Here is a 72,089-nt window from a genome sequence, read left to right as displayed (position 1 = left end):
TGATTATTATATATGAATTTGTTTGTTTTCTCTGAGTTTTATTGTTATTAATTTTTTTGAATGATAATTTAACCTAAAAATTTTGGACAATTCATGATTTGGGGCAATTCTGTTGATGTTGAGGTTGTTGTTGCTGTGAATGGTGGTGTTGAGGGAGGGAGAGGGGAGTGTGCTTTGGGGAAGAAGGAGTGGTAGAGATTATTGTTGTTGTTGATATTAAGGCTATTGTTACTGCGAGTGGTGGGGTTGAGGGAGGGAGAGGTAGTGTGATTGGAGAGGGAGAGTGGTGGAGGTTGTTGCTGTTGATTTTAAAGTTGTTGTTGCTGTGAATGGTGGTGCTGAGGGAGAAAAGAGAAGTGTACGTTGGGGAGGGGATTGTAATACGGCGGGGACTACGATGGGGAAGAAGTGTGCACTGAGGACGGGGGCTACGACAGGGAGGGAGAAGGAAGGGGAGAGAGTGTGCGTTGGGGAGGAAACTTTGAGGGTGGTTTGCCAAGTCACCAAAATACGGTGGCCACATCAGCATTGTACTTGCCGGAAATTTTCTCCGGCAAACTTAAGGGCACGCTTGTCAAATTTTAAAATCTTTTAAGAACTATTTTGTTAATAACAATAGTGAGGTACCAAAATATTAGCATTTAAATTTTTTGAATACTGATTTAGTCATTCCTTCATTTGTTTTCCAATTTTCATTTTTCAACCCCGTTGGTGCTTGAGGACAAAACAGATACCATCAAGAAGGTTGAAGAGTTCTAATCAAACGGTGGAAAAATGACAAGATCGAGATCGTGCGGTTCATCTGGATGGAGTCCCCATCAAGCTAACTGTTACGCGGTATAACAGATAGCAACCGTTCCTCAGCAATTGACTCGCTCCTGAATTGGCAAGCACAAACAGATAAACTTTGTCTTATTCAAATGGAAGAGCATCATGATGTGATGATAATTGATAATATCACAGAAAAAAAGAACTTACCAAAACTGGAGTTGGCTTCAGTATTTATTAAGGTCCAACACATTATTGATTATAATAAATAAGTGGATTTTGCTATCTACTATCCTAAAGCACTGATTAACGATTCCATAAGTTGTTAAACTTGTATATCATTATTGCACTATAGATTTGAAATTAAAATTTTCTTAGTCTGTACAAACACTACAATTTAAAAACACTATTAAAAATCAATTACCATTTATTTATATAAAGTTTTATTTAATAAACTAAAAAAGAAATAATTCCTTTTCTTTTATAAAAAATCGTGGCTTTAAGTCTTAGATAAAAAGTACTACAACTATAATAAAAAAAATCGTAATTATAGATAAAACAAACTATATCAATAGATCTATGACTATTATTTTTTACTTTAGATCACCGTTTAAAATTTAAGATTTAAAGTTTAAAATTTAATAAAAAAATATTTATTTGTATATTTGTATATTTGTTCTATAAGTAAAACCCTTAATTTTTCTTGAAACTAGATATAAATATTTTGAGTCAAAGCAATATATATTATTATGTATGTTTTTTGAATTCTTATTTCTTTCTCTTTAGCATAATATTTATTTTTATTCACTAGCATAATTCTAAAGTAAAAAAATGTTTAGTTAGTTTTAAGATTTAGATGAAGATCATATTTTTCGGTAACGAGGATTTTGATTTTTTCTATTATACATATGGTAATGTTAGAAAATAAAAACTAAAATTTATCTTATTTAAAATTTATTAATTATCGTAATAATTAATAAATACTTATAGTTATTTTTGATTAATTTTTTTTGGCTATCAAATATTTTTGTTATAGGTATATATTCATAAACTTTTTTGGGTTAACAAAACTGATGAAACTTGAATTAATTAAAGAAGATTATTAAGTTTTAGCTCATAGTGGGCCCCCAGTCCGGACGCCCAACCCTTTTTCTGTGCTAAGTTTTGAAGTGATGAGGTTTTGTCACCTGTGGGCTGACAGAAACCATGTGTGACCCATACAGGAAGTAATAACTACTAAGTTTTTTCTAAACCAAAAACTACTAAGTTTTTCACTTAATTTTCTGCACCATGCATTATTATAATATCGGGTTATTTAATAATTTGATAAAGTGAACATTATGGTGTTTAAAAGATGGTATTTATTTATTAAAAGAATTAAAAAATAATATTTAATTTAAAAATATAAAAATAAATAATTTTTAAAAAATTAAAATTTATTATAAAAAATAAGTTAAATAAAATTTTGTTAACAATTTATAAATATTATAAAATTGACCATTTGATAAACATGCGAAAGACCAAAACAAAAAAAAAAAAGGGGAAGGGCGGTTTCAAATAAGAAGATTGAGCTAAAAGTATTTTAAGAAAACTGATTAAAAGAATGAAAATAGAAGATTTTAATATATATAAATTTTAAAAACGTATGTCTAATTTATATTTCTGATCAAACTTATAGTTTTAAAGATTCTTCGGATGACATTTGTGGCACATTTTTTTTTCAAATGAAAATTATTATAGTGTAACTCAGTGAAATAGAAGTGTATAAAAATTTTATGCTGCTGTAATGTTAGTGAAAATTGCTATTTGCGTTTTATTTTTTATTTTGTTTTTTTTTTTTTGTCTGAAACATACCAAACATAGGTTGTGTTTTTTTTAAACCTTTGTTTTGTTTTTGAATTTAACAAAACGCATCTTACGTTTTAGGAGTTTTTTTTTTTTTTTTTTTCGTAAAATCAAAATGCAGGTCGCGTTTTAAAGGTGCGAAATTTTTTTATTGAAAGCTACGAAATGTAGCTTGTATTTTGTAAAAAAAATATTTTAATTAAGAGTTTTGTCTATAAATACGAAAGTCAATTTATTCAGATTCATACCTCACTTCTACTCTCACTCCTCTTTCATAGCTTTTATACTTGTAAATTTTTTGACAATTAGTAGATCAAAAAAGTTGGGTTAGGTGAAGTTAAGGTTATCGAAGGTACCGCAAATTTATGAGTATATTATAACGGGGAGATTATACCAAACACACATGAAGTTGTGACTTTTGTTTGTGAATGTCCGTTTTTCTTTGCTATTCCATGCACCATGAGTTTCGTAGAGTTGCAAAATGATTTTTGTGAGAACATACAAAGTCACATTTCAAAGAGGGTGAGCAACATTTTATACAGGAATCCTGTACAAGTATTTGGTGGGCTAATAGAGTTTTAAATAATGTCCATCACTGATAATGCATGTATGCAACATATGTTCTATATTTATCGATAAACCCGATTTCACGTGCTGATGATAGAGTTGTACGTTGAGTTTGAACAGCATACGAGGCTGGACGCGGTTGGCGAGGAGGTCAATGTTGATGAGTTTGGAGATATAGATTGGGAAGAAGATAATAACGACAATGAAGTGGAGTTTGAAGCCAAATACGAAGTCAATGACAAAAACGATGGTGGAGACTTGGCAGGCAATTCGGTGGTGCAAAATGAAGCAGATGCACTTATAAACCAGCACCCCTTTGGTGTTCTGTCTTTTATGCAAACTCTGGATCTCGCAGCCATGCATGCCCCGAAATTTCTTGAGTATGCAAATATGTGTATGTTATGGTTATTAATTAAAGTTACCACTACCATTTCTTTTATTTGCCTTGACTGACTAACGGTGGTTCGCATGTCGTAGGTGAAGGCAATGTTGCGGCAGAAGATGGGGAGTTTAGTGTCGGAATGGAATTTGGTTCTAGAGAGTTGGTAATATCCGCAATCAAAAGCTACACTATCTCTAGAGGAGTTGATTACACTGTGTATGAGTCTGAGCCACAGACATTCTATGCAAAATGCAAGGGGTATGGTGCAGGGTGTGATTAGCTTATTGATAAATCACAATTTTATGGTTTATCTTGTATTGAATTAAGTGGATTTTATCAACTTTTCCTATATTTATTCACTAAAATAGCATGGTTTTGTGAATTTCTCCTAATTGTGCTTAATGATTAAAGCCATATTTTTTTGGGCTCTTAAATTGCTAAATTTAATTTACTTTAATTCCATTCGATGCCTTAATATGTTTGTTGAGTGATTTCAGGCTTAGAAGAAAAGGATGGCTTGAAGAAATGAAGGAAAAGCACGTAAAAGTGGAGAAATCATGAAGAAATAAAGTTTTAGGAATCAGCCTCGTTGTGCGTACGCATGGCTTTCCGCGTACGCGTGACCTGGAAAATCGCGAATTTGCGTTTATGCGTGGTTCCCGCGTACATGTGACATGCAACGCGTGACTCACTTAATGCAAAAATGTGATCCACGATTTCTGGCCATTTTGGTCCCAATCCAACTGATGCCAGGGCATTTTGGCCAGTTTCACTGACCTTTTCTTTACTGTTTTAGGATAGTTTCATGCATTTTCTTAGTTAATAAGCAAGTTTTGGGTAGATAATCACTTACATCTTGATTCAAGCAAACATTGTGAATTTCATGTGGTTTTATGAGAATTATGCATGAATCGAATGACAATTTAGATGATGCATGATCTCATAACCTGGATTAGAGCTTTGATGGATTCTATTTGCTTGATTTCAGGACAAAGGAAGCAAGGAAGAGCCACGTTAATCTAATTAACGTGACCACTAACGTGGAGTGGGAATGAACTTACAACATTAATGAGAAAAGTGATCGCCAATAACGCTTTCGAAGCCATCATAGCCCACGTTAATTGCCACGTTAACTACATTAACGTGGTAGTTAACGGGGAGGAAAGGGAGCTCCAGCGTTAGTGGTAAAAGTGAATACCACTAACGCTCCAAAATTGGCAATTGGCCACGTTAAGAGTCACGTTAACTGCATTAACGTGAACTCTAACGTGGGAGGAGCAAGGAATTGCCAACGTTAGTGACACTCACCTTTGTCACTAACGTTGGACCAAGCCACTATGAGCCACGTGCCACGTTAATTGCATTAACGTGGAAGCTAACGTGGAGGCAAGAAATGATGAGCCAACGTTAGTGACACTCACCTTTGTCACTAACGTTGGAGATGGCAATCACTACCACGTTAGTGGCCACGTTAAGACAATTAACGTGAGGCACTAACGTGAGAAGGGGCGTTTGGAGCGTTAGTGACAAAAGTAAGTGTCACTAACGCTCTCGAGGCTGAGGCATGCCCACGTTAAGAGCCACGTTAGTTATACTAACGTGAGAAAAAGGGGGGGGGGGGGCTAAGAGCAACGTTATTGGCAAAGGTAAATGCCAATAACGCTTGCGATGGACTAAGAGGCAACATTAGTGGTCACGTTAGTGCCACTAACGTTGAAGTTAACGTGAACCATCTTGGGCTAGGAACGTTAGTGAAAAAGGTGATCGTCACTAACGTTCTCGAACCCACATTTTCACTTAACGTTAACACCACTAACGTCCTAGCTAAAGTCCATGCCTACTTCACACTTTCTCTGCAAGTAAAGATAAGCCCACTGAAGATTTCAAACTGCTTCAACTCAAGATCCAAAGGCCCATATCCAAAGACTTGAAGAGCCAACTAGAAGATCAGAAGAGTAGTATATATAGGAGTAGTTTTGAACTAGAGAAAAAAAGCTTTTGGCCATTGGGAGAACTACTCTCTGTATAATTTTACTTTCTCTGCAACTTTTAGTTTTACTTTCAACATGTATTTTCCATCTTTGCTTTCCATTCCTAGAGCAATGAACAACTAAACCCTTTTCATTGGGTTAGGGAGCTCTGTTGTAATTTGATGGATCAATAATAGTTTTCATTATTCTTCTTCTTTCTTTTCTCTTGATTTTACTAGAAAGCTTTCAATCTTCATCCAATTGGGTAGCTGTCTTGGAAAAGAAGCTATTCATACTTGGATCTCTTCAGAACCTTGGAAGAGGAATGAAGAGATAATGCTAGAAATGCTTTCTCATGTTGGACCAAATTGGGGTTTGGACGGATATGGTGACATTTAATCCTCCCAATACTTTGATTTGGAAATACATGTGGTATAATCAGTGACCACACTTCATCTCTTCTCTTGAGCAATTAGACGAAGGAATTGGCTATTAATCAAGATTTGAGAGATTGAATTACCAAGGAATTGGAGTTCAATCACTTAAGATTGCCAAGGAGATCAATGGATGCATTGATTGAGAAAGAGATGGAAATGAACTTGATCCGGAGAATACAACATCTCCTGAGCTCAATGAACTCCCCATTTCTGATCTTACCCATTCCTTTTACTTTCTGCCATTTACTTTTATGTTCATTTCCCCAAATCCCCATTTAAGATTCTGCAATTTACTTTCCGCCATTTACATTTTGCTCTTTAATTCCAGCATTTATACTTTCTGTTATTTACTTTCCCGCCATTTAATTTCCTGCAATTCTCAAATCAAATTCTGCTTAGCTCAACTAGAACATTCCTCCAATTAAAGTTGCTTGACCAATCAATCCTTGTGGGATTCGACCTCACTCTATTGTGAGTTTTTACTTGACGACAATTCGGTATACTTGCCGAGGGAAAATTGTTGAGAGACAAGTTTCCGTGCATCAAGTTTATGGCGCCATTGCCGGGGATTGATTTTGTATCAAAAATGATTAAATTGGTGGATAACTAGATTGAGCATTTTTCTTTTGTTTGATTTAATTTCGTTTGAGTAATTTGCTTTCAGTTTCAGTTATTTTCTTCCCTTTACCCCTATCCGTTTGTGGTGTTTTCGTATTTGTTACAATTCAGTTCACTAACCCACTAACTGTTTGATATATTGCATCACTCACACTAACAGCATTTTTAACAAAGAATATTCTCTATCTCCCTTTTGCTTTGGCCTTGTTGGTTGTATGACAGGTAGATGAAGCGGGGCTTCAATTTCCTTTGATTCTGAATCTGAGAGGACCTTCCTTAGACTAAGGAGGGAAGCAAGAGGAAAGAGAGTTGTTGGTGCTGAGGAAGAGGAAGAATATTTTGAACCAGACATGGATGAGAATATGGAGAACCATCATGAAGAAGAGGCTCACAACCATGGTAGAGAAGGCCCAGTGCATCATGTTGGACAAGAGAGAAGAGTTCTGGGATCTTACATCAACCCAAACCCAAGAAACTATGGAAGTAGCATCCAAAAGCCAACCATACATGCCAATAACTTTGAACTAAAGCCACAGCTCATCACCCTTGTTCAGAACAACTGTTCATTCGGAAGAAGTGTCCAAGAAGACTCCAATCAACATTTAACCACATTCCTTAGGATATGTGATACTGTGAAGTCTAATGGTGTACATCCTGACACCTATAGACTGCTTCTGTTTCCCTTATCACTCAAGGACAAAGCATCCAAATGGCTGGAATCCTTCCCGAAGGAGAGTTTAACAACTTGGGAAGATGTGGTGAACAAATTCTTGGCGAGATTCTATCCTCATCAACGGATCAACAGGTTGAGAGCTGAGGTACAAACCTTCAGGCAATAAGATGGTGAAACTCTCTATAAAGCATGGGAGAGGTTTAAGGATTTGACAAGAAGGTGCCTGCCAGATATGTTCAATGAATGGATGCAGTTACACATTTTCTATGAGGGTCTTTCGTACGAATCAAAGAAGGCAGTAGACCACTCATCTGGGGGATCTCTGAACAAGAAGAAGACCATTGAAGAAGCCATAGATGTCATTGAGACTGTAGCTGAGAATGACTACTTCTATGCTTCTGAAAGAGGTAACACTAGAGGAGTAATAGAGCTAAACAACGTGGATGCACTGTTGGCCCAAAACAAGATGATCACCAAGCAGCTGGCTGACCTTACCAAGAAGATGGAAAGGAATCAAGTAGCAGCAATCACTACCTCATCAGCAGCTCAAGAAGGAGTGAATACAGAGGCAGAAGGTGATCAGGAACAAGCCAACTACATTGGAAACTCACCCAGGCAGACCCATGATCCATACTCCAAAACTTACAACCCTGGTTGGAGGAACCACCCAAACTTTGGGTGGGAAAATCAACAAGATCAAGGCCAAGATCAGAGACATCACAACCCCAAAAACAATGCAGCTCACCAACATTCCACACAGAGATCATATCAGCACCCACCTAACAACACCTCTCAACATCCATATCAAAACCAAAATGGACATTCTCATCCCTCCAACTCCAACTCACCATCATCTGAAGATAGACTCTCAAGGATTGAGACCCTACTTAAACGAATATGCAAAGAAGTCCAGGACTGTAAAATGTTCCGAGAGGAAGTGCGGTCCAATATGCAGAATCAAGATGCTGCCATCAAGAAACTTGAGACACAAATTGGCTACCTATTCAAGCAAATTCCCAGCCATAACCTGTGCAGCAACACCGATCCAAACCCAAGAGAGGAATGTCAGGCTATCACCGTCAGAAGTGGGAAGGAATTGAAGGAAATTTCCAAGAAATCACAAGAGAAGAACTCAAATGAAGGAGAAAAGGAACGAGATGAAGTCCAAATTCCCATTCCTAGTTCACAGCAAAAAGGAGAAATGCTGAAGCCCGACGTCCCAAAAGCTCCATACCCTCAGCAATTGAAAAGGAAGGGGGATGACAACCAATTCTTAAGATTTCTGGAAATCTTTAAGAAACTACAAATCAATATACCCTTTGCTGAAGCAATAGAGCAAAATGCCGCTCTATGCCAAGTTTTTAAAGGAATTAATGACTAAAAAGAGAAGCTGGAAGAGCAATGAGACTGTGATACTAACCGAAGAATGTAGTGCCATCATTCAGCACAAACTACCCCAGAAATTGAAGGATCCTGGGAGCTTCCAGATCCCTTGTATTATAGGGGAAATCACAGTGGAGAAGGCTCTGTGTGACTTAGGAGCCAGCATAAATCTGATGTCAATATCTATGATGAGAAAAATGAGGATTGAGGAGGCTAAGCCAACAAAAATGGCCCTACAACTGGCAGACCGATCGTTCAAGTTTCCTCATGGCATAGTAGAAGATTTGCTGGTGAAGGTAGGAGATTTTATCTTCCCAGCAGACTTTGTAGTGCTGGACATGAAGGAGGAAGCCAAGGCCTCCATCATCCTGGGAAGACCGTTCTTGGCCACTGCTGGAGCTATCATTGATGTCCAAAAAGGTGAATTCACCCTCAGATTACACAATGAGAAGATGACATTCAATGTGTTCAAGGCCATGAGTTACCCACCAGAACCATTGGGCAAATGTATGAGGTTAGATTCACTAGAAGACGCAGTACAATAGATTTTTGAAGAAGAAGAACTTGAAGGGTTAACAGAGGAGGAATCAACATCTAGCGAAGAGGCTGCAACAGCAGAGATTCATATACAGGGTGCACCAAAGGAAGAGAATGAAAAAAAAGAAGCACCCAAACTTGAACTCAAAGCACTACCACCCACTCTCAGATATGCATACTTAGGAGAGAATGAAAGTTACCCAGTGATCATAAACTCAGCCCTCAGCCAAGATCAAGAGGATGAACTACTCCAAGTATTGCGAAAGCATAAGGATGCCATTGGATGGACCCTCGCTGACCTGAAAGGAATCAGTTCGGCCATATGCATGCATAAGATACTGTTGGAAGACGATGTCAAACCATCCATTCAACCCCAAAGGAGGCTGAATACAGTCATGAAGGAAGTGGTGCAGAAAGAAGTCATGAAGTTACGGCAAGGAGGGGTGATCTACCCGATCTCAGACAGCCCATGGGTCAGCCCCGTGCAAGTTGTCCCAAAAAAAGGAGGAATCACTGTAGTCCCCAATGAAAAGAACGAACTAATCCCTACAAGGACCGTCACAGGATGGCGGATGTGCATAGATTACAGAAAACTCAATGAAGCTACAAGAAAAGATCACTTCCCCCTTCCTTTCATGGATCAGATGCAGGAAAGAATTGCAGGACACGCATATTACTGTTTTCTCGATGGTTATTCAGGATATAACCAAATAGTGGTTGATCCGAGAGACCAAGAGAAAACCTCATTCACTTGCCCATATGGAGTGTTTACCTACAGGCGCATGCCATTTGGGCTATGTAATGCACCTGCAACTTTTCAATGCTGCATGCTCTCCATTTTCTCAGATATGATAGAAAAATTCATTGAAGTCTTTATGGATGACTTTTTGGTATTCGGAGATTCCTTCCCTAATTGCCTAAATCACTTGGCCCTAGTATTAAAAAGATGTCAAGAGACCAACCTGGTCTTGAACTGGGAGAAATGTCACTTTATGGTGACAGGAGGAATAGTTCTTGGCCATAAGGTTTCTAACCAAGGTATTGAGGTAGACAGAGCTAAGGTGGAACTCATTGAAAAATTACCCCCACCAAGTGATGTCAAGGCAATTAGGAGCTTTTTAGGGCATGTCGGCTTTTACAGAAGGTTTATTAAAGATTTTTCAAAGATAGCCAAGCCCTTAAGCAATCTCCTTGTATCTGATACACCATTTGTCTTTGATGAAAAATGTATGCTAGCATTCGAAAACTTGAAAAAGAAGCTGTCCTCTGCCCCTATCATTTCCCCACCTAACTGGAACTTACCATTTGAACTGATGTATGATGCATCTGATTCTGCAGTTGGGGCAGTGTTAGGACAAAGGAAAGATAACTTGGTCCATGTGATATACTATGCTAGCAAAGTCCTCAATGACACTCAAAGAAATTATACCACTACTGAAAAGGAGTTGCTGGCAATAGTTTTTGCATTTGACAAGTTTAGATCGTACCTCATTGGTGCCAAAGTGATCATTTTCACAGATCACACAGCACTTAAATATTTGTTTGCCAAGCAAGAATCAAAACCGAGACTAATAAGATGGATCTTGTTGTTGCAGGAATTCAATATTGAAATTAGAGACAAGAAAGGAGTGGAGAACAAAGTAGCAGATCACCTATCCAGAATCCCACATGATAAAGAAGGATCACATGATACAAGTGTAAATGAGTTCTTCCTAGATGAGCAGCTGATGACGGTTCACAGAGTACCCTGGTTCGCAGATATTTCCAATTTCAAGGCAACTGGGGCTTTACCTCCAGAAATCAACAAACATCAAAAAAGAAAGCTCATCAATGACGCGAAGTATTTTGTTTGGGATGAACCATACCTATTCAAGAAGTGTTCAGATGAATTCCTTAGAAGATGTGTTTCAGAAGAAGAGGGAAGAGAGGTCTTATGGAACTGCCATGGCTCGTGCTATGGAGGTCACTTTGGAGGGGAAAGAACTGCAGCCAAGGTGTTACAAAGCAGATTCTTTTGGCCCACCCTTTTCAAGAATGCCAAGGAAGTAGCAAAGAGCTGCAATGAATGCCAAAGAGCTGGAAACCTACCCAAAAGAAATGAGATGCCACATAATTTCATCTTAGAACTGGAACTGTTTGATGTATGGGAAATCGATTTCATGGGACCACATCCAACCTCATATTCAAACAAGTATATCCTAGTAGCAGTGGATTACGTTTCCAAGTGGGTAGAGGCCATTGCAACCCCAACAAATGATAACAAGGTGGTCATGAACTTCCTCAGAAAGAATATCTTTAGCCGGTTCGGAGTCCCACGAGCGCTCATTAGTGATGGAGGGAGCCATTTTTGTAAGAGGCCACTAGAAGCTCTTCTCCTACGATACGGGATAAAGCACAAGGTTGCCACACCTTATCACCCCCAAACAAGTGGGCAAACCGAGATATCTAACAGAGAGTTAAAAAGGATTATGGAAAAGAATGTAGGAGCATCAAGAAAGGACTGGTCGAAGAAGCTAGATGATGCTCTTTGGGCATACAGAACGGCATTCAAAACACCAATCAGGATGTCCCCATATCAACTGGTGTATGGAAAGGCCTGTCATTTACCATTGGAGCTTGAACACAAAGCCCTCTGGGCTCTCAAGCTACTAAATTTTGATAGCCTTGTCGCTGGTGAAAAAAGAGTCCTGCAGTTGCACGAAATGGAGGAGTTCAGATCTCAAGCCTATGAAAATGCCAAGATCTATAAAGAAAAGGCAAAGAGAAGACATGACATCAATCTGACACCCAGGAGTTTCGAAAAGGGACAGCAAGTGCTCCTCTACAACTCCAAATTGAGACTTTTCCCTGGAAAACTCAAATCAAGGTGGTCTGGACCCTTTCTTGTCACAAAGGTCTCGCCGTATGGACACATAGAAATCATGGAGGAAAGCTCAAGGAGGACTTTCACTGTGAACGGACAAAGGCTCAAGCATTACATAGGCAACATGGGGGAAAGCCCCAAAGTGAAATATCATCTCAATTGATGGAGAAATCGTCGAGCTAGCGATGCTAAAAGAGCGCTTTATTGGGAGGCAACCCAACCTAAGTATTTTTCTTTTCATGATCATTTCAATAAAAGTTACAAGTAGTTTACCCTGCATTGCGAGGAGCTGAGTTTGGTGTTGCACACCAAAACAATCAAAGAGTGAATGTGTAATTCTAAGTTTGGTGTTCCACTAAAGATTTCAGTTAGAATCACACTACACCTCTTCAAGAGAAAATTGCTAGCCTCGACCAATCAGGGAAACCACTTGACAAGAGTTTAGTTTCTAGTTCATAGTCGTTTTAGTAATAAAAGAACATAAGATCCTCTGCATGTATTCAATCTGTTGCATTAGGCAAGGAACTAAGTTTGGTGTTCACACACCAAATCAGGTTCAGAAACTCACAAGCATACATGCATGCTAACTAATTCTCAAGTGCTTTGGGAACAAGCAACTTCCAATAACTTTGCAGGAATTCAATCAAATCTTCGGGAACAACGGTACACTATCATCCAAGGAGGCGAAGAAGGATGCAAAAGCTGTGGACGATGACAACAAAGGGATGGCTAGAAGTCACCACCAAAAGGTTGTATCGTTACCCGATTCCATATGCTTGGAAATGCTCAAATTGGAAGTCTGAATGTATCCTTGATTATTAGCTACTCCTTAGTTTACATCACTAGGATTTAATGTTCGTTTTGCCCCGCCTTTGTCATATGTATGCTGTGCCAAGTTATCTGCTGCATTTTCACCTTGCTTTCTTGTATGCTTGTCCTCTAAGTTAAATAAAAAGAGATGTTATGAAAGACCAGAGTGAGGTTCAATTTGTGGAATAAGTTCTTAAGCTTGTGGTGTAGTAATTACTTAGCTAAGTTGGTTCACCAACAAGGTAGGAAGGCAACTATCTGTCCTGAATCATATGCTTGAAACACACCCCATGAGACTAGCTAAATAACAAGATCCTAATAAGAAAAGGGGCAAGAAAAATGAAAGTTGGGAAATAAAGAAAAAGAGTAAGAAATAAGGCTAGGCACCAAGGGTTGAATCTTAAGGCATGTGTCTGTGGTGCTCTTGTGTAAAGGATCTACTTGGATGAATAAGCTCTCAGAAGTGCCTTATCACTTGGTAACTTGGGTTAACTAACCCGGGATTATCAGCTGAAAGTCCACTATCAAGAGTAACCCTTGCTACAGAGCACTTAGTAACCCAAAGAGGTGTTGGACACCAAGGTCTCAAGAAGGAAAAAATAAACCATGTGCCTGTGGTGTGAATGTATGGGGGAAAGAGACTTAAGGGAGTAAGTCCTTAGGGGTGCCTTAACACCTAGCACCTTGAACCAACTGGTTCGGGAGTGCTGGCTGAAAGCTTATCTTAAAGAGTCGCCCCCTTACAAAGCACCTAGTCTAAGAATACAATCAAACCCTAAAAAGACAAAGGGATCAATGAATAAAAGTCTCATAGGGTGCAATCAAGTGAGTATTCCAGGGCATGGTAAAGGTCTGAAAGCCAATGAAGGAATGAACCTAAGTTGCTATGCATGAAACCCCATAAAACCAAGGACATGACTTCCACAATAATGACTCATTTCTCTTGTCATTTCATTCAGTATTATCATGTTTCAGTACTTGCTTAGGGACAAGCAAGCTTTAATTTTGGTGTTGTGATGCCAGGGAATTTTGGCCAGTTTCACTGACCTTTTCTTTACTGTTTTAGGGTAGTTTCATGCATTTTCTTAGTTAATAAGCAAGTTTTGGGTAGATAATCACTTACATCTTGATTCAAGCAAACATTGTGAATTTCATGTGGTTTTATGAGAATTATGCATGAATCGAATGACAATTTAGATGATGCATGATCTCATAACCTGGATTAGAGCTTTGATGCATTCTATTTGCTTGATTTCAGGACAAAGGAAGCAAGGAAGAGCCACGTTAGTAGCCACGTTAATCTAATTAACGTGACCACTAACGTGGAGTGGGAATGAATGAAGAGAGAACTTTTGCGTGGTCTAGAAATTCGCAGATAAATTCTCGTTGCAGGTATAGCTTCTAAACCAACAAAAGTCCTTTCTTACAAACGTTTTGGTTGTCACAAGTAACAAACCCCTAAATAAATTGATAACCGAAGTATTTAAACCTCGGGTCGTCTTCTCAAGGAACTGCAGGGAATTATGTTCTTATTATTGGTTATGAGTTTGTAAATTGGGGTTTTGGAGTTTGGGCAATGGGCACAGGTATATTTATAAATTAAAGCAATAAAAATAAATAAGAAATTTTATTATAATTAAATTAAAAACCTTGACCCGGAGAAGATTAATTAGAAGTTCTATCCTTGTTGGATTTTTCTCAAGATCAATTGATAATTGAAGGTTGCTTCTACTTAGTTATCCTTTACCAAGTAAAGTAAAAGAAAGTTAAGTAAGTTGGAAGTCTACTTCTATTTACAAGTTCTAATCCTCTTCCTTGGGAAGGATTAGTGTTAGTGACTAGAGAGCCAGCCAACGATAAACCCAATTACAATTTAACTCTTGAGTAATTCAACTCAAGGGTCTCCGAATATTAATCAACTCTAAAATCAAGTTAGGATCCAACTTAGAATATTAATTAATAACAAACAATAGAAGAAGTGATAAATCTGAAATACCTCAATTATATTAAATAAAATATTTAAATCTTAACATGGAAAAGTTCATAAGCCAATTAGGCAACATAACTAATACAAGCATTAGAGTATCTGAAAATAAGAGATAAATATAAAGTAAAAGAAATATTGAACCTAATGAAGAGTTGAATCCTAAATCCTTTAAGAGGAATCCTAATCCTAAAACCTAAGAGAGAGGAGAGAACCTCTCTCTCTAAAAACTACATCTAAATTATGAAAAGTAAATTATGAAAAGCATGATTATGAATGGATGCATTCCCCCACTTTATAGCCTCTAATCTGTGTGTTCTGGGCTGAAAACTGGATCAAAAACAGCCTAAAAATCGCCCCCTGCGATTTCTGTTACGTTCAGGTCGCGGAAAAGTGACGCGGAGGCGTTGTCCACGCGTCCGCGCGGATTGAAGTTCGCAGATGCGATGCGGGCGCGTCATTCACGCGTTCGCGTCGTCTAAATTCGGGACAGCTATGGCATATTATATATTAAATCGAAGCTCCGGACGTTAGCTTTCCAACGCAACTGGAACCGCATCATTTGGACCTCTGTAGCTCAAGTTATGATCATTTGAGTGCAGAGAGGTCAGGCTGGACAGCTTTAGCAGTTCCTTCAGTTTCTTGTATTCCTTCCACTTTTGCATGCTTCCTTTCCATCCTCTAAGCCATTCCTGCCCTGTAATCTCTGAAATCATTTAGCACACATATCAAGGCATCTAATGGTGACAAGAGAGGATTAATATTAGCAATATAAAGGCCAAAGAAGCATGTTTTCAATCATAGCACAAAATTAGGAAGGAAAACATAAAGCATGCGATTAGTATGAATAAATGGGTAAAGAGTTGATAAAAATCACTCAATTAAGCATAAGATAAACCATAAAATAGTGGTTTATCAACCTCCCCACACTTAAACATTAGCATGTCCTCATGCTAAGCTCAAGAGAAGCTATAAAAGAAGTGAAGAGGAATGGTAGAATGTATGAAATGCAACCTATCTAATGCAACTATATGCTAAGATGTTTCTACCTACTTGGTTAAAAGTAAATAAGTTCTCCAAGACAAATATGAATCAAAGTCCACTAATTCAAATTATATAATAAAAGACAAGTAAACTTGTAAGAAGATAGCTCATGAAAGCAGGGAACATAGAGTCAAGCATTGAACCCTTACTGGTGGTGTATATCACTCTAACTCTCAAGTGTCTAGGGTCAATCACTCTACTCTTCCCTAGTCATGCTTTCTAAACTTTGTTCTTCATCTAACCAATCAACAAATATTTAGTATACCAATGCAAACATCATGAGGCCTTTTCAGGGTTGTAATGGGGCTAAGGTAAGGGTGAGGATATATGTATGGCCAAGTGAGCTATAATATGAATCTTTAATTAACCTAAGCTCTCACCTAATATATGTATACTCTATAAACTGTTAAATTCATGCCTAACTACCCATAATTCCCACTTTTGTATGATTCCCATACTCATGTACCAAATTTTTGATATTTCTTTACTTTTATCACATGTGCATTGATCTTTTCATTAACTTAGCATTGGGGTGATTTTGTCCCCTTATTTATTTACTTATTTATTGAATATTTTTTGGATTTTTCTCTTCTTTCTTCTTCTTTTTTTTTGTAGAGAAATAAACATAACTTATCAATGCACATGGATTTTCTATTATTTTTCTATTTTGGTTTTTCATGAGTCGGTTCCCAAATTCCCAATATTCAAATAAATTAGAAACATGATACATTCCCTTATTAACCCATGTTCCCACAATTTCCCCACACTTAGTTGATGCACAATATCTATCTTAAGCTAACCAAAGATTCAATTGGGGTATTTAATTTGTTTTTCTGCTTAAGGCTAGTGATGTGGTAAAATATAGAATAAATGGGATTAAAAAGGCTCAAGGTGGCAAACAAAGGTGATTGAAAGGGTAGGCTTATTTGGGATAAGTGAGCTAAACAAGTAATGGCCTCAATCATATGCAAGCATGTAAATACACTAAATATTGGACATATAGAATGGAACAAAGCAAAGATTGCAATCATGGAGAAGAAAACACACAAGAATAAAAATTTATGGTTAAATAATGTAACCATATAAATAAGCTCAAAATCTCACAGGTTGTGTGTTCTTAGCTTTTTAAACTATATTCCAAATACAACTTCAAACAAGTTTTAATAGAAAAGTTTTTAATTTAAATTAGTAAAATATTATAAAAATTTCTTGAAAAAGAAAATACTACTTTAACCAAGTAGTAACTAAATGCATAAAATCAAACAAACATGCAAATGCAACAATCAACAAATTAAGAAAATAGAGTATTGGTGTTGAAAAGAAGGTAACTAACCCATGGAGATCGGTATCGACCTCCCCGCACTTAAAAGATTGCACCATCCTCGGTGCATGCTGAGATGTGCAGGTGGACGGGTTGTTCCAACTGATGCTTTTCTTCAAGGATTGTGCAGATGGACTTGTTTGTCTCCCCTTTTAGAAGTTTCTCCCTTTTTCCGTCTTCGGTGGCTAGCCTAAAAGAAGAGAAAAAGAAGAAAAGTATCCAAAAAATAAAGATAGAAATTAAATAAAATATGGGTGTTAATGCCAGATAATAAGGGTCCCAATTACATGGTAGCTACAACATGTAAGTGAGAAAACAGTAGAATGTCATGGCAAATTAAGAGTGCAAAAGTTTGCAACAATAGGGAAGAGAGTGTGGGTAAGAAAAGATAATAAAAATTCATGTCAATGCAAAAGTAATACAGGTATAAAAGAGAGGCATTGATTTAAATAATATTACCTAACCAGAATAAAAACAAGTCACTAAGCACCCAAAATAATTCAAGAGAAGATGCAACAGTAAAATAAGAAAATTCAACACCAAAGGAAAAAAATGAATTTAGAAAAGAAAATAAAAATATGCACAAAATTAAAATGGAATGAATAAAAGTATGCAAATAAATTAAATGAAATAGAATGGGAGTGAAAAAGGATGAGAAGTGAATAAATTAAGAAAGAAAGAAGAAAAAAGAAAAATTAGGATTGGGGAAGAAAAGATAAGATATTTTTGGCTAATTTAGATAAGCTGTGCGGCGAAGGCGACGCGGACGCGTGGGGTACGCGTTCGCGTGGTACGCGATAAGGTCAAGTGACACGGACGTGTGGGTCACGCGGACGCGTGACTCGTTTGGTGCTACTGGCGCGAGGGCAGCCTCGCGGTCGTACAGCTCTTTGTTCGAAACTATTTCTTGCCAAATTTTTGGGTGACGCGATCGCGTGGGTGATGCGATCGCGTGAATGGCCTTTCTTTTAAAAATGACGCGAACGTGTGGGGTACACATTTTCGTGGTAGGGCTTGAGCTTCTAGCATAGTTCCAGCCCCACTCCATCAGAACTTTCTGCCATACACCGCTTTACGTCGATTTCACAGGGCCACGCGTTCGCGTGGGTGACACGGACGCGTGGGAGGCATTTTTCCCACATGACGTGGACGCGTCAGTGACGCGGTCGCGTGGATCAATTTGTGCCAAAGGCACGCCTCTAGCCACGCTCTCGTGTGACTCTCTGTTCACTTTTCTTTTCTCCTAATGCACTTGTGACGCGGACGCATCAGCGACGCTGCCGCGTCGCGTGTGTTTTTTTTAATGCAGTATGCAGTGCTGATGCAAATGCTATGAATAGTATTCAGGTTCAATGAAAATAATATAATATAAAAACAGACAAAACGAAATAAAACTGAAACAAGAACGATCATACCATGGTGGGTTGTCTCCCACCTAGCACTTTTAGTTAAAGTCCTTAAGTTGGACATTTGGTGAACTCCCTGTTATGGTGGCTTATGCTTGTATTCATCCAGGAATCTCCACCAATGTTTGTACTTCCAGTAACCTCCGGGGTCCCAAACTAGGCGTAGAAAGCCTTCAAGTAAGTTAAAGCAAGTGACAAGGCCCCAAGAGTGTTGATTGCCAGAATGAATTCCGGGGTCCCAAATCTTGCTTTTGCACCCGTCGTCTTGTTGAGCAATATTGTTCCATCCGGGTGGTTCAGCTTTAGAATTCTCATTGAAGCATCCAAACAGCTTCCTAGACCCATTCAATTGAGCTCTGCACCAACCTTTGCATTTAAACTTAAAGCTTCCAACCATAATGAACCTTGCAGGACAATTCTTACCACTGACCATCTTCCTCTTACTCTTAATGTCACAAAGAGCTCTAAGTTGACCATCCATCTCCAGTAGCCCATATTCAAGTGGAATTAGAAAGCTAAGGGATATGAATTTTACTCACTTGAATGTTGTGAAGGATGATGGCAACTTAGGGGGAGGGGTCTCCAATAACTTTGGCAAGGTAATTCCAAGCTCCACTCCCTTGTGCTCTTTGACAACTTCCACCTCTTTGCAAGCTTCTTCAATTTCAACCTCTTCCTCTTGGTAGCTTTCTTCCAATTCAATCTCTTCTTCATTGCTTACCGAGGGCATGGGAGGCTGTGCTTCTTCTTCTTTAATCTCCATCTCTTGATCGACCTCTTCCAAGTCCTTAATCATGATATGCCTTGGAGGTTGTACACCCTCCTCAGCATCAATTTCAATCGCCTTGGAAGGAGGTTCTATAACCTGACTTTCCCATGGAGGTTCAGCATCTCCTAAGTCTGCAACCACTTCTTCCTTTTCAATAATTACAGCTTCCTCCACTTGTTTTAGTACAAAGTCATGCTCCGTATTGTCCATTGGAGTTTCTAGTATCTCCTTTATGCTACGCTCTTTTATTGATTCTCCACATGTAGCCATGGGAGCACTTTGAGTGTCCGAGCGTTGGGAAGCTAATCGACTTATCGCTTGATTTAGTTGATATAGAGTTGCATGAAATCGATCCGCTGCTTCCTTGAGATGATCCCTTGATTCTTCCTTCACTAATTCTTCAACCACTTCTTCGACTTCAAGGGTTTTTACTACCTTCACCTTTAGGGCCTCCTCTAGCTCCTTATGAAGTATGGATTCGCAAAGATAATCCCTTCTCTCTTGTTCCATGTCAATAGCATCATTGAGATCATGTTGCTCTTGGATTGATGGATGTGGGTGCTCTTCCATGGATGGTAGTGATGGGATGGATAGATCATTCTGTGGTTGACAAGGAAGTGCACTAGAGCTTGAGGGTTGATTGTTGAAGGTATTTGGTGGTCCGATTTGGGCGAAGAGAGCTTGTATAGTAGAGTTTAGATCGGCAAGTGCTTTCTCCATGGAGGTTTGGGGTGGATAGGAGGGTTCATTTGTTGGGAGAAAGGGTTCATGGTAGGAAGGTGGTTCATCTTGACAATGATAAGGAGATAGTGTATATTGAGGTGGTGGTTCATGAGAGTAATTGTATTGGAATGGGGTGGTTCTATGTATGGTTCATTTGGCTCATAAGGTGGTTGGTATGGTGGATACGGGTTAGGGTCATATGGAGGTGAATGGTGAAAAGGGGCTTGTGAGTATGGTGGTCCAAAGTCATGTTGAGGAGAGGATTTATAGGCATATGGTGGTGGTTGTTGATAGTCCATTGGGGGTGGTTGTTGCCATGAGGGTTGATCAAACCCTTGTGGCTCCTCCCATCTTTGATTGTTCCAACCTTGATGCCTGTTCTCATTGTAATTTCCTCTTCCTGCAACATAATTATAACCAGACTCATAGCCAAAGGGGTGAGAGTTCATAGTAGTAGGAGAAAATAAAAATAAAAATTAATAAAAAGAAAATATTTTGAAAAAGATATGATTTTTGAAAAAGGATAAGAAAAGATTTTGAAAAAGATATGATTTTTTTTTAAAAAAAAATATTTGATTTTTGAAGATAAGAAAGATAAGATAAATTTTTTTTAAATATTTACAATAACCAATAATAAGGCACACGTTTGCAATTCCCCGGCAACGGCGCCATTTTGAAGAGAGAACTTTTGCGTGGTCTAGAAATTCGCAGATAAATCCTCATTGCAGGTATAGCTTCTAAACCAACAAAAGTCCTTTCTTACAAACGTTTTGGTTGTCACAAGTAACAAACCCCTAAATAAATTGATAACTGAAGTATTTAAACCTCGGGTCGTCTTCTCAAGGAACTGCAGGGAAGTATGTTCTTATTATTGGTTATGAGTTTGTAAATTGGGGTTTTGGAGTTTGGGCAATGGGCATAGGTATATTTATAAATTAAAGTAATAAAAATAAATAAGAAATTTTATTATAATTAAATTAAAAACTTTGACCTGGAGAAGATTAATCGGAAGTTCTATCCTTGTTGGATTTTTCTCAAGATCAATTGATAATTGAAGGTTGCTTCTACTTAGTTATCCTTTACCAAGTAAAGTAAAAGAAAGTTAAGTAAGTTGGAAGTCTACTTCTATTCACAAGTTCTAATCCTCTCCCTTGGGAAGGATTAGTGTTAGTGACTAGAGAGCAAGCCAACGATAAACCCAATTACAATTTAACTCTTGAGTAATTCAACTCAAGGGTCTCCGAATATTAATCAACTCTAAAATCAAGTTAGGATCCAACTTAGAACATTAATTAATAACAAACAATAGAAAAAGTGATAAATCTGAAATACCTCAATTATATTAAATAAAATATTCAAATCTTAACATGGAAAAGTTCATAAGCCAATTAGGTAACATAACTAATACAAGCATTAGAGTATCTGAAAATAAGAGATAAATATAAAGTAAAAGAAATATTGAACCTAATGAAGAGTTGAATCCTAAATCCTTTAAGAGGAATCCTAATCCTAAAACCTAAGAGAGAGGAGAGAACCTCTCTCTCTAAAAACTACATCTAAATTATGAAAAGTAAATTATGAAAAGCATGATTATAAATGGATGCATTCCCCCGCTTTATAGCCTCTAATCTGTGTGTTCTGGGCTGAAAACTGGGTCAAAAACAGCCCAGAAATCGCCCCCTGCAATTTCTGTTACGTTCAGGTCGCGGAAAAGTGACGCGGAGGCGTCGTCCACGCGTCCGCGCGGATTGAAGTTCGCAAATGCGACGCGGGCGCGTCATTCACGCGTTTGCATTGCCTAACTTCGGAGCAGGTATCGCAAATTATATATAAAATCGAAGCCGCGAACGTTAGCTTTCCAACGCAACTAGAACTGCATCATTTGGACCTCTGTAGCTCAAGTTATGATCATTTGAGTGCAGAGAGGTCAGGCTGGACAGCTTTAGCAGTTCCTTCAGTTTCTTGTATTCCTTCCACTTTTGCATGCTTCCTTTCCATCCTCTAAGCCATTCCTGCCCTGTAATCCCTGAAATCACTTAGCACACATATCAAGGCATCTAATGGTGATAAGAGAGGATTAATATTAGCAATATAAAGGCCAAAGAAGCATGTTTTCAATCATAGCACAAAATCAGGAAGGAAAACATAAAGCATGCGATTAGTATGAATAAATGGGTAAAGAGTTGATAAAAACCACTCAATTAAGCATAAGATAAACCATAAAATAGTGGTTTATCAATGAACTTACAACGTTAATGAGAAAAGTGATCGCCAATAATGCTTTCGAAGCCATCATAGCCCACGTTAATTGCCACGTTAACTACATTAACGTGGTAGTTAACGTGGAGGAAAGGGGAGCTCCAGCGTTAGTGGTAAAAGTGAATACCACTAACACTCCAAAATTGGCAATTGGCTACGTTAAGAGTCACGTTAACTTAGTTTACGTGAACTCTAACGTGGAAAGGGAAGACGATGCCAACGTTAGTGACACTCACCTTTGTCACTAACGTTGGACTAAGCCCAATTGGCCACGTTAAGAGTCACGTTAACTACATTAACGTGAACTCTAACGTGGGAGGAGCAAGGAATCGCCAACGTTAGTGACACTCACCTTTGTCACTAACGTTGGACCAAGCCACTATGAGCCACGTTAGTTGCCACGTTAATTGCATTAACATGGAAGCTAACGTGGAGGCAAGAAATGATGAGCCAACGTTAGTGACACTCACCTTTGTCACTAACGTTGGAGATGACAATTACCACCATGTTAGTGGCCACGTTAAGACAATTAACGTGAGGCACTAACGTGAGAAGGGGCGTTTGGAGCGTTAGTGACAAAGGTAAGTGTCACTAACGCTCTCGAGGCTGAGGCATGCCCACGTTAAGAGCCACGTTAGTTATACTAACGTGGACTCTAACGTGAGAAAAGGGGGGCTAAGAGCAACGTTATTGGCAAAGGTAAACGCCAATAACGCTTGCGATGGACTAAGAGGCAACATTAGTGGTCACGTTAGTGCCACTAACGTTGAAGTTAACGTGAACCATCTTGGGCTAGGAACGTTAGTGAAAAAGGTGATCGTCACTAACGTTCTCGAACCTACATTTTCACTTAACGTTAATACCACTAACGTCCTAGCTAAAGTCCATGCCTACTTCACACTTTCTCTGCAAGTAAAGTTGAGCCCACTGAAGATTCCAAACTGCTTCAACTCAAGATCCAAAGGCCCATATCCAAAGACTTGAAGAGCCAACTAGAAGATCAGAAGAGTAGTATATATAGGAGTAGTTTTAAACTAGAGAAAAAAAGCTTTTGGCCATTGGGAGAACTACTCTCTGTATAATTTTACTTTCTCTACAACTTTTAGTTTTACTTTCAGCATGTATTTTCCATCTTTGCTTTCCATTCCCAGACCCATGAACAACTAAACCCTTTTCATTGGGTTAGGGAGCTCTGTTGTAATTTGATGGATCAATAATAGTTTTCATTATTCTTCTTCTTTCTTTTCTCTTGATTTTACTAGAAAGCTTTCAATCTTCATCCAATTGGGTAGCTGTCTTGGAAAAGAAGCTATTCATACTTGGATCTTTTCGGAACCTTGGAAGAGGAATGAAGAGATCATGCTAGAAATGCTTTCTCATGTTGGACCAAATTAGGGTTTGGACGGATATGGTGACATATAATCCTCCCAATACTTTGATTTGGAAATACATGTGGTATAATCAGTGACCACACTTCATCTCTTCTCATGAGCAATTGGACCAAGGAATTGGCTATTGATCAAGATTTGAGAGATTGAATTACCAAGGAATTGGAGTTCAATCACTTAAGATTGCCAAGGAGATCAATGAATGCATTGATTGAGGAAGAGATGGAAATGAACTTGATCCGGAGAATACAACATCTCCTGAGCCCAATGAACTCCCCATTTCTGATCTTACCCATTCTCTTTACTTTCTGCCATTTACTTTTTTGTTCATTTCCCTAAATCCCTATTTAAGATTCTGCAATTTACTTTCCGCCATTTACATTTTGCTCTTTAATTCCAGCATTTACACTTTCTGTTATTTACTTTCCCGCCATTTAATTTCCCGCAATTCTCAAATCAAATTCTGCTTAGCTCAACTAGAACTTTCCTCCAATTAAAGTTTCTTGACCAATCAATCCCTGTGGGATTCGACCTCACTCTATTGTGAGTTTTTACTTGACGACAATTCGGTATACTTGCCGAGGAAAAATTGTTGAGACAAGTTTCCGTGCATCACCAACTCATTTCTAATGCTATTGAACCAATGATTGAAGGGGATGAACCAAGGAGTGTTAGTTTATGTTTTTACTATATTTTAGGATAGAATTCTAGAGAGATAAGCTCTCTCTTCTCTCTAGAATTTAGGGTTTCTTAGTTTTTTTTCTAGATTTATGTTTTAATCTTGTTTTAATTTAGTTTTCTTTACTTTTTATTGTTCTAGTACCCTGGTTTATCTAACTTCTCTTGTTAATTCCTTTATGTTGCCAATTTTAGTTCATGAACTCTCTTGTTAATCTCAATTCTCTTTTAATGCAATTTTATGTTTTCATGTCTTTTGATGTTTACTTTAGTTACTATTATTGATTTCCTGCTTGGGTTAGTTATGATTTTTATTAATTCTTGCATTGTATTATGTTTGCCTTTATTGCACTCTAGGTGTTTGATTAAATTCTTCTTTTATTTTTAGAGTAGAATTTTGCTTTCTTGGCTTGTGATTGATGGTTTGGGTAACCTTGAGCTACTAATGTCCAAGTGATTGATAATTTATTTCCATTGACGCTAGAATTTCACTAAATTAATTAGTGAGTTGGCTAGGACTTATGGATTAGGATTAATTAAGCCCATTTGACTTTCCTCCGATATTGGGAATGACAAAGTGGGATTGATCCTTGTAATTATCATGTTGTCGTTGGTAATAAGGAAAGTGATCCTTAACCATCAACCCTTGCCAAGACCTTTTTACCATTTGAGTTTCCTTTCCTTTGTTAGTTAATTGCTATTTACTTTCTTATTATTTACATTTCTTGTCAATTTCTATCTCACCCCCGATTTTCTTCATAGCCAATAATTGAGCACTCGATTGCAATTCCTAGGAAGAACGACATGGGATTCTACTCCCGGTTATTTTGGTTTGTATTGTGATAACCTTTTAAACTTTGACTCGTGTCATTCGTCGGTTTGGAACTATACTTGCAACGAAGAGATTCTTTTATTGAGAGAATTCTGAGTTGACATCTGACACGTGTCACTTATCTGAGCTTGCTTGATTCGAAAGAAAGGTTGTTGGAAGATCAGGAGATACAATGGCAAACTCACATGCACTATAGGGACGATTTTATATTATCATATTCACTCAGTTATTCATGACTGATTGAAACTTATAACTTGTCTCCGCTGATGATGCTTCTTCCTTACGGCAGGAATATCCCATAGAGGTCGCGTTTCAAAGCTGGAAGTACTGGACACTATACCAGCAGGTAATGCCTCGCTTCCCCTAGGCCTGCACTAGTTCTACTAAACAGGATAAACAAATATAAGCACCAAAGTTTTGAACATCTAGAATAATAGAACAATGAATATGACTCGTCCAGGAAAAAAAACAATTAATCAGTAAAATATTATGTATAACTTAGTGGATTAAGAATGAAGGCATGGTAAGAGAATGGACCTTGTTGTGTTCTGTTTAGACGAACCAGACAAAATTTCCCCACTTTCAACTTTATATAAGGCTACATAAACAGCTCAACTAGTCATATTATAAAGCCAAATCAAAGATTAATACTAAAGCAAACAAAATAGTACAAATTGAAGTAATCATGAACTAATTTGAAATACTAACCGTGCTAGAATTCCAACACAATCTTAGGGAACAAGCTCGGTCAATGAAAAAACACAAAAGCTAAACTTAGTAAATTGATGGCTGAACCAAATTCAGTTTTTAACGGCACTGTTAAGTTCAGGGAAGTAAGTTATAAGATAAGAACATGCAAGATAGAATATTCGTATCATGCAATATTGAATTTGAGCTACAATAAATATCCAACCATCTAAACTAGTGGTATCTTATTATTGCTCTTCTCATGAAACTTATGACTATCATTAAATTCAGCCCCTCCCTCTATTAAACATAGAACCAAGCAAATAATAGCCCAAAAAGAGGGAACTTTTTTTTAATGAAATATAAATTGATATACTATAAGTGTATGTCACATTTATTGATAATTTGTAAATGATTTTCTTAGGAAAATAGCAAAAATATGAATTATAACTAAATAGTATTTAGAGGAGAAAAATAATTAAATACATAGTCTGAATCTAAAATAAGACAAAAAATCAATTACTAATTAAACAATTTGTCCATTCATTACCATTCCATTAATGATAAAACTTTATATATTAACTCAATTTAATACAATAACCCATCTCATATCAAAATCCTGTTCATTTCCATTAGGCTTAGTCCCCACCCCAACCAAGAAATAAAATAAAAGGCACAATAGTTGTTTGCATTGCTTCCTCAACTCATAGTCATGAATTCAAACTTAAAAGACAAACAAATAATTTTCTCTTTTGGTGGGCTTCAAAAGGCTACCAACAATTAAGTGATGATGCAATTTTAAATAGGCTACCAACAATTAAAGGCTTCAAAGATGGTTCCATAAAAAAGTCACAAACTCATTAAAGAAATTGCAGTCAAAACATTATAAGAAAAACTGCAAACCTTTGCCTCCACGAGGATTAGGGGGCCAGTCTATCTTAACACGCCCAACAATTGTGACTCCTTATTGGCCCTGCTGAACAACTACAATAACTTCTTTTCCTGATTTTAGTTCTGACAGGTAGCACTTTCTTCCTCCAGGAACAGCAACATAAGCGTATCCTAGTCCTTGTTATGTGAATTATTTGGTTAAAAGGATTCCATAAAACTAGTTTTAAATCACAGTTAACATTTTAAACCGAAGACTGAAATATATTTAAGGATACATCTGCTGATTTTAGTGAACAAAATGAGGCATGAAACATTTAAATAGTTTCAACTACCAGATGAATAACTAACTTATCTCCTATCAGAATTATATAAGAAGGAAGAAGGAATATGGGGGTTATAACAAAATGAAGATTATAACAAAAGGTAAAAATGAATCGCACCCAAACAGTGAACTTGGCCAGAGCGACAATGGTGGCTACCTCATCGGCGATGACAACATCTTCCTCTAATCCTTGCTTCGCGAGCTGGTGACTTGAGGCAAAACAGTGGTCGGTGGAGAAGAGAGAACATTCGAGGTTAGCGGTGGTGAGGTAGCGACGGAGATTGTGAGAGGAGGTTAGGGCTTCGAGGTGGCAGCAGAGGGAGCATTGACAGATGATTTGCGACCACGAGTGAGCGGAGGGTTAGGGGTGCCGGAAGAGGGATTTATCGGTGGAGTCATTGCGAGCGCAGTGATGTTCTTCGCGGAGTGGTGAGGGTCACGGTGAGGGTGAGGGTGTCCAACTTAGGGTGAGGGTGAGGCACAATGAAGAGAGGGTTAGGGTGAGCCACATTGAAGAGAGGACTTAGGGTTAGCTAAATGACTTAGGGTGAGGCACAATGTTTGGAGGAGTTCTCTGAAAGAAGGAAAAAAATGAAGTTTGAGAGACACTTCAAAGGCCACGCGCGAGTTCTTTGAAAATTTTTTTGGGAAACCTTTTGGCCACGCTTTTGAAGTGTGCCAAAAGACTTTTAGGAAATGGCTACGCTTTAAAAACGCCGCTACAATAAAACTCTGTCGCCACAATTTAAAAGCGTGCCGGTTTCTCTCTATGGCTACGCTTTTTAGCGTGGCAAAAAAAAGGGTAGCCAAATTTTGAATCAATTGCCACCGCCATAAAAGCATGGCCACTGACCTCTTTCACCATGCTTTTAAAGCGTAACAAAAAAAATGTGACCAAATCTCTATTCAATTGCCACTCTCGTAAAAGCGTGGCCATTGACCACTTTTAGCTACGCTTTTAAAGTGTAGCAAAAAAAGCGTGGCCATAGGCCTTTTTTCTTGTAGTGTTTGATGGAAGTTTGGAAATATGTGACATTGATGATGGATGGTGATGGTGAGTGGTCATATTGATGTTAATAAGGTTAATGGAAAATGGAAAATGTGAATTTGGTTGGATTTATAATTGTTGAATGGTTTAGAAGGTTGTGTGATTGAGAAAATAGTTAAAGTAGTGTTTGATATGAATTTTGGATTGTTTTGGTATGGTTGAAAAGTAATTGAGTTGGTTTTGGATTGAGGGTTGGTTAAAATTGAGGTTTAGAGATTTTTGGTAAAAATAGATTTTCGGTGAACTTTGACGGATCATAACTTGAGCTTCGGTTTTCAAAATTTATTGGAATTTGTTTAGAATAAAAGTTCATTGAAAAATCTTCAAATTGATATAAAGTTTGTAAAATTTGGATTTTTGTAGAGGAAGTTATGATCATTCAAAGTTTGGTGTCAAATTCTGCAAAGTTGCAGAATTTTGTGATTTCTGGTATGTGTGCACGCACACCCCTGTGATTTTTCGAACTTGCGCGCACGCACAGCCTTGTGCGTACGCACACACAAGGGAAGGCCTTCTGTTGGGAGTGCTAGCACAACCTGTGCGCGCACATAATCAATGAAGTTTTACAACCTGTGAGCACGCACAGCCCTGTGGGCACACACACGTTGGAAGGTGCACTCTGTTGGGGGCGTTCGCATGCCTTGTGCGGATTAACAGAGTTGAAATTTTACTACTTGTGCGTACACACACCTCGATGCGTACGCACAGATTTGAAAACTTTCCTGGGCGTTCGCACGCACACCCTTGTGCGTACGCACACGCCCTGTTTTACAACTAAAACTTTGTTTTTAAACTATATCACCTTCCCAACAAGCTTGTAAACTTCTGTGACACCATTTTAAAACTCTTGGGCTTATTTTTAGGTAACGAACATGGAAATGATCTTAGGAGGATTTGATTTGGTACTATTTTAAAAAGTTAGAAAATGGAGGCTTAGGTTTCTGGTGTACTGGGGATGGGTTTGGTGGAGTGCTAAAAAGAAGGGTATATGATTTGAGAAAATGATGACCCATTGAGTTTGGAATGGAATTGATAACTGATGATGGTTATTATGACCTTGATGGATATTGAAGGAAAGTGTGCCAGGCACTATATCCTTGGAATGTTGAGAATTGATAATAGAAAGTGATTTGAGATGAGAAATAGTGATGACTGGTGATGATTTGAGGCCGATAGACAGTGATTGAGATGAGTCGAGGACTCGGAGATGTTGTTGAGAGTGTGCAGGGCCTATATCCCTGGCGTCGCAGATTTTTCTGCTGCATGAGTAAATGTTGTTGAGAGTGTACATGGCCTATATCCCTGGCGTAGCAGATTTCTCTGCTGCATGAGTAAATGCTGTTGAGAGTGTGCAGGGCCTATATCCCTGACGTAGCAGATTTCTCTGCTGCATGAGTAAATGTTGTTGAGAGTGTGCAGGGCCTATATCCCTGGCGCGGCAGATTTTTTCGCTGCATGATTTGTTGTTGTTATTTCCTTCTCTACTGCACGAAGTGTGTGGAGCCTATATCCCTGGCGTAGTAGACTCCATACTACATGAGTGTGCAGGGCACTATATCTCTGGCGTAGCAGATTTGCTGCTGCATAAGTGTGCAGGGCACTATATCCCTGGCGTGGCAGAAAAGGCTGCATCCAGAAGAATGTGTCGGGTTGGCATTTACAGACCGACAAGTGATATCACAAGCCAATATGACAGGAATTCATCATATGCATCTTTTATGTACTTATTTGCTTTGATTACTTGAGTTTGCCTAATTGTATAATATGACTACTTGCTTCTTGAATTAATTGTGATATATGATTATTACCTGTGTATTACTTGCGTGCATTAATTATGATCGTCTGGTGCTGAGGAGGTTAGATGGGCGGTGGCGATGAGATCGAACGGAGGTTAGGTAGGCGAAGGTGATAAACCCCGATTTCATGATTTATCTTGTGCTTATTTTAGGGGATTTTACTACCTTTTCCCACATTTATTCAATGAAATAACATGGTTTTGTAATTCTCCCTTGAATTGTGCTTAAGTGTAAAAACATGCTTTTTAGGCCCTTAAATTGGTGATTTTGATTCACTTTAATTCCATTCGATGCCTTGATGTGTTTGTTGAGTGATTTCAGGTTCATAAGGCAAGTATTGGATGGAAGAAATAAGGAGAAAATCATTCAAAGGGGAGAATGCATGAAGAAACAAAGATTGGGAATGCATCAATGGGCGCGCAGACGTACAAGGTGCGCACGCGCAGAAGTGGTTTCACATAGAGACGCGCACGCGTACATGACGCGTCAGCGTGGATGAAGAATTTGCCAATCGACGTGCACGCGCACCTAGCGCGCACGCGCCGATACTCTCACGTGGCACACTTAAAGGCAAAACGCTGGGGGCGATTTCTGAGCTGCCCAGGCCCAAATCCAACTTGTTTCTGAGTTATTTCATGCAGAATTGAAGTCCAAGCAAAGGGAGAGCAATTAGTTTAGTAAAAATGAGCCTTTAGTTAGTTTCTAGAGAGAGAAGCTCCCTCTTCTCTCTAGAATTAGGTTAGGATTAGGTCAAATTGTTTTTTATTTTAAATTAATTACTTGATCTTATCTTGTTTCCTTTATAATTCCTCAATTCTACATCTTGATTCTCTTAGTTGTAATATTTATTTCTCATTTTACTTTCTTTTGTGATGATGAACTCATGTTGGATTCGGTTTACATTTAATGCAATTTGATGTTGATGTTTCTTTTATGGATGAATTGAATTGTGATCTTACTTTCCTTGTACTTAGTAGTTGGTAGATTTTATTATTCTTGCAATTTATGATGTTTACTTCTATTGCACTCTATGTGTTTGATGAAATGTTCTCTTTAGCTCTTGAGTAGTTTTGTTGACTCTTGGTGTAAGCACTACTAGAAAACAGCTCTATCGCCACGCTTTTGAAAGGGTGGCGTCTGAAAGCGTGGCGGTTGCTCTATCGCCATGCTTTTGGTGACCTATCACCACACTTTTTCTTTTGTCACGCTTTTTACAAAATGCCTCCCGTTAAAGCGTGGCCGTGTGTGGGAGATATGGCCACACTTTTGAAGCGTGGCGATAGAGAAAGATATGGCCACGCTTTTAAAAAGCGTGGCTATAGCGAGAGATACGGCCACGCTTTAAAAGCGTGGCAATAGCCTTGTAAAATTAAAAAAAAAATCCTTTTTTTTATTTTTACCTTTATCGATACAAAATATAAAATTTTCATTTCTTTTTTATTACCAAACTTATATTACAAGACAAATCAAATAATAATTATAGACATATAATTTTTGTTATAATTATTTTATACATTAAAAAACTAATACTCAAATACAAAATAAATCTCGAGTTCAAATTCCAAAACTAAAAAGTGAAGAAAAATACAAAAACAATATAACTTAAATCCTAAGTCCTTCGCTGTTCCTCCTTCCTCTAGCCCTCTTAAACTTCTTTCCTTTAGATCATACATAATTGTTTCGGAAACATTTGTGAACTTTTTTACCTGCAAAAGATGGCAAAAACAGATACAAAATTGATAAATTATTTTAAAGCTTCACTTTCCATTCTAGGTAACACTAGCTTTATTTTCTTTTAGCCTATTACTCAAAGTCGCAAACCAAAACATGTCTTATCTTGTAAAAAAACTTTAAAAGAAGATTAAAGAATAAAAGAAAAGGAAACAAGCATTATTAGCAGAAGTCCTCCTCCAACAAGAAAAGCCAATCTAATTTCCTTTGATTGAAAAACATGCCAAAATTTGACATTATTCCTTTTCTGTCGGTCTTGCTCTGATTGAGCTATGAGGAAATCAACTTCATCCTCTAAGCGAGCAAGATCATATATAGATCTTAGAAAGCACATCAACTGCTTTATTTCTCCTATTCTGTAAACATAGCATTTGTAAAATAGCATCAGGGGTCAAGCGAAAGAATATAAACTCTTGAAGAAGATACACACATGCACGCATGCACACACAATGAAAATTTGTGCTACTAATGTAAGTTATATGGATTAGACAACTTCATGGTTTCATATTCTAAACAAAACCATGAAAAGGTAATGATATTTGAAAGTAGCTAATGTTACTATAACTGTAGAGAAGACCTTCAAATAATGCATTTTAAATATGGTATTTGAGAGCAGATAGTAATACCATCATTGAGAATGGCTATGACAAGAACCATAAAGGGAGGAAAGTTAAATTCCCAAATGCATGTGAGTAACATAAAGCCAACCTGCAACCCAAAATAAACTGAAAATGAAAAGGAAAGAAAATGATGGCTTGATCACTGCTAAATTCTCCATATATCATATATGCACTTATAACTTACCACAATACGGATGGTGATAGATACAACATATATCTGCAAAAGAAAAATAAAATAAGGCTTTGAATTTTTCGTTACAACAAGGACTATTGCAATATTTTCTTAATATTTTCGTAGTTGGGGGATTACTGTGTAGTTTTTCACTCTTTGGAAAATTTCACGGCTAGTTAAAACAGCACTTATGATCACACTCAACCCAGGTTCTGTTAGAACTATATCAGAGGCACTTCTTGCAGCATCTGTTGCATCTGCTACAACGATACCTATGTCTGCTATCTTCAAAGCTGGTGCATCATTCACTCCATCACCAGTCATCCCACAAATGTGCTTTCTAGCTTGTAACCTCTTCACAATCTCATATTTATGCTCTGAGGGAACATATACAATCAGAAAATAGACAAGAATTTGGATTAGAGCTTTTCTGTGATTGCTATTATACTTACCAAGAAAGCACTAGCGAAACCATCTGCATTCTCTATAAGATCATCGACGGGAACAGAAGCAAAATTATCTTTGCTTTCTCCCAGCAGCGACGAAGAAGGATACATGTTAGAGCCCATTCCAAGACGCCTTCCTGTTTCCTTAGCAATTGCAAGCTGATCACCTGTAAGGGTATTTTTTTTTCAAGAGTATGAGATGTGATCCGTTTCCCTTCTTAGTTACAAACAATTAATTCCTGAGACAAATTTCTAGAGGTAAAATCTCCCACTAGTAGTCAGTAAGGCATCGGTTTTATTTTTTAATTTTTCAAATGATTCGAAGATGATCCAAAGGAGTAACCAGGTTGGTAGTTGAAATAGTACCTCCTTTTGGTCTGCTAACATAGATACAATTGCATAATCAATTGCATCTTGGTTCTCTAGCCTTGATGCCCTTGTAGCCATAAGTACAACTGTACAACTATGTCCTGATTAACTCCATCAGCAAAGACCTGCCAGATATTAATCATTGTTGGAAAAAGAAGAAATAAGTTAGTATTTTGGAAACACATGAATGGCTGTATAGACAATGGAGTTACTCTTTGTCTTTCCATTATCTTCTTTCTTTAAGAAATTATCTTCTTTACATTTAACTATGTTTTAAAATGTTAGGACAAATGAGTTATCAAACCTCAATTAGATTCTTGTCCACTGTAAGCTTGTTGAGAGTTAATGTGCCTGTTTTATCACTGCATAGGACATCCATTCCGGCCATTTCTTTAATTACAGTCATTCTCTTTGTTATAGCACCCTGCAAAGATTTATATCATTAGTACCTAACCTATAATCATTAGATAATAACTTTTATCATTCAAGGATAACAGGTAGGCCCTGTTTGGTAACTGCACCAAGACAAAAATATAGAGTACAAATCTATTTGAAGGAGATAGATACAGAAACAGAAAAAATGTTTCTATCTAGGAACAAAATTTGCCTGATTTTCTATGTAGTCTCTATCTTCGTGTTTCTATATTTTAGTTCTTAGGCACTTAAGCACAACATTACATTCCATCCTATATAGCTCAACAAAATATTTGAATCAATAAACTAAATGTAACCTGCTGAGACAATTTGTGTGAACCAATAGCCATTGTAACTGAAAGGACAGTTGGCATTGCAATAGGAATTTCGCCAATCAGTAACATAAGGAGATTATCAATACCAACTCGGTATTTCCTTTGCTGTGGACCCCTGATGCTATATTACAAATGCTATGTTTACAAATGCTATTTTACAAATGCATATCATGGACAAAGGAGCAAAATTGATTAGTAAGTTTCTGATGGTGCTTTCATGGTAAAATTTATCTTGCTAACAAGAAGTAAACAATAACAATGAATCATGTTGAGTATAACTACAATTATAATTGAAAATAGCAGTATTATTGAGCACAAACTGATAGAAATTCTTCCTATGAGTGCATGAGTGTGAGAGCAAGTGTGTGCATGTGCATGGTACGTTATGCACCTTAACCACAGGATTCGTAGAAATCATCTAGTACTTGGATCACGAGACGGCCAGCAGGCCAAGAAAGATTACAAGCTGCTCCAATGGAAACCATGTACTATGAATAATAATAATCAAATAAAAACATGGTGTTAAATAAATAAAATGACAAAAATTAAATAAGTATCAACTCAGTTTTCTTCTCATCAAACTTAGTACTATGAATCAAGCAACTCAATATTGAGATTTCAATTAGTTCATGCAAGTAAAAGAGCTCATTAGGTCAAATACAGATGAACCAAGCGGTGTTGAAAAAAATTAAACAAAGTAAAAGCATTAATAATATATATATATATATATATATATATATATATATATATATATATATATATATATACCATTGAATTAATGGATTTCTGGTTCATGCAATACTCCTCAAGCTTTTGAAGTTCTTGAGAGAAGTTATGCAAATACAGGAAAAAGGCACCTGAGGCTAAGATTGGAACAGAGTCAGGTAGCAGCAGCAAAGCAAAAGCAGATAAGCTATTCAATCAATCAGTTTATAATTTCTTATAAATATAAATCAAGCTCATTAACAGCTTCTCATATCAGATTATATTGTTCTAGTATGATTTTTAAATGAAAAAATATGGAATCCATGAATTACCTTTTTCAATAATTTGGAGTGCTTACAGCTAAAGAACCACACTCAGCAATGAATTTGTTCAATATAAACACAAAAAAAAAAGAACAAAACTTAGTTGCACAAATGAACCAATTAACCTTCTGAGATTTAACTACTATAATGACAGCAAAAGAGTTCGACATTGTTATATGAGGCTCAAACAATATCATTTAAACTTCTCTAACTACTTACGAACAGAAGAATCAGGGAACTAGGGAAGCACAAATGAATCAGAGAATAAACATAAACAAAGAAGCACAAATCAATTTTGTTCAGATGAGAAGCCAAACCCTGCTACTAACCTTGTTCTTCGGGAACTTGACGGTACCATCGGTTCTCTCCTTCCACCGGTTCCCTTCCTTGTCGAATCTGTAAAATTTTGATTTCCTAAAATCAATTGGAAAAGAGTAATAACAATTAAAAGCACATATTTACTCAACAGCTGCGACAGCGATCACACTGAGGGCTCCCTCTCGCGTGTCCCCCTTCTCGCGATGGCAACGGATCTCGCGGCTCCCTCATCGGCAACCAGGAAGCATGACGGTGACTGGCGAGGGAGCAGCTCCTCTTTCCCCTCCTCGGTGGCGGCTCCTCCTCTCTCATCGTTGCACACACTCTCTCTCGAGTTTGACTCGACAGCGGTGGCGGGCTGGTCTTCGACGGAGCTGGCAGCAAGGCGGCGTCTCCTTCCTCGAGCTCTCCTCTTCCGCGTGGGTGAGGTGGTGCGTGTGAGTATTGTGTTGTGTGCGCTGGAGAGGGAAAAATGGGGATGTGAGCTCGATCGATTGATTAGGGTGGCCAGGGTGAAAGGGGATGTGAGCTCGATTGATTAGATTAGGGTAGCCAGGATGAAAAGGTTGGGGGCCGGGTTGAAAGAGTGTAATTAGGGTGGGGACCGGGATGGGGGCCGGGTCATTAGGGTTTTTCTTTTTTAAACCTTTTGGCCACGCTTTTAAAGCGTGGCCGTAATGAAATCCTATTGCCACACTTTTAAAACGTCCCTGTTTCTCTCTATGGCCACGCTTTTGAAGCGTTGCAAAAAAAATGTGGCTGTTTCTCTAATCAATTGCCACCCTTACAAAAGCGTGGCCGTTGACCCTTTTTGCCACGCTTTTGAAGCGTGGCAAACAAAAAGTAGCCAAATCTCTAATCTATCGCCACCTTCACAAAAGCGTGGCCATCGACCACTTTTGGCCACACTTTTAAAGCGTGGCAAGAAAAAAGCGTGGCCATAGGCCTTTTTTCTTGTAGTGAAGCTAAGGGAATCGGGTAAACTTGAGTCATCGGGTATAATGGATTTGGTGATTTGAGAACCCTTGGTGATCAATTTAATGCCCATTGACGCTAACCCACTACTAAGTTAATTAGTAGGTAGGTTGGGACTTAAGGGTTGATGTGATCAAATCTATTTGATGTACTTCAAGCTTAGGAGTAGATATTACGTACTTAAGGCTTTTGGGAAGTAGACTTAATAGGTTGGCCTCTCACAATTATCAATATTTGGTTTGTTGACAAGGATGGTGATCTCAGTTACCTAAGTTTTAGCCAAGAGTTCTTTATCTTGCTTTCTTTAGTTATTTGCTCGATTTACTTTTTCTTGCCCTCTTATAAATCAAAACCCCTTTTACCCCTTCATAGCCAATAATTGACCACTTCATTGCTTCCCTAGGGAGACGACCCGGAGTCTAAATACTTCGGTTAATTCTTATTTGGGGTTTGTACTTGTGACAGAACCATAAATTTAATTTGATTTGAAGATTGACTATCGGTTTGGACTATACTAACAACGTAAATATTTTGTGGAATTCCGAACCGGTGTAAATCCTTAACATCAAATTAATGGCGCCGTTGCCGGGGAGTTGCAATGGTGCTATGTTATTGGCTATTGTATATATTGTGAATAGCTTGAATTTTGGTTTGTTTGTTAGTCTTCATTAGTTTTAGGATTTGGTTTTCTTTGTTTCTTATTAATCTTTGTTTCTATTTCCTCTTTCACTATGAATTCTCATCCTTTTGGCTATGAGTGTAGTTCAAACTACGTTGTAGGAAACGGAAGCTCCAATGAGGATGTGCATCAAGGATTTGGAAATCAAGGATGGGAGGAACACCAAGCTTATGAACAACCTTCATGGCAACAACCTCCTCTGAACTCTTATGGGTATAATTCTGATCCTAATGTGTATCAATCCAATGTGTGTGATGATCCTCATTGTGGTTGTCAACCACAATCATCATATGCATATGATCCCACTCCTCAATATAGCCCTACACCATACTCACATGCTTCACACCATCATTTAACTCCATATGACCATAACCTATGCCCACCATACCAACCACCATATGAACCACATTTAGAACCACCACCATCCTAGTATCAATACTTCTAAGAACCACAAATTCCACATACACCACCTCAAGAATTCCACCAATATGAACCACCTTCCAATTACAACAATCCTCTCTCAAACAATGAACCCTCTCTTCCACCGCCACCTCCCGATGAAGCCTTCATGCTAGAATTGAGAGACATTGAATCTCGTATCTTAAGGCAACAAGAGGAGGATGAAACTAAGTTTAAGGAGCTAAGAGCAAGAATGGCCGGCATTGTAGAAGCCGTGAGTCACCTAACATCCCACCTAAGCTCATGTACCTTAAGTACCCCCATTGTTGAATGTGGAGAGACAATCAAGGAGCCTAGTGAGGAAGTGAACTTGAAGCTCCATGGTGAGGAAGAAGAGTTGAAGCAAGAAGTACAACAAGAGGAGAAGGTAGAGATTAGCGAACAAAAGGAAGTAATAGGTGGATGTTTGGGATATGTTGAGAACATAAAGGAATCCCAAGTTGAAAAGCCCTCTTCCAAGAAGTTTGGAAAGCATGTTAAAGAGGAGAGTAAAGTTGCGGAAGTAAACGGAGAGTTAAAGGAAATTGATCAAGAAATGGATTCCATCACTAGTGATATTTTGCCCACATTGATCAATTCCCTTGACGATCTTGTTGAGCCTTCTCCCAGTGGACTAGAATGCAATGTTGAGGACGATGTACAACCTCCAAAATCGATTGTAAGTGAAGAACTGGAAGAAGTGTTCCAAGCAATAAGCCCTCCTCTCTATGATGATTCCGCATCAACATGTGATCCCTTCGAGTTTGAAGAGTCCTTCCCCAAAATGCTTAAACTTGATGATGAGGTAGACTTCACTAGACCTCCTATCTATGATGAGAGTAATGGGGAAGAGATAGAAGAAATTGGTGAAGAGGAATGCGAACTTGAGGAAACTTGGCAAGATGATGATCTTGAAAAACCTTGCCGAGTGGTGGAAGCCTCCAGAAGAGGATGGACGGGAGTAGAGCGTGCTTTATCAAGATCTTTGGGAACTCCTCCACCTATTTTGCCATCCAATCCTTCGCTTGAGTGGGTAAAACTTCCAACTCTCAGCTTTATTATCCCACTTGAGTATGGTTTGCTTGAGACGGATGGCCAACTTAAGGCGCTTTGTGGAATTAAGCGAAAAAGGAGGATGTTTAGTGGTTGGCGTTCTAAATCTAGACTCATTATGGTTGGAAGCTCAAAATCAAAGAGTATGGATTGGTGTAATACTCAATTAAATGGGTCTAGGAGGATAGTTTGGTGCTTTCATGAGAATTCATCTCTCTTGTTACCCGGACGAAACCAAGGCGATCAACTAGAGGACGGGTGCGAAGATAAGATATGGGATCCTAGATCACACTACAAAAATCAATTTTGGAAACTCATGTCTTGGAGAGAACCTCACCAAAGCTTGGTGAAAATGGTTGGAATTTCTAACAACCGATTAAAGGACAAGCACTCTTGGAGGTTCAAGAATGGATACAAGCATAAGCCACCTTGACAAGAAGCCTCCCAAATGTCCAACTTAAGGACTTAAACCAAAAGTGCTTGGTGGGAGACACCCCACCATGGTAAACTCTTTCCATTCTCTTGTAGATATAATGAATGAATGAATTGGGTTCCATTGTATATAGTTTCTTTACTTCTTGATATATTTTGTTTTGCTTGCTAAGATGTTTATAAATTCTATGCTTTAATTACGGATAATTCTTAGAACTTGAGTTTTTGCTTGGATTGCAAGTTTCCTCAATTTGTTTGAAGGATCCCCAAAATTTCAAAAAATGTGTTTAATTTTACATCTTAGCTGGTTTTTGAGTCCTAGAGAAGGTCAGGAGGATTATGAGCTCTTTTTGAAACTCATGAAAAAAAAAAGTCACCAGCCACGTGCAAGCGCATGGTGCGCGCGTCGGCTGCGCATTTTAGCTTTCTGGGCCAAGGGCCAGAGAGTTGTGCCACTTTTGGGCCAACTCTGTGTCCTAACCCACACCGACATACGCTGTGCGCGTCCGTGTCCTTTCTGTGTTACCCTATCCACACGTAGGTGTACCTCGCGCCTCCGCGCCCCAAATCACCATTCAACTCATCCACGCACAAGCGCACAGTGCGCGCGCGCGTCGATGCAGTTTTACATCACCCAGGCCAAAGAACCCGAGAGTTATGCCAACTCTAGGCCCCTTTTGTGCCTCTGGCCCAGAACACCTGCACGGACGCGCACCATAAGCGTCCGCGCCCATTGCCATTTCCTTCATCTACGCGTGGGCGCATATGGCGCTTCTGCGCCACTTCCTTATTTTCTCACCCACGCGGACGCGTACAGTGTGCGCATGCGTGGATTCAAATTTCCACTTACCCCAGAGACGCGAAGCCCTAGCGCATTCGCGCAGTCCCCATCTCCCCTTCTCTAAGGTCTCTCGCTCTTCTTTTCCCTCCATTTTCAACCTACAAGCTTCTCACCACCGACCACCCGGTCACCTCTGGCAACACCACCACCGTCGCCGCAACCCTCTCTCTCTCTCTCTCTCTCTCTCTCTCTCTCTCTCTCTCAGAGTCACTTAATCCTCCCTTCTTTGTCTCACCCATTCTTACCCCTGCTTCACCGTCAATGACGGCCGCGACCTCCATTGTCGTCAGCTCACATCCGCTGCATCACCAGGCCGCCATTTCTGCTCTGGCCGTTCACTCTATCTTCCTTTCTCCCTTCCCTTTGTCTGCTCTATTCAGTCTCTGTTTTCCAAGTTTCTGCCTTCCCATGTTCTTCTTCCTTTACTGTTTTATATTAATTCTGTAATTAGCTTAGTTAGTTAGTTTAGTTTAATTAGGTGGTTAGAGAACCTGGGCTGAGTAGTAGATTTAGGCTTGTTTGAATAATGAGGATGATTGAAAGTGTTGCCATCTATTGATTTTCTTGCTTTGCTCGTGCTGTATGTTTGGCTTGCCTAATGCTGGTGCATCCTGGTTTAATGCTGCTTTGTGTTTGAAGTGTTGGAATTCAGATTGCTTGCTTATTGAATGGTTCATTGTTGACGGAGTGATTCTGTTTTTCTCGAATTCAAATTGAATTGTCAACTGCTCCACTTCAATTTTCTATTTTATTCTTGTCTCAAGACCCTGTTATTGCTGAATTCCTATTTTATTTTGTTCATGATGCTGTTCTGGTGTTGTGCTGAAAGCCAGCATCTCTGTGCATTGTTTAAGGAAAGAATGCTTTTGTAGCATGCTGGTTTAGTTTAAATTGCTTTTTGATGAACTACTGCTAAAAGATTGGCTATTTGTTCATTTATATGAACTCATACATGGCTTTTGTGCTTTTGATTTTTAATGAATTCATATGGAAATTGATTTGACTGTTTGAATTTGGAAAATAGCCAATTTACTGCTGAAATGCTGCCGGATTTTTCCTAACCATATTTCATGAGTGACATTGCTTTAGTTGAGGCAACAAGCTTCTATTTGACAAAATTCTGCGTCAATAGAATTTTATCTGTTAAATGGTTCTGAAAACTCCTCAAGAACAAGTTTTATCATATTCTTGCTTGTTATTCATGCTGATTTGCTTATATGCATTAAATAGTTGAATGAATTTCAGATTGGCCATTGCTTGTATCTCTTTTAAGATTTTATGCCCCTTTTACATAAACACACTAGTTGAAGTTTTTAATCTGTGTGATTAACTGATTCAAATTATTCATACCTGATTTACATTGAATCACATGGATCATGCGGTTTTCCATTTTGTTTCAACTTGTGCCTTTTATGCCTCTTTGAAATTGGTGTTTGAATGTTTCTTGATTGGTTCATCCCTCAATATTTTGACTTTACCAAAACCAATTCATATGATTCTAGTGATCTTTACATTGATTGATGACTTGTTTCTAATTGGTTACTTTCTAGCAATATTATATTTCATCATCAATGACTTGATGCATTCCATGATTGTGAGTGTGCTTACATTCTTATTTTGTACATTCCTTTTGAATTGAACCAGTAACCACCATATCACTGATTTTCAAACTAATTTCTAACTTTAATTTGTTTAACCAACTAACTTCCCTTTTGGTTTTCAACTTAACTCTTTTGATCATTCTTTTGGATATGGCGTTTCTTAGGCTTAATGAACAAGTAATGTGCAATTGTGATTTGAGTTCTTGGTTTGAAACTTGATTTGCATTATGAATTTTGTTACTTGCATTCCAAGAATTCTCTTTTCTTTACTCACTTCATGAATATGCTTTGCTTTGAGTGCTTTATATCTGCTTGGCTAGCTGCTTATATTGTATCATCTCTGCTTTTCAGGATGTCAGACAAAGGAAAAGCTATAGCCACTACTTCAAAGAAGAGAAAGTGCTCTAAAATCTCTACCCCTTCACCTTATGCAAACTATGCTAAGAATCCCCTGAATAAAGAGGACAAGGAAAATCAGCTGCTACCTTCCACTGACCCAATCAAATTCCCAAACCTCTACTGTGAGCTTCAGTTCCCCGCTTTTCGGAAGAAGAACCTAAACATTGAGAAGAAACTGGTCCTCCATAATGATGTGAGACGTGCCATAAACACCCGTATTCTGGAGTTGGGCCTGGATTTTGTTGATAGAGATTTGGGGAGGATAAACACTTCATGGGTAAGGGAATTTTATTGCAACTTCTTTCGTGCCACTCTCGATTCAGTTTAGCTACGGGGTAGAGAGATTATGATCACTGAGGCTGCTATTGGGGATGCACTGCTCTGCCGACTTCGTCCTGATGACACATGCGCCTATAAGCAGGCAGAGGTGGCCATCCACTGCATGACATTTGACTATGAGACGCTTAAGCGCGTGATTGCCATACTTGACGCCCCTTGGGCGATGGATTCTGGGAACAAGAAGCCCAAGGGGATGCGTTTCACTTATCTGTCGAGGGAGGCCAGGACTTGGCAGCAGATATTCGCCCACTATGTCTTCCCCACCACTCACTTCTCAGAGATTTCGATGGATATACTGGTTCTGATTGGTTGTGTGATGGAGAGGAAGGAGGTGAACTTCCCCCAGCTGATTAGGTAGAGTATGTGGTGTGCGCATATCCGTGGCCTCTTGCCATTCCCTACACTGGTCACCAGCATGATTGAGTTGGCCGATGTTCTATGGGAGGATGATGACGTGACACCACCACCCCCAGATAACGACGACAAGGAGGTTACCATTCCATGGGGTGGGTGGGTGCACGAGAAGCCCCCACCCAAATGCTGTTCTCGAGCCAGAGTAGTGGAGGAGGCAGCTCAGCCTTCGTCATCAGCAGTAGCAGCAGGACCCCCCTCTACTTCAGCAGCCGCAACATCCTTACCACCACCACCAGCACCTGAGCCGACTTACCTGTTGGTGCAGCACCTGCTTCGCTTCATGGAGCGCCTTGAGTGTCGTATCATGCAACGTCTCGAACGCATAGACCAGGTGTTTGCCTCACAGGGCATCGAGCTACCTCCACTCCCAGACTCTCCCGCCTCCGACGAGCAGGATCAGGAGGAGGCGCATGATGAGGAGCATGATGAGGAGCCGACTCATCAGGATGCACCTCCAGAGACGCAGGTCACCACAGAGGTTCAGCACCCTCCTGAAGTTCAGCAGGACACTTCTCATCTAGTACCACAGCCAGAGCCACAGCCAGTCCTAGTCCCACAGCCTGAGCTTGAGCTACAGCCCGGCGCGATTGTTGACCCCATCCCGAGCTTCAGTGGTAGCATCGAGGATGATGCTTGATTTTAAAGTGTGGGGAGGTCACCATTTGTGACTGGTATTTGCATTTATATGGTGAACTTTCAGACATCTATCTCTAGTTTTCGCTACTTTATTTTATTTTGTACTTTGTCTCTTAGATCATTTTGGGATTACTGTACATATTTGCTATTGTGGATATCCTTATTTTGGTCGTTGCACACTTTTATTATATATATACATATATTGCATCTTAGCTTTTGATTGTGATTAGAAAAATATTTTGGATTGTTAAAACCTAGTTGACTCTCCTTGTATAAGAATTGTGTTTTGATTGAAAATGGGGTAAATTAGGAAATTTTTAAAATTTTTCTAAATCACAACATTACATTAGAATAAGCTTAGTCAATATGATGGAAATTTCTAAGAAATCCATTTTTAGGGCACTACCCCAATTGGTTGAAAATTTTTTTAGAACTTGCTTGAATTATACACTTGTGGATCATGTTTTGAGCAAAGAACACAAGCATGTGAGATTTGAGCCTAATTGTATGGTTACATCATATGACCACTTATTTTCATTCTTGTGTGCATTATTCTCTTTCTATGATTGTAATCTTTGATTTGTTTGATTTTTTATGTCTATTATTTTGTGTATATGTGCATTTACATGATTGAGGCCATTGTTCAAATAGCTCACTTAACCAAATAGCCTACCTTTTATCTTCCATTGTTAACCAACCTTGAGCCTATGCTTAACCCATTTGTTCATAATTGTAGCACATTACAAGCCTAAGTGAAAAATAATAAATGTCCCTTGTTTGGATCTTTGATTAGCTTAGGCTAGTGAGAGTGTTTATCAATTAATTTTGGGAAAATTGGAAACATTGGGTAGAGATAAAAGTGTGTTTATGTTTTGGTTGGAAAAAATTTTAGGAATTGGGTACACACTCATATATATTAATCATGTGTAAACCATATGCATTGATGTTCGTGTATATATTTTAGCTAAAAAAAAATTTTGCAATAAAAAGGGGACAAAAATGCCCCAAGGTTCAAGGTTTAATAATGATCAATGCATATGTGTGGTGATCTAAAGGAAACATATGAGTATGTGTGGAAAAGTGAAGAATGGATAGCTAGGTTTGTTTATAATTGTTTAGGTTGTCATAGGTTAGGTGGGAAGTTTAAGTTAATCAAACATTCGAATTTCAAGCTCACTTGACCATATGCATCCTACCTTGACCCTAGCCCCATTACAACCTATGAGAAGTCCTCATGATACTTGTATGCATGCATAAAATAATTGTTGATTGTTAGATGAAAGACAAATCTTGGAAAGCATGATTAGGGGAGAATTGAGTGAATCAACCCCATACACTTGAGTGCATAGAGCGGATACACGTCCAGCGAGGGTTCGATCGCTCAATTACATGTTTCCACCCATGATCATCTTTTCTTGCAAGTTTGTAAAATATTTCAATGATTCAATCCAATTGTGGTTTGCTTTGATTGCTAATACCTTAGCCCTTGTGCTTGCATGTGTATTCTTGGAGATTGATTTATTTTGACTAAGCCATTGCATTCATGTAAATAGGTTACATATAGATAGATTGCATTTAGTTAGTTTGCATTGAATAAATGTTAATACCCTTTGCTTACTTCTCAATTTTAGCATGAGGACATGCTTAGTTTAAGTGTGGGGAGATTTGATAAACCCCGATTTCGTGATTTATCTTGTGCTTATTTTAGGGGATTTTACGACCTTTTCCCACATTTATTCAATGAAATAACATGGTTTTGTAATTCTCCCTTGAATTGTACTTAAGTGTAAAAACATGCTTTTTAGGCCCTTAAATTGGTGATTTTGATTCACATTAATTCCATTCGATGCCTTGATGTGTTTGTTGAGTGATTTCAAGTTCATAAGGCAAGTATTGGATAAAAGAAATGAGTAGAAAAGCATGCAAAGGGGAGAATGCATGAAGAAACAAAGATTGGGAATGCATCAATGGGCGCGCACGCATACAAGGCGCGCACGCGCAGAAGTGGTTTTGCATAGAGATGCACACGCGTACATGACGCGTCCGCGCAGATGAAGAATTTGCCAATTGACGCGCACGCGCACCTGGCGCGCAAGCGCCGATACTCTCACGTGGCCCACTTAAAGGCAAAACGCTGGTGGCAATTTCTGAGCTAGCCAGGCCCAAATCCAACTTGTTTCTGAGTGTATTTCATGCAGAATTGAAGTCCAAGCAAAGGGGGAGCAATTAGTTTAGTAAAAATGAGCCTTTAGTTAGTTTCTAGAGAGAGAAGCTCCCTCTTCTCTCTATAATTAGGTTAGGATTAGGTCAAATTGTTTTAGATCTTAAATTAATTACTTGATCTTATCTTGTTTCCTTTATAATTCCTCAATTCTACATCTTAATTCTCTTAGTTGTAATATTAATTTCTCATTTTGCTTTCTTTTGTGATGATGAACTCATGTTGGATTTGGTTTACATTTAATGCAATTTAATGTTGATGTTTCTTTTATTGATGAATTGAATTGTGATCTTACTTTCCTTGCACTTAGTAGTTGGTAGATTTTATTATTCTTGCAATTTATGATGTTTACTTCTATTGCACTCTATGTGTTTGATGAAATGTTCTCTTTAGCTCTTGAGTAGTTTTGTTGACTCTTGGTCTAAGCTAAGGGAATTTGGTAAATTTGAGTTATTAGGTATAATGGATTTGGTGATTTGAGAACCCTTGGTGATCAATTTGATGCCCATTGACGCTAACCCACTACTAAGTTAATTAGTAGGTAGGTTGGGACTTAAGGGTTGATGTGATCAAATCTATTTGATGTACTTCATGTTTAGGAGTAGATATTACGTACTTAAGGCTTTTAGGAAGTAGACTTAATAGGTTGGCCTCTCACAATTATCAATATTTGGTTTGTTGACAAGGATGGTGATCTCAGTTACCTAAGTCTTAGCCAAGAGTTCTTTATCTTGCTTTCTTTAGTTATTTGCTCGATTTACTTTTTCTTGCCCTCTTATAAATCAAAACCCCTTTTACCCCTTCATAGCCAATAATTGACCACTTCATTGCTTCCCTAGGGAGATGACCCAGAGTCTAAATACTTTGGTTAATTCTTATTTGGGGTTTGTACTTGTGACAGAACCATAAATTTAATTTGATTTGAGGATTGACTATCGGTTTGGACTATACTAACAACGTAAATATTTTGTGGAATTTCGAACCAGTGTAAATCCTTAACATCAGAAGGCTGTAGGATACAACGGTGTGATTAGTATTAGTTAGAATTCCCCTAAGTTTAGATAACCCTGTTTATGGTTAAGTTCTTTATTTATTTATTTATTTTATTCTAAGCTTGATTATCCGTATTTGATATGAAGTTCTAGGATTGCCTTCGGCGTCCTAGAGCCTTATATCTTACATATTGGGCACTGTTACCATACTGAGAACCTCCGGTTCTCATTCCATACTTTGTTGTTATTTTTCAGACGCAGGTTACAAATCCACTTCGGTGAGATTGCGGATATGGTGACAGAGCGGAGTATGGTTCCTCCTTGGTTTATTTCTCTTTTACTTTGTTATAGTTACTCTCACATCTCTTTGTATATTTATCTTGATGGCCTTAGAGGCTTACTTAAGAGATAAGTTGTATACGCTGTTTTAACTCCAAAATTCTATATTCTTTTTTTTTTATTTTGTAACTAGTCGGTTTAAACTCTGCAAGCTGCGGCTAGTTTTCTATGATTATTATACTCTTATATCTATGTATATGTTCTATTCTCTTGCATCTATACCTTGTGTCTTGTACATTAGCTTCGCGTGAATGTTTCGCGCTTTTGTAATTTTGTTTTTGAGCTTAATCCTTCATCGGGCTTCTAGAATATATTATTTCCTTCTATATAAATATGTATAAGCATTAGAATTGTCATAACCTCCGATTAACCTTTGCTTTATGGCTAGAGGTAAGGCTTAGGGTAATTAGGGTGTTACATTTAGTGGTATCAGAGCGGTTCATCCTCGTGAGCTGAGGGATGGACCGATTGTGCTTCGTTGCACACTCTGGGTCATTTTTCTTTCGTGCTATTTAGGATATCTGTTTGATATGCATAGCATGATTGTTTGTGAGTGCCTTTGGGACCAATTGAAGTATTGAGCTTGAGATATTGAGACTGATCACCTTGATATCGATTGTTTGGTGTGGAAAGGAAACCTGAATAACAACTCGCGGACGAGGTCAATCATGTTATCGGAGAGATAGTGGGGATGGCTAACCTTGCCTATGCGTTACGAGCTCAGCATGTTTCAGAAAAGTCTGTTCGTGGAATTATGTTGAATATCAGTTGATTGGTGAGGCTCAACACTGGTGGCAGGGGAAGTACTGACGGATGCTTTTGCAGTTTTTAATTATGATTTTCAATTTCTAACTGGTATGATTTTGAACTATGTTGAAAATGTTTTAAAGCTTAGAATGATTTTGAAAAATTGGTTTGAAATTGTTGGTTTAAATAATTTGGTTTTGAAAGTAAGTCAGAATTTCTGATTTGAATGATATGATTTAAAAGAAAAGTGAGTTCTATGATTTTGTCAATTTGTGAACTTGGTTTCTAATTTATCTTGTCGAATACAGATTTAAATTGAAAGGTTATATTTGAGGAAACCATGATTTCAGGCATTTGACTTACGAAGAAATAATTTTTAACTCCTTTGAAAAAACCTTAACAATACATGCGTTTAGATTGAACTTGTTTTGACGGTTTTGAAAGAATGTTACAAAAACCGGTATTTGTTTTAAGTAAAATTTCGGATTCTTAATGATGATAATCAGAGTGACGCAGCGGAAGGCGAGAGGGAACATCGACATGGTAGGATGCTTCGAGGAAGATATATCGCGTGATTCGAATTTTCGAGGGCGAAAATTTATTAGGAGGGGAGAATGTAAGAACTGGAGTTTTCTCGTAAAACTGTTTTAATAAAAATAATAATAATTTTAAGTGTCCGAGATAGATTCAAAATTTAGAAGTTTTAATTTGAAAATATAAAGATGAAATTTTATTTCAATGGATTTTTTTGAGTTGAAAAATGTATCTTTTGCGAAAAGTTTTTGTAAAAAATGTGTACTGGCGCTTAAGCTGGCAATACCGGCTCTAATCTGTCCAATATCACGTATTTTGGAAAATAAGGTTTTGAAAATTGATTTATTATTTTGAAAGGATAAAAATAATTTAGAATTGAAAATCGGGCACTAATCTTAATGGTTTTAGCCCAAAGTGGGCCAAACGGACTAAAACCGCTAACGGGTTGGACCGGACCCAAACCGGGCCCAAGGTCCAACATATATATATGTGTGTTTAATGAGTTTCAAACTCATTTTGAAGGGAAGAGAGAGAGAGAGAGAGAGAGAGAGAGAGAGAGAGAGAGAGAGAGAGAGAGAGAGAGAGAGAGAGAGAGAGAGAGAGAGAGAGAGAGAGAGAGAGAGAGAGAGAGAGAGAGAGAGAGAACTCGGATAGGTGATGGTGGGGGGTGAAACCCCATTGTCACTATTCACCTCCACCTTCCGGGAGCCATAACTTGAGCTACGGAACTCCGATTGATGAGCCGTTTGTGGCCACACGAAGCTCTTGACTAGCTCTTCCTTTCTGTCTAAGAAAATCTGGCAAGAATTTGAAACTCACTCCCCAGTTTCCTGCCCTAAATTTTGCGTTTTTGGGGGTTTGGTTTTTTAGTGGATTTTGTAGTTTTGCTTGTTTAGGTGATCTCTAGTAGCAGATAATTGTTAGAATTTTACCCCTAATCTCGTTGGGTAAGGTAAGGTTTCACTAAACCCTTGTGTTTAGTTGTTTTGTGTATCTTAGGTTTTGATTTTGATATATATATGATGTTAGATTGAGTTTTGGTGTTTGTTGGAGTTGGTTGAGGCTTTGGATCAAGCTTGGTGGCTTCGTTTTAGTGTTTGGTGCATTTGAAAATCGGCCAAGGTATGGTTTCAGTTTCCTTTATGTAATATGTAATGTTTCTGGACACTTAGGCTAGTTGACTTTAAGATAGGTTGAAGGATGTGATTGTATGATTAATTCTATATAAATGTTATGCTGGATGATGGTTTGGATGTAGGTTGAATGAGTTTGAATGTGATATATATATATATATATATATATATATATATATATATATATATATATATATATTGTTAGATGATGATTAATGATGAGTTATGCTGGTGGGTGTTGAGGTTTGAAGATGGATGTTGATGATGATTTTTTATTGTTGGTTATTGTGGTTCATGTTGAAAGTAAATGAGTGAAGAGTTTTGATGAATTGAATAGATTGGTGAGAATTGTGAATAATGAGTCTGAGTATTGATGATGATGATGAATTAATGATAATGTGTTTATTTGATGGAAGTTTGGAAATATGTGACATTGATGATGGATGGTGATGGTGAGTGGTTATATTGATGTTAATAAGGTTAATAGAAAATGGAAAATATGAATTTGGTTGGATTTAGAATTGTTGAATGGTTTAGAAGGTTGTGTGATTGAGAAAATGGTTGAAGTAGTGTTTGGTATGAATTTTGGGTTGTTTTGGTATGGTTGAAAAGTGATTGAGTTGGTTTTGGATTGAGGGTTGGTTAAAATTGAGGTTTAGAAATTTTTGGTAAAAATAGATTTTTGGTGAACTTTGACGGATCATAACTTGAGCCTCGATTTTCAAAATTTGTTGGAATTTGTTTAGAATTAAATTTCATTGAAAAATCTTCAAATTGATATAAAGTTTGTAAAATTTAGATTTTTGTAGAGGAAGTTATGATCATTCAAAGTTTGGTGTCAAAATCTGAAATTCTGCAAAGTTGCAGAATTTTGTGATTTCTGGTATGTGCGGACGCACACCCCTGTGATTTTTCGAACCTGTGCGCACCCACAGCCTTGTGCGTACGCACACACAAGGGAAGGGCTTCTGTTGGGAGCGCTAGCACAACCTGTGAGCGCACACAATCAATGAAGTTTTACAACCTGCGCGCACACACACGTTGGAAGGTGCATTCTGTTAGGGGCGTTTGCATGCCTTGTGCGGATGAACAGAGTTGAAATTTTACTACCTGTGCGTACACACACCTCGATGCGTATGCACACATTTGAAAACTTTCCTGGGCGTGCGCATGCACACCCTTGTGCGTACGCACACCCCCTGTTTTACAACTAAAAATTTGTTTTTAAACTATATCACCTTCCCAACAAGCTTGTAAACTTCTGTGACACTATTTTAAAACTCTTGGGCTTATTTTTGGGTAACGAACATGGAAAAGATCTTAGGAGGACTTGATTTGGTAATATTTTGAAAAGTTAGAAAGCGGAGGCTTAGGTTTCTGGTGTACTGGGGATGGGTTTGGTGGAGTGCTAAAAAGAAGGGTATATGAATTGAGAAAATGATGAACCAATGAGTTCGGAATGGAATTGATAACTGATGATGGTTATTATGAGCTTGATAAATATTGAAGGAAAGTTTGCCAGACACTATATCCTTGGAATGTTGAGAATTGATAATAGAAAGTGATTTGAGATGAGAAATAGTCATGACTGGTGATGATTTGAGGCTGATAGATAGTGGTTGATATGAGTCGAGGACTTGAAGATGTTGTTGAGAATGTGCAGGGCCTATATCTCTGGCGTAGCAGATTTTTCTGCTGCATGAGTAAATATTGTTGAGAGTGTACAGGGCCTATATCCCTGGCGTAGCAGATTTCTCTGCTGCATGAGTAAATGTTGTTGAGAGTGTGCAGGGCTTATATCCCTGACGTAGTAGATTTTTCTCCTACATGAGTAAATGTTGTTGAGAGTGTACAGGGCCTATATCCCTGGCATAGCAGATTTCTCTACTACATGAGTAAATATTGTTGAGATTATGCAGGGCCTATATCCCTGGCGTGGCAGATTTTTCTGCTGCATGATTTGTTGTTGTTATTTCCTTCTCTGCTGCATGAAGTGTGCGAGACCTATATCCCTGGCGTAGTAGACTCCTTACTACATGAGTGTGCAGGGCACTATGTCTCTGGCATAGCAGATTCGCTACTGCATGAGTGTGCAGGGCACTATATCCTTGGCGTGGCAGAAAAGACTACATCCGGGAGGATGTGTCAGGTTTCCATTTACGGTCCGACAAGTGATATCACGAGCCAATAGGACAGGAATTCATCATATGCATCTTTTATGTCCTTGTTTGCTTTGATTACTTGAGTTTTCCTAATTGTATAATATGCCTACTTGCTTCTTGAATTAATTGTGATATATGATTATTACCTGTGTATTACTTGCGTGCATTAATTGTGATCGTCTGGTGCTGAGGAGGCTAGATGGGCGGTGGCAATGGGATCGCACAGAGGTTAGGTAGGCGAAGGCTGTGGGATACAGCGGTGTGATTAGTATTAGTTAGAATTCCTCTATGTTTAGATAACCCTGTTTATGGTTAAGTTCTTTTTTTATTTATTTTATTCTAAGCTTGATTATCCGTATTTGATGCGAAGTTCTAGGATTGTCTTCGTCATCCTGAAGCCTTATATCTTACATATTGGGCACTGTTACTATATTGAGAACCTCCGGTTCTCATTCTATACTTTGTTGTTATTTATCAGATGCAGGTTATAAATCCACTTCGGTGAGATTGCGGACATGGTGACAGAGCGGAGTATGGTTCCTCCTTGGTTTATTTCTCTTTTACTTTGTTATAGTTACTCTCACATCTCTTTGTATATTTATCTTGATGGCCTTAGAGGCTTACTTGAGAGATAAGTTGTATAAGATATTTTAACTCCAAAACTCTGTATTCATTTTTTTTAATTTTGTAACTAGTTGGCTTAAACTCCGCAAGTTTCGGTTAGTTTCCTCTGATTATTATACTCTTATATCTATGTATATGTTCTATTCTCTTGCTTCTATACCTTGTGTCTTGTACATTAGCTTCACGTGAATATTTTGCGCTTTTGTAATTTTGTTTTTGAGCTTAATCCTTCATCGGGCTTCTAGAATATATTATTTCCTTCTATATAAATTTGTATAAGCCTTAGAATTTTCGTAACCTCTGATTAACCTTTGTTTTACGGCTAGAGGTAAGGCTTAGGGTAATTAAGGTATTACATCAAACACGTTAAGGAGAGATAGTGAGAATGATTAACCCAGCTTATGTGTTACGAGCTCAGCATGTTCTGGAAAACCAATTCGTGGAGTTTGTGGCATATCAGTTGATGGATGAGGTCCAACACTAGTGGTAGGGGAAGTGCCGATTGGTGCAGTTACAGAATGAGGATAAACACTTTTGGTTTGGAACTTTTGGTTTAAATGATTTGGTTTTGAAATTGGGTCGGAACTCTTGGTTTGGATAATATGGTTTACAGAATAAGTGAGTTCTATAATTTTGTTGCTTTGTGAATTTGGTTTGTAATTTAACTTCTCGAAAAGGATTCAAATTGAAAGTCTATGATTTAAGGATTTTAATGAATTTAAGAAAAATCATGATTTAAAGTAATTGATTTAAGAATAAATGATTTTTGAGTCTTTTGAAAAATATTTGACATCAAAAAAGTTTAGATTAAACTTGTTTTAAAGGTTTTGGAAAATGTTATAAAAGCAGTATTTGGTTTAAAGGAAAATTTCTGTTCGACGTAGTGGAGTAATTCGAGTTATTAGTGACGAATAATCAGAGTGATGTAGCAGAAGGCGAGAGGGAACATCAACACGGTATAACTATGGTGGACGGGTGGCTTTGACAACTTGTTTAGTTTGACAACATGGATAGTAAAACGCTTCGTGGAGGATACATCACATGATTCAAATTTTGGGGACAAAATTCCTAATTAGGAGGGGAGAATGTAAGAACCGGAATAGCCACTTTAATAAAATAATAATTTTTAACTGCCCAAAATAGGTTCAAAAATATAGAAATGATATTGTGAAAATAAAATGGTGAAATTTGAATTCAATAGATTTTTCTGAGTGGAAAAAGGTATTTTTTGCAGAAAAGTTTTGTAAAAATGCCTTCCGGTGCTTAAGCCGGCAGTACCGGCTCTAGTTTGTCTAGTATCGCATACTTTGGAAAATAAGATTTTGAAAATTGAATTTATTATTTTGAAAGGACAAAAATAATTTAGAATCGAAAACCGGACACTAATCTTAAAGGTTTTGGCCCAAAGTTGGGCCAAACGGACCTAAAATGCTAACGGATTGGACCAGACCCAAGTTGGACCCAAGCCCAACATATATGAACCTCTTTTAATGAGCATTCAGCTCGTTCTTGCCCTAATTTGAGAGAGAGGGGCGCTGAATTGAGAAGAGAGGAGAAGAGGGTAATGTTACTACTCATCACCATCTTTCGGGAGCCATAACTTGAGCTACAGTGCTCTGGTTGACGAGTCGTTTGTGGTCTCACGAAGCTCTCATCAAGCTATTCATTTCTAACTAAACAAAGTGGTAAGATTTTCGAAATCCATGCTCTAGTTTCTAGCCCTAATAGTTTCTCTTTTTTTGTTATATTTTTTAGTAGATTTTGTGATTTTGGTTGTTTAGGGGTGATCTAGCATTAGAAAATTGTTGGATTTTGTCCTTAATCTCTTTGGGTAAGGTAAGTCTCTTCAAACTCTTATGGTTTGATGTTTTGGTTAGCCATAGTGTTGATGTTGGTATGTTGTATGATGTTAGATTGAGTTTTAGTATTTGTTGGAGTTGGTTTGAGGCTTTTGGATTGAGCATGGTGGCTTCGTTTTGGTGTTTGGTACATTTTGGGAATTGGCCAAGGTATGGTTTCCGTTTCCTCTATGTAATATGTAATATTTCTCGATACTTAGGCTAGTGGACCCTAAGATAGGATTGAATTGTGTTGGTGTATGATTAATTATACTTGAGTTATGCTATTTGAATAATATGTCTAAATACTAGTTGGCTTACCTGTTATACATGAATATTAATTGTACTTTACTTGTTTGCATTAAATATGCTTTACTGGTGTTAAGGAGGATCGGGGAGCAGTGGCGATGGGATCGCACGGAGGTTAGGTTGGCGAAGGTTGCGGGATACAGCGGTGAGATTAGTATTAATTAGAGATCCCCTAAGTTTAGATAACCCTATTTATTGCTTATGGTTTAAGTTATTTATTTTTATTAAGCTTGAATATCTGTATCGATGTGAAGTTCTAGGATTTCCTTTGGCGTCCCGGAACCTTACATCTTATATGTTGGGTACTGTTACCATACTGAGAACCTCCGGTTCTCATACCATAAGTTGTTGTTATTTTTCAGATACAGGTCGTAACCCACCTTAGTGAGTTGCGAGATGGTAATGGAGCAGAGGATCTTTGATCACCTTTTGTAGTTTGTTTATTTTGATGTAGTTACTCTCTCATCCTTTATGTTTATATAATTTTGTTGCCGTAGAGAATTTATTTCTGAAAACTTGGAGAGATAGGTTGTATAAGCTGTTTTAAACTTCTCAAAAACTCTTTTGTATTTCAGTTTGACTAGCTGGCCTAAACTCCACAGGCTGTGACTAGTCCTCTTTTATGTATTTCATATATATATATATATATATATATATATATATATTCTTGTTAATTTAATTTATTACCTTGTGTATCCTAGAGCTATCTACAAAGTTATATATATATATATATATACGTATGTTTTATTTTGTTTGTGCCTACGCGTTTAGTCATCATGTTTGAACGCTTCACATTTTGTAATTCCGCTTTATGCGACTTTGAGCTTTACTCCTTCATCAGGATTCTAGTTATATAAATTCTTGGATATAAATTATATATTGCAAGCTTTAGAACTGTCGTGGTACTTTGTTATCTTCTGCTTTACGGCTAGAGGTAAGGCTTAAGGTAACGGGGTGTTACAAATAGCTCACAGTAACGGTGCATGGTCACCACCAAGAGCGTGGCACATGTTCTGCATCAGGCACATCGGGTCCAACTTCTTAAGGAGGTTCAAGGCTTCGTACTTGTATAAACGGGTGGTTAACACAGGTATTTGAATTTGTTGTTATGGTTCTATTCATAAGAATTTGTGGCATCTTCTTATGATGACATGGTTTATTCTACAGGCTATTCTAGGACGGAATACGAGTACAACAAAAAATACCAAAGGCTTAAATAGTGGGGTGAGGCATATACTCAATGGTGTAATGAGATCGGTGTTGAGAGATGGGTGTTGGCATTTGACGGGGGCCATCGTTGGGGTCATATGACGACGAATTCGGTAGAGTGCATAAATTTTGTCCTTATGGGTACGCGCAAACTTCCTGTAACTGCCATTGTCCACCATACAAGTTGAAGAAAGTTTTCGACGTGCAGGAAACATTGTGGTCAATTGGTTTGACAAGCACAATGAGATGTTTAAGATTCATGAAATGCAAGATGGTTCTATATACACTGTTAACCATGAGCAACGACACTGTAATTGTGGCCATTTTCTGGTCGAGCGTCTTCCATGTCGTCACGTTCTGGCATGTTGCACTAACCAGCGTCTTGATTGGCAGTATATGTATATGACGTGTAAAAAATATCTGAAATTTACAAGGTTGACGAACGGATTTTTTGCTAGTAAATAATTTCACAAATAAATTCCCGTTGTAAGTATAGTTATAAACCAATAAAGAATCCTTTCGTACAAAAATTTGGTTGTCACAAGTAACAAACCCCTAATAAAATTGATAACCGAAATATTTAGACCTCGGGTCATCTCTCAAGGAATTGCAGGGAAGTATGATTTATTATTGGTTATGGAAGATTATCTTTTTGGGGTTTTTGAATAATGAACAGGAAAAGTAAATTGCAAGAATTAAAGTAATAACTAATAAAGCTCTTAGCAAGGTATGAGAACTGGAAATCCTATCCTAGTTATCCTTATCAATTGTGATAAGAATTGTTCATTACTCCCACATATTTAACCCTTACTAAATAAAGAAAAGTCAAGTGGACTAATCAATTTAATTCCGCAAGTCCTAATCAACTTCTAAGGAAAGACTAGCTTTAGAGGGATCCAAATCAACCAGCAAATTCCAATTATCAATCAACAAAGGAGTTTGATAACTCAAGTGTCACCAATTACTCAACCAAAGCCAAAAGGAGAGAAATCTAAATATTGAAAGCATCAATCACATAAATTGAAGAAAGCAACCATAAATTTGAAATACCTCAAATTGCATTAAATATAAAATCAAATCTAACATTGGAAGGTTCATAAACCAAATTGGGAAAATAAGTAATTAACAAGAGAAATAGATGAACCAAAGCACTAGAATAAATAAAAGTAGAAGAGAAACTAAATTAAAGGAACATTGAACCTGGAATTGAGAAGAAGTAATTATAAAACTAAGAGAAATCCTAAATTCCAAAACCTAGAGAGAGGAGAGAGCCTCTTTCTCTCTAGAAACTACATCCAAAAACCTAAAATTATGAATAATGAGAAGTGTATGAATGTCTCCTTGATTCCCCCACTTTGTAGCCTCTAATCTGTATTTTCTAGGCCGAGAACTGGGTCAAAAACAGTCCAAAAATCACCCCCAGTAATTTTTTATACGTCCAGCACGCGGCACTGTCACGGGTACGCGTCATCCACACGTACGCGTGGATTGAATTTTCTCTAGGTCATGCGTACGCGTGATCCACGCGTGCGCGTCGCCTAACAGCATGGCAACTATGGCAAATTTTATATCGTTGCAAAGCCTCGGATGTTACCTTTCCAACGCAACTAGAACTATTTCATTTGGACCTCTGTAGCTCAAGTTATGATCGATTTAGTATGAAGAGGTCAGGTTGGACAGCTTAGCAATTCCTTCAATTTCTTGTATTCCTTCCACTTTTGCATGCTTTCTTTCCATCATCTAAGCCATTCCTGACCTATAAACCCTGAAATCACTTAACACATATATCAAGGCATCGAATGGTAATAAGAGAGGATTAAAATTAGTAAAATTTAAGAGCAACGAAGCATGTTTTCAATCATAGCACAAAATCGGGAAGGAAATTGTAAAACCATGAATTTTGTATGAATAAGTGTGTAAAGGCTTGATAAAAACCACTCAAATTAGCATAAGATAAACCATAAAATAGTAGTTTATCAATCTCTCCACACTTAAACATTAGCATGTCCTCATGCTAAGCTCAAGAGAACTAAAGGAGTGAAGAGGAATGGTAAAACTTATGAAATGCAGCCTATCTATATGAATGCAACTTCATGCAAAAATACTTCTACCTACTTGGTTAAAAGTAAACAAATTCTCCAAGAAAAACATAAATCAGATTCCACTAATTCAAATCACATAATAAGAGACAAGTAAACTTGTAAGAAGATAGCTCATGAAAGCAGGGAACATAGAATCAAGCATTGAACCTTCACTGGTAGTGTATATGCACTCTAATCTCTCAAGTGTATAGGCTAGTCCACTCTAGTCTTCTCTAGTCATGCTTTCTAAAACTTTATTCTTCATCTAACCAATCAACAATTATTTAATGCACCAATGCAAACATCATGAGGTCTTTTCAAGGTTGTAATGTGGCTAAGGTAAGGGTGAGGATATATGTATGGCTAAGTGAGCTATAAATTGAATCTTTGAGTAACCTAAGCTATCACCTAACATACACACATACTCTAAAATTATGTCTAGCTACCCAAAAATTTCACTTTTGTATTTTTCACATACTCATGTATCAACTTTTCTTTAATTTTATCACATATGCATTGATCTTTTATTAAATTTAACATTGGAGTAATTTTGTCCCCTTATTCACTTATTTATATTATATATATATATATTTATTTATTTATTTTATTTTTTTTGAAAAAGTAAACATAACTTATCAATGCACATGGATTTTTAATTTTTCTGGTCTCATATGAGTATGCACCCAAATTCCCAATATTTAAACAAAGTAGAAACATAACACATTCCCTATTAACCCAGGTTTTCCATAGTTTCCCCACACTTAGTTGACACACAATCTCTATCTTAAGCTAACCAAAAATTTAATGGGATAATTAATTGTTTTCCTGCTTAAGGCTAGTGATGTGGTAAAATACAAAACAAATGGGGATTAAAAGGCTCAAAGTGGCAAACAAAGGTAATTGAAATGATAGGCTATTTGGGATAAGTGAGCTAATAACAAATGATGGCCTCAATCATATGCATACATGTAAATACACTAAACATTGGACAAATAGAGTGGAAAAAAATAAAGATTACAATTATAGAGAAGAAAATACACAAGAATAAAATATTATGGTTAAGTAGTGTAACCATATAATCAAGCTCAAATCTTACAGGTTGTGTGTTCTTAGCTCAAAAACCATGTTCTAATTTACAGTCTTCAAACAAGTTTAACACAAAATTTTCAATTTAAATTAGTGAAATACTATAAAAAGGGTCTTGAAAAAGAAAATATTACTTCAACCAAGTAGTGGTGGAAGAACATGCACAAAATCGAACAAATATGCAACCAAACATGCAAATGCAATAACTAATTTAACAAAGAAAATTAAACATTGGTGTTGAGAAGGAAATAACTAACCCACAAAAGTCGGTATCGACCTCCCCACACTTAAAGATTGCATCGTCCTCGGTGCATGCTTAGATGTGCAAGTGGACGGGTTGCTCCAACTGACGCTTGTAGATGGAGGCGCCTTAGCTGGAGGTCTCTTGCTTCCTCTCCTTGCTGGTGTCTTGTCAGTGTCCTTCTCTTTTCCTTTCTTGGTACCCATGCCTAAGGAAGAAGAAAAAGGAAGAGTGTGAAATATAGATAACTAAGACTGGAAGGGAGAAAATTCTAAGTGATAATGAATGCCAAAGAAAAGATAATGCCTTAAATACATGGTAGCTACAACATGTAGGTAAGATATCAATTAAGAGCAAGAAGGCAATTTATAATAACTAGATGCAAGAGGGTAAAAGCATGCAAGTACTAGGCATGAGAAGCAGAACTCAAGCATCAAGTAATAAGTGTGCCAAATTAAAGAGCATGTGTAAGATTACAATTGTGAATGATAATCCCAAATACATGTGGAGCACAAGTGTTGTGAAAAAGAGGCATGCAAGTGAAAGAGTAAAATAAAATAGGATTCAAAATGCCATAAAAGCTTTTTCACAAACACTGGGTGTGCAAGTTAAAATAGGAATGAAAATAATGTAATCCAAATGTATATGAGAACCAAATTAATATGTCAATTGTTAAATCACTTCATATAATATCCACAAGCTCAAGTATAATAAGGTACTACCCAAATAAAGTTCCAACACCAACATAAAAAAATGTACAAAGAAAAAGAAAAGTATGAAAAAGAAACCATAAATAACTAAGAATGAAAGAGAAAAATTTTAGAAGAAAGAAAAGTAATTAAATGCAATAATTGAAAGAATAATGGAGAAAAAAAGGAGAAAGGAGGGAGAGAGAAGGAGAAAGAAGAGAAGAAAGGGGAGGGAAATTAAAAATGGGACGCGACGCGCGCGCAAGGCACGCGTGCGCGTGAAAATTGCATTAACCATGTGATGCGTATGCGTCGACCACGCTTACGCATAGGTGGTCTGAAAGCGAAAGGTCGCGCACGCGTCAGGGACGCGTACGCGTGGGTGATGTTGTGCCTCTAGCACAGTACCAGCCCTGGACCATCACAACTCTCTGTTCAGTACGCTTTTACGCCGATTTTCATGCCCACGCGTATGCGTCATTGACGCTTACATGTGGGTTGAAACTTCTGCAGGGGACGCGTATGCGTGAGGCATGCATACGCGTGGCGTGGCTTGTGCGCCACGCACCCCTCCCGCGCGTCTCTCGCGTAACTCTCTGTTCAGGTGCGCATACACAAACGACGTGTGCACGTCGTAGACGCTTGCGCGTCGATGCCAAATTTTTTTTATATGTAGAATGCAAAATACAGAATGCAGGTGATTATGCAGAAATTATGAATGAACACTAATAAGAATAAAATAAAATAAAACTAAGAATAAAAATGAAAGATCATACCGTGGTGGGTTGTCTCCTACCTAGCACTTTTAGTTAAAGTCCTTAAGTTGGACATTTGGTGAGCTCCCTATCATGGTGGCTTATGCTTGAACTCATCCAGGAATCTCCACCAATATTTGCAATTCCAATGGCCTCCGGGGTCCCAAACTAGGCACATAAAGCCTTCAAGCAAGTTAAAGCAAGTGACCAAGCTCTAGGAGTGTTCATTATCAGAATGAATTCCAGGGTCCCAAACCTTGCTTTTGCACCCGTCTTCTTGTTGATCATCATTTTTCCACTTAGGTGGTGAGCAATTGAAATTCTCACTGAGACATCCAAACATCTTCCGAGACCCATTCAATCAAGCTCTATACCAATCCTTGCACTTCAACTTGGGGTGTGCAACCGTATTGAACTTTGCATGACAACTCTTACCAATAACCATCTCCCTCTTACTCTTATAGCCACAAAGAGCTCTAAGTTGCTCATCCGTCTCAAGCAAAGCATATTCAAGTGGGCTAATTAAGCTTAGAGATGAAATATTTACCCACTTGAATTAAGGAATGGATGGTGATGGCTTTGGGGGAGAGGTCTCCAACAACTTTGGCAAGGTGATTTCCAGCTCCATTCCCTTGAGCTCTTCCTTGACAACTTCCACCTCTTTGCGAGCTTCTTCAATTTCAACCTCTTCCTCTTGGTAGCTTTCTTCCAGTTCAATCTCTTCTTTATTACTTACCAAGGGCATGGGAGGTTGTGCTTCTTCTTCTTTAATCTCCATCTCTTGATCAACCTCTACAAAGTCTTCAACCATGATATGCCTCAGAGGTTGTACACCCTCCTCAACATCAACATCAAACGCCTTGGAAGGAGGCTCTATGACTGGACTTTCCCATGGAGGTTCTGCATTTCCCAAATCTTCGACCACTTCTTCTTCTGTAGTAATTTCGGCTTTCTCCACTTGCACTAGTACAAAATCCGGCTCCTCCTTGATGTCTTCCCCTTCATAACAACTTTCCTCAAGGGTCTCTACTACCTTCACCTTTAGGACCTCCTCTAGCTTCTTATGAAGTATGAGATCCCTTTGCTCTTATTCCGGGTCAGTAGTATCCTTGGGATCATGTTGCTCTTGGATTGATGGATGTAGGTGCTCTTCCATGGAGGATTGTGATGGGATGGAAAGATCATTATGGGGTTGAAAAGTGGGTGTACTAGAGCTTGAGGGTTGATTGTTGGAGGTGTTCGATGATCCAAGCTGGGAGATGAGAGCGTGTATAGTAGAAGTTAGACTGGTAAGTGTGTTTTCCATGGTCATTTGTCTTTGTGCAAGAGAGTGAAGTAACTCATCATTGGGAGAGGAAGATGGGTAATTGTTTTGGAATTAGGGTGGTTCTATGTATGGCTCATAAGGCTCTTGGTATGGTGGGTAAGGATTAGGGTCATATGGGGGTGTTTGGTGGTAAGGTGCTTGTGAGTATCAAAATTATGTTGCGGAGGGGGTTCATAGGCGTATGGTGGTGGTTGTTGATAATCAAAAGAGTGCTCACCATAGCCGTTATCTTGGTATGCTTCTTGGAATGGCTCTTGGTCATAGTAATTTGGTGGAGGTTGATTGTCACAAAAGGGTCCACCATAACTATTGTCTTGGTATGCATCATAGAATGGTTGTTGGTTACAGCGCATTGGAGGGGGTTGTTGCCAAGAGGTTTGATCAAATTCTTGTGGCTGCTCCCATCTTTGATTGTTCCAACCTTGATGCATGTTCCCATTAAAGCTTCCATTCCCTACAACAACATTAGAACCAAACTCATAGTGACAGGGGTGAGAGTTCATAGTACCTAAGGAAAATAAAAACAAAAACTAACAAAAATAATCAATTAAATCCAAATACTAATAAAAACTAACAAATAAGCAAAAAGCAAATATTTCCAATAACCAATAATAAGGCACACGTTTGCAATTCCCCGGCAACGGCGCCATTGTGACGAACGGATTTTTTGCTAGTAAAGAATTTCACAAATAAATTCCCGTTGTAAGTGTAGTTCTAAACCAACAAAGAATCCTTTCGTACAAAAATTTGGTTGTCACAAGTAACAAACCCCTAATAAAATTGATAACCGAAGTATTTAGACCTCGGGTCATCTCTCAAGGAATTGTAGGGAAGTATGATTTATTATTGGTTATGGAAGATTATCTTTTTGGAGTTTTTGAATAATGAACAGGAAAAGTAAATTGCAAGAATTAAAATAATAACTAATAAAGCTCTTAGCAAGGTATGAGAACTGGAAATCCTATCCTAGTTATCCTTATCAATTGTGATGAGAATTGTTCATTACTCCCACTTAGTTAATCCTTACTAAATAAAGGAAAGTCAAGTGGACTAATCAATTTGATTCCTCAAGTCCTAGTCAACTCCTAAGGAAAGACTAGCTTTAGAGGGATCCAAATCAACCTGCAAATTCCAATTATCAATCAACAAAGGAGTTTGATAACTCAAGTGTCACCAATTACTTAACCAAAGTCAAAAGGAGAGAAATCTAAATATTAAAAGCATTAATCACATAAATTGAAGAAAGCAATCATAAATTTGAAATACCTCAAATTGCATTAAATATAAAATCAAATCTAATATTGGAAGGTTCATAAACCAACTTGGGAAAATAAGTTATTAACAAGAGAAATAGATGAACCAAAGCACTAGAATAAATAAAAGTAGAAGAGAAACTAAATTAAAGGAACATTGAACCTGGAATTGAGAAGAAGTAATTCTAAAACTAAGAGAAATCCTAAATTCTAAAACCTAGAGAGAGGAGAGAGCCTCTCTCTCTCTAGAAACTACATCCAAAAACCTAAAATTATGAATAATGAGAAGTATATGAATGTCTCCTTGATTCTCCCACTTTGTAGCCTCTAATCTGTGTTTTTTGGGCTGAGAACTGGGTCAAAAACAGCCCAGAAATCGCCCCCAGCAATTTCTGATACGTCCAGCACACGGCACTGTCATGCCTACGCGTCGTCCACGCATACGCGTGGATTGAATTTTTTCCAGGTCACGTGTACGCGTGCGCATTGCCTAATAGCATGGAAACTATGGAAAATTATATATCGTTGCGAAGCCCCAGATGTTAGCTTTCCAACGCAACTAGAACCGTCTCATTTGGACCTCTGTAGCTCAAGTTATGATCGATTTAGTATGAAGAGGTTAGGCTGGATAGCTTAGCAATTCCTTCAATTTCTTGTATTCCTTCCACTTTTGCATGCTTCCTTTCCATCCTTTAAGCCATTCCTGACCTATAAACCCTGAAATCGCATAACACACATATCAAGGTATCGAATGGTAATAAGAGAGGATTAAAATTAGTAAAATTTAAGAGCAACGAAGCATGTTTTCAATCATAGCACAAAATTGGGAAGGAAATTGTAAAACCATGCATTTTGTATGAATAAGTGTGTAAAGGCTTGATAAAAACCACTCAAATTAGCACAAGATAAACCATAAAATAGTAGTTTATCAAAGGTCTACAGAGGCAAGTTTGTTCCGATGGGTGACCCATCCACGTGGGCTAGATATGAAAGAGCAAAGGTGATTGTCAACTGCTGATGCGTGAGCATCTTTCCTATCTTTTCCTAGTGAATTTGCATATAACTTGTTGAATTTAATTAAGAATTAATTATATTTTAGCCACTATGGATGTTATTTTGTGTTTTGTGTAATTTTATTCATTTTAGGTAGCATTCGGATGAATTTGATGAAGTTTCTGTAGAGAAAGAGAAGAATCCAAGTAGATGACCAGCGAATACCGACGCGAACGCATGGCTCACGCGACCACGCGGAATGGAGGAAATCGCAATGACGCGATCGCGTGCCTGACGCAAACGCGTGGACTGGAATCTGCACAAATGACGCGAACGCGTGACTGACGCGTCCGCGTGACTCGCGAAAAAGAACCATCGACGCGTGCGCGTGACCGACGCGTACGCGTGACATGCGCCACGTGCAGAAAACGCAGAAAAACGCTGGGGCGATTTCTGGGCTGTTTTGACCCAGTTCTTAGCCCAGAAATCACAGATTAGAAGCTGCAGAAGGGACAAATCAAGTGGTCCCCACCCATCAGCTGAAGACTTGTTAATTAATTCAAATTTAAATTCAAATCTTATTTTTTAGGAAAAGATATTATCTTAATTTTAATTTTAAAAATTTGATTTTTAAATTATTAGGATTAGTTATAAAAGGGATCCCAATAGGGTGGTTCCAGAAGAACATTCCACAACATTATTCCATACAAATTTACATTCCATATTCCATGAGCAACTAATCCTCTATTGTTAAGGTTAGGAGCTCTGTCTATTGTATGGATTGATAATATTATTTTTCTATTTTAATTCATGTTTTGATTTATATTTCAATAATTGTTTCCGTTCTTTATTTTATGAATTTGGGTGGAACGGAAGTATGACCCATGTTCTATTTGAGTTCTTGTATAACTTGGAAAAGCTCTTTACTTGAACAATAGCTTGAAAACATATTATCCTGAATTTCTAATTGTTTGTATTTAACGGGATACGTGACATATAATCCCTTTATTTTTGGACAATTAGGATTCTTGTGGCATATAAACTGTAATTTGATCATCACCCTCTAATAGAAATTAATTGACCAAGGAATTAGCAGTTGATGAATTTTAGAGGAGACTAGGAAGGTCTAAGGAATTATGGTCTAGTCACAAATAGTTTGCCATGAATTAAATCTTGCATGATTAAAATAGTTAATAGGAAAAGTCAATTCAGAAAATAGATAACTCTGAAACCTTAACTGCCTTCTCAATATTTTATTCCTCACCCATTCACCTGCCTGTCTTCAAACTCTTCTTTATTGTTTAATGCTTTTGAACTCTCAATTACTCTTTTCTGTTTGTCTAACTAATCCTATCAAACGCTATTGTTGCTTAATCCATCAATCCTCGTGGGATCGACCCTTACTCACGTAAGGTATTACTTGATACGACCCGGTGCACTTGCCGGTAAGTTAGTGGGTTACAAATACCGCACCAAGTTTTTGGCGCCATTGTCGGGGATTGATTGTAATTGGCAACTACTCGTTGTTTGATTGCTTAGATTAGATAATTTTTCTTTTAACTAGTTTTATTTTATTATTATTAATTTTTAATTTTATTTTTCATTTTTGTTTATTTTGATTACGGAAAATTTTTTTTTATTTCCTTCGATCTTTCGTTCCTTAAGTCGTGCCCCCTCCCCTGTTTTCTTTTTACTTCCTTTTTGCTTTCGATTTTCTTTTACTTTTTTTATTTTTTTTCTTTTCCTTCTTTCGTCCATTTTTAATTTTTTTAATTATTTTCATTTTTATTTTATTTTTATTTTCAATTTTGGTTTCCTTTCATTATTTTTTTTATTATATTAGTTTGTTTTATTTTTGTCTTTATAAAAAAAATTTATTTAAATAAATAAATAAAAAAAATAGCACTAATAATTTTTTTTAATTTCTAAAATTAAGTTTGGTGTTCTTTATTTAATTTTATTCTTATTTTAATTTTTCCTGTTTATTTTATTTTTAAAAAAAATTTTGAATTTTTATTTATTTATTTAGTATTTTTATTTTATTATTTTATACAGGTTACCTCACAGGGACTTCTCTACACTCTGACGTAGAGGGTCCCATATTTTCTCGTCTTCTGGTTGTTTATGCGTAGGAACAGAGACAAAGAACATCTCTTAGACTTTGATCCTGAACCTGAAAGAACTTTCAGGCGACGTTTACAACAAGCAAGACTTTGTAAGGCTGCAGAATTTACTATGGCAAATAATAATGCTAATGCCAATGTGGTAAATTCGAATGGGGATGATCAACAGAGGAGAGTGCTTGGCTCTTATTCTGCCCCTACTGCGGATCTTTATGGAAAAAGTATTGTGGTGCCTCCTATAAATGCAAACAACTTTGAGTTGAAGCCACGATTGGTCACCTTGGTGCAACAAAATTGCCAGTATCATGGACTTCCTCATGAAGATCCAAATCAGTTCATATCTGATTTTCTGCAGATATGTGATACTGTGAAGACAAATGGAGTGAATCCAGAGGTGTACAGACTCATGCTTTTCCCGTTTTCTCTGAGGGATAAAGTAAAGCTATGGTTAGATTCCCAACCAAAGGAGAGTCTGAATACTTGAGAAAAGGTCGTTACTGAATTTCTCACTAAATTTTTCCCACCAAAGAAGCTGACTAAGCTTAGGTTGGAGTTTCAGACTTTCAGACAGAAGGAGGGTGAAACTCTTTATGAAGCTTGGGAGAGATACAAGCTACTGACTAGGCAATACCCTCCAGACATGTTCTCCAAATGGACCTAACTGGATATCTTATATGAAGGCTTGGGTGAGATGTCCAAGATGAGCTTAGATACTTCTGCAGGCGATTCATTGCACAAGAAAAAGACACCATAGGAGACTATTGAGCTGATTGAATTAGTTGCAAGCAACCAATATCTCTACTCATCTAACAGGAATCCTGTAAACTCTGAGACCTCTCAAAAGAGAGGTGTGTTGGAAGTAGAAGCTGTTAATGCTCTTCTTGCTCAGAACAAGCTTATGTCTCAGCAGATAAATCTACTTACTCAACAGATGGGTGGCATGCAAATCTCAGCTATCAACACTCAAAATCCACCCCAAGATACCTCCTATGACATGACAGGTAACTTTATGCAAAATGATAATTATGATTATGCTCAACCCTTTTCTGAACAGGTGAATTACATGGGGAGTGGTCCTAGAAATCCCAACAATGATCAATATTCTAAGACATACAATCAGGGATGGAGGAATCACTCAAATTTTGGGTGGAGAGATCAACCTCAGAGACCTCAGAACTTCAACAATAGTTCTCAGGGTGGTTTTCAACAAAACAACCATAATAACCGCCAATTTCAGTCTCAGCAACAACAACCACCTCAACAGGAAAATTCTAAATCCCAAGAAGATTCTAAATGGGAGATGATAATGAGTTTCATACAAGAAACCAGAGCCTCCATTAGAAACTTGGAGGTACAAATGGGTCAAATGAGCAAGCAATTACCTGAAAGGTCTTCAAATACATTCCCTGGTGATACAGTGGTAAACCCAAGAGAAGATTGCAAGGCTATTCAATTGAGAAGTGGTAAGGTGGCTGGTTCTGAGACCAAGGTCAATGAAGATCTAGTTGAAAAGGAAGCTCCAGAGGAGAAGAAGGAAGAAGTGGAGCACGCCCCTCCTAAGCAGGCAGACAACCCGTTCCCTCACTCACTTGACACTTACCCCACCTTACCAAAGGCCCCTGAATACAAGCCAAAAATGCCATATCCTCAGAGGCTTCAGAAGGCGTCGAAAGAAAAATAATTCTCTAAATTTTTAGATGTCTTCAAGAAGCTGCAGATTAACATTCCTTTTGCAGAGGCTCTGGAGCAAATGTCTCACTATGCTAAATTTATGAAAGAGTTGTTGACCCACAAGAGGAATTGGAAGGAGCAAGAAACTGTGGTGTTAACCAAGGAATGCAGTGCTATTATTCAACACACCCTTCCTGAGAAGATGCCAGACCCAGGGAGCTTTGTCATTCCTTGCACCATTGGAGAAGTCGGCATTCAGAGAGCTTTATGTGATCTTGGAGCTAGCATCAACCTCATGCCACTTTCAGTAATGAAAAAGTTTCAAATTGAGGAGGTAAAACCCACTCGTATTTCTCTTCAACTTGCTGATCTTTCTATTAAATTACCTGTGGGTGTGGTTGAAGATTTACTTGTTAAAGTAGGACCATTTATTTTTCCTGTTGATTTTGTTATATTAGACATGGAAAAGGAGGTAAAACCCTCTATTATACTTGGTAGACCCTTTTTAGCTACAGGTAGAGCTCTGATTGATGTGCAAAAGGGTGAATTAACCCTGAGGGTCAATGAAGAATAGGTGGTCCTAAATATTTTTGAAGCGCTCAAGCACCCCAATGATTCTGAGGGGTGTATGAAAATAGATGTTAATGAACCACTTGTTCAAGAAGTACTGGAAACTGAGGTACTTAATGATGTTCTGGATCCTATTTCTGAGTGTGAATTAGTTGAAGTTGATGATTCACCACCCCAAAAGGAGCTGATAAACACGCCAATCAAGGAGGAGAAAGCCCCCAAGCTTGAGCTCAAACCCTTACCCCCTTCTCTGAAATATATGTTCTTGGGTGGAAATGATTCATATCCAGTAATTATTAGCTCTTCCCTGAAGCCTGAAGAGGAAGAGGCGCTTGTTTCAGTACTCAAGAGCCATAAAACAGCTCTTGGGTGGACCATTAGTGACTTGAAAGGGATTAGTCCAGCCAAGTGTATGCACAAGATCCTCCTTGAAGATGATGCCAAACCAGTTGTGCAACCACAAAGGAGACTCAATCCAACTATGAAAGAGGTGGTCCAAAAAGAGGTAATGAAATTATCGGAAGCAGGTATTATTTATCCTATTTCTGACAGTCCTTGGGTAAGTCCTGTGCAGGTAGTTCCCAAGAAAGGAGGGATGACAGTGATCAAGAATGAAAAGAATGAGCTTATTCCTACAAGAACAGTCACAGGATGGAGAATGTGCATAGACTACAGGAGGCTCAACACTACTACAAGGAAGGATCATTTTCCCCTGCCTTTCATTGATCAGATGCTTGAGAGGTTAGCTGGTCATGCTTTTTATTGTGTTCTAGATGGATATTCTGGATATAATCAAATTGCAGTGGACCCCCAAGATCAAGAGAAGACAGCATTCACATGCCCCTTTGGAGTATTTTCCTACAGGAGAATTCCATTTGGACTTTGCAATGCTCCAGCAACTTTTCAGAGGTGTATGCTTTCAATTTTTTCTGATATGGTTGAAAATTTTATTGAGATATTTATGGATGACTTTTCTGTTTTTGGTAATTCTTTTGAATCCTGTCTTAAACATTTATCTCTTGTCTTGAAACGGTGTCAAGAATCGAACCTTGTTTTAAATTGGGAAAAATGTCATTTTATGGTTACAGAAGGCATTGTTCTTGGACACCGGATTTCAAGTAAGGGGATTGAGGTTGACAGAGCAAAAGGGGAGGTAATTGAAAAATTACCACCACCAACCCATGTTAAGGCAATCAGGAGTTTCTTGGGTCATGCAGGATTTTATAGAAGATTTATAAAGGATTTTTCTAAAATTGCTAAACCATTGAGCAACATGTTGGTTGTTGATGTTTCTTTTGTCTTTGATTCTGATTGTCTGCATGCTTTTAAAACTCTGAAAGCAAACCTTACCTCTACTCCCATTATAGCTCCCCCTGACTGGGATTTACCATTTGAATTAATGTATGATGCTAGTGATTTTGCTATAGGAGCTGTTTTAGGACAGAGGCATGGTAAGCTTGTACATGTCATTTATTATGCCAGTCGTGTGTTAAATGATGCTCAAAAGAATTACACAACTACAAAAAAGGAATTATTAGCTGTTGTGTATGTTGTTGATAAGTTTAGGTATTATTTACTTGGTTCTAAGGTTATTGTTTATACTGACCATGCTACTTTGAAGTACCTTCTAACTAAGCAGGATTCTAAACCAAGATTAATCAGATGGGTGTTGCTCCTTCAGGAGTTTGATATTGAGATAAAAGATAGGAAAGGGTCAGAAAATCAAGTAGCTGACCATCTCTCCATAATTGAACCTGAAGCAGGAGTGCAACCACCCACAGCTGTAATTGAGACATTTCCGGATGAGCAATTGTTCCTCATTCAGCAGGCTCCATGGTTTACAGACATTGCAAATTATAAGGCCATGAATTTTATCCCAAGTGAGTACAGTAGGCAACAAGTGAAGAAGCTATTGACTGATGCAAAGTAGTACATTTGGGAGGAACCATACCTTTTTAAAAGGTGTTCAGATAGAATTATCCGGAGGTGTGTCCCAGATGAAGAAAAACAGCAGATTCTTTGGCACTGTCATGGTTCTGAGTATGGGGGCCACTTTGGTGGTGAAAGGACAGCTACAAAGGTCCTTCAGAGCGGGTTTTACTGGCCGACTCTCTTCAGAGACTCAAGAGCATTTGTAAAGCACTGTGACAGATGTGAAAAAGCCACGAATCTCCCTGCCAACCATGAAATGCCACAGCAGGGGATTCTTGAGGTTGAGTTGTTTGATGTGTAGGGTATTGATTTCATGGAACCTTTCCCACCCTCACATTCAAACAACTATATTCTAGTGGCAGTCGACTATGTGTCCAAGTGGGTAGAAGTTGTGGCTTTGCCCACCAATGATGCCAAGGTGGTAATGAGCTTTCTTCAGAGATATATCTTCAGCCGGTTTGGTGTCCCAAGGACACTCATTAGTGATGGAGGAAGTCACTTCTGTAACAGACAGTTGGACTCTCTTCTGCATAGATATGGAGTCCGTCATAAAGTGGTAACCCCCTATCACCCTCAGACAAGTGGACAGGTTGAAGTTTTCAACAGGGAACTTAAGAGAATTTTAGAGAAGACCGTCAGTATTTCAAGAAAGGACTGGTCTAGGAAGCTTGATGATGCTCTCTGGGCATACCGTACAGCGTACAAGACTCCTATTGGCATGTCCCCTTATCAGTTGGTCTATGGCAAAGCCTGTCACTTGCCAGTCGAACTGGAGCATAAAGCTTACTGGGCAATTAGGTACCTGAACCTTAATTCAGAAGCTGCAGGAATTAAGCGAATGCTTCAGTTGAATGAGCTTGATGAATTCAGATACTCAGCCTATGAGAATGCCAAGCTCTATAAGGAGAGAACTAAGCTATTGCATGACAAGAAGATAGCCATCAGAGTCTTTGAGCCAGGACAGAGAGTGCTTCTATACAATTCAAGGCTCAAATTTTTTCCCGGGAAGCTGAAATCCCGGTGGTCGGACCATTTGTGGTTACCAGAGCTTCACCGTACGGTCATGTGGAAATACAGGAAGAGAATTCTGACAGGAAGTTTACAATGAATGGCCAGAGGCTGAAGCACTACCTTGGAGGCGAGATCGATCGACAGAGGTCCACTCATCTGCTGAACTAGCAGAACTGACGTCAAGCTAGTGACGTTAAAGAAGCGCTTGTCGGGAGGCAACCCGATAATTTCGTATCCTTAGTTATTTTTCGTATTAGTAGTTTTCTTACTTGTTTGGTTTTTATTAAGTTCTTACCAATTTTCTGATCATGCAGCTATTTTATCACAGGAACCGAACACCTCAAGCTATTTGAAAAAAAAAAGGGGGGCACACGACGCGCAAGCGTCATTGACGCGAACGCGTCAATCATGTGTGCGTGAACAATAAAAATTGACAGAGAGTTGCGCGAGAGTGGCGCTGGACTCATGCCTTTCGCACAAACGATCCCACGCGAACGTGTACCCACGCGTTCGCGTCGTTTGTGATTTTCGCCATTCACGCGGGCGCGTCACCGACGCGAACGCGTGATCTGCAAATTCGACATAAAAGAGCGTTTGAGCAGAGAGTTGTGCCGGCTTGGGGCAAGAAGTGTGCTAAAAGCACAAATTTGGTCACGCGGACGCACAAATTTGGTGCACTTGCCGGGTCGTACCAAGTAATACCTTACATGAGTAAGGGTCGATCCCACGAGGATTGATGGATTAAGCAACAATAGTGTTTGATAGGATTAGTTAGACAAACAGAAAAGAGTAATTGAGAGTTCAAAAGCATTAAACAATAAAGAAGAGTTTGAAGACAGGCAGGTGAATAGGTGAGGAATAAAATATTGAGAAGGCAGTTAAGGTTTCAGAGTTATCTATTTTCTGAATTGACTTTTCTTATTAACTATTTTAATCATGCAAGATTTAATTCATGGCAAACTATTTGTTACTAGACCCTAATTCCTTAGACCTTCCTAGTCTCCTCTA

The 72,089-nt window shown here is 38.1% G+C and overlaps 1 protein-coding gene and 1 pseudogene across 2 annotated transcripts; both read right to left on the bottom strand.

The window, feature by feature from the left end:
* Nucleotides 1-31,666: 31,666 nt before the first annotated feature.
* LOC107640589 (plasma membrane ATPase 2-like) lies at nt 31,667-33,093 on the bottom strand. Its single transcript, XM_088487125.1, has 5 exons — nt 32,988-33,093; nt 32,663-32,901; nt 32,537-32,569; nt 32,359-32,440; nt 31,667-31,707 (listed from the first exon to the last, which is right to left on the bottom strand). The coding sequence occupies exons 1-5, from the start codon at nt 33,091-33,093 to the stop codon at nt 31,667-31,669; spliced, it is 501 nt and encodes a 166-aa protein (XP_088343251.1).
* Nucleotides 33,094-33,133: 40 nt separating this feature from the next.
* Nucleotides 33,134-35,526, bottom strand: LOC107641863 (plasma membrane ATPase 2-like; annotated as a pseudogene). Its single transcript, XR_015883361.1, has 4 exons — nt 35,434-35,526; nt 33,644-33,763; nt 33,314-33,464; nt 33,134-33,137 (listed from the first exon to the last, which is right to left on the bottom strand). The product of XR_015883361.1 is annotated as a plasma membrane ATPase 2-like (transcript).
* Between the last annotated feature and the right edge of the window lie 36,563 nt (nt 35,527-72,089).

Source organism: Arachis ipaensis, chromosome B5 (assembly GCF_059453495.1).
Source record: "Arachis ipaensis isolate K30076 ecotype BB chromosome B5, ASM5945349v1, whole genome shotgun sequence".
In the NCBI taxonomy this organism is placed as follows: domain Eukaryota; kingdom Viridiplantae; phylum Streptophyta; class Magnoliopsida; order Fabales; family Fabaceae; genus Arachis; species Arachis ipaensis.
The sequence above is the reverse complement of the archived record's forward strand: the minus strand, read 5'-3'. Positions and strand labels throughout refer to the sequence as shown.

What these genes read in the sequence shown, in the direction of transcription:
- LOC107640589 (XM_088487125.1), bottom strand. Translation starts at nt 33,093, where the DNA reads ATGGGCTCTAACATGTATCCTTCTTCGTCGCTGCTGGGAGAAAGCAAA. An exon ending in CTATCACCATCCGTATTGTG is followed by an intron (nt 32,441 to 32,536) that starts GTAAGTTATAAG and finishes TTTGGGTTGCAG; the next exon opens with GTTGGCTTTATGTTACTCAC. An exon ending in CATAGCCATTCTCAATGATG is followed by an intron (nt 31,708 to 32,358) that starts GTATTACTATCT and finishes CATCTTTTGCAG; the next exon opens with GTAAAAAAGTTCACAAATGT.